The sequence below is a fragment of the Macaca fascicularis genome, chromosome 20 (genome assembly GCF_037993035.2).
Source record: "Macaca fascicularis isolate 582-1 chromosome 20, T2T-MFA8v1.1".
NCBI classification, from domain to species: Eukaryota; Metazoa; Chordata; class Mammalia; order Primates; family Cercopithecidae; genus Macaca; species Macaca fascicularis.
In genome coordinates, this window is record NC_088394.1 from 47977568 (window position 1) to 48049656 (window position 72089).

At 38.2% G+C, this 72089-nt stretch overlaps 2 long non-coding RNA genes across 2 annotated transcripts; one reads left to right on the top strand and one right to left on the bottom strand.

The window, feature by feature from the left end:
• Positions 1 to 37454: 37454 nt before the first annotated feature.
• Positions 37455 to 38333, bottom strand: LOC107128380 (uncharacterized). The gene is made up of 3 exons (XR_001487442.3): positions 38298 to 38333; positions 37949 to 38060; positions 37455 to 37802 (listed from the first exon to the last, which is right to left on the bottom strand). It is a non-coding gene; the product is annotated as an uncharacterized lncRNA (long non-coding RNA).
• A 498-nt stretch (positions 38334 to 38831) lies between these two features.
• LOC102138982 (uncharacterized) lies at positions 38832 to 52727 on the top strand. Its single transcript, XR_006694819.2, has 3 exons — positions 38832 to 38954; positions 48601 to 48716; positions 51927 to 52727. It is a non-coding gene; the product is annotated as an uncharacterized lncRNA (long non-coding RNA).
• The last annotated feature ends 19362 nt before the right edge of the window (positions 52728 to 72089 follow it).

Genomic DNA, 72089 nt, shown 5'->3' on the forward strand with positions numbered 1-72089 from the left:
TGCAGATGGTGCTCAGAATTGGGAGACACTGGAAAGTTAGGTATATTGAAGAGACTAAGGAATATAACACAGGTAAATCCTATAGCACAGTGCTTAACCATGGTAGGTCATGGTAATTAATTGTTTTCTTTTTGACTATATATAGAAAATAGTTGCCAGAGCTAAGCCAGTTTGATCTGACTTGTCCCAGTAAAAATAATTGTCAGGAGAGTTCTAAATTATTGGTGATGCCATGTTGCCTCCCTCCCAGGAGGTGTGCAGAACCACTTGGGGCCATATAGTTTCCTCCTAAACTATGTAACCTACAAGGAGATTCCACTGAGGGGTACTTCTTGGACCTTCTAAGCTCCAAAAGGTCAAGGACAAAGTATCTTTTTGCTCACCATTGCATCTTCCACAGCACCTGGCTCATAATAAGTGCTCAAAAATATTTTTTCAATTTAAGAATGTTGAGTATGGACATATCATATTGAACTGAACTGCTGGATCAGATGTCACAAGATAAACTATCTGCTTCACCATCATGTGCCTGGGAAATTTATGTTTGGGTTCTGGGACAGTCTCATTCTTCTTCAATTACATGGCAAGAAAGCATACCACTCATTCCTAGTTCTTAGAAGACCAAGAGTTCACTTCAAAAAGGAACTCTCCTTAGTGGTGTTTACTGAGAATTCCACTGACATCACGCTTGATAAGACTCTCTGACAGCACAACTTCAAAAGATTTGATCATAAAATCCTCCAAAATTTGCAGACATTAAGCCCCTGACTCACTCAGGCAGTGGAAATGTAATTTCCACCATCTTGGCTCTTCCTCTTCTCCCTAACCTAGGGAAGGTTTGAGGAGTTGACTGGGAGTAAGTAATTTGAAGCTATTGACAGCATGGAAGAGAGAGGGAACAGAGGCATCTGGTTCTGTTATTTTCTGTCCATGCAGGAATTCTTTTTTTTTTTTTTCTTTTTAAATTTATTTATTATTATTATACTTTAAGTTGTAGGGTACATGTGCATAACATGCAGGTTTGTTACATATGTATACTTGTGCCATGTTGGTGTGCTGCACCCATCAACTCGTCATTTACATCAGGTATAACTCCCAATGCAATCCCTCCCCCCTCCCCCCTCCCCATGATAGGCCCCGGTGTGTGATGTTCCCCTTCCTGAGTCCAAGTGATCTCAGTGTTCAGTTCCCACCTATGAGTGAGAACATGCGGTGTTTGGTTTTCTGTTCTTGTGATAGTTTGCTAAGAATGATGGTTTCCAGCTGCATCCATGTCCCTACAAAGGACACAAACTCATCCTTTTTTATGGCTGCATAGTATTCCATGGTGTATATGTGCCACATTTTCTTAATCCAGTCTGTCACTGATGGACATTTGGGTTGATTCCAAGTCTTTGCTATTGTGAATAGTGCCGCAATAAACATACGTGTGCATGTGTCTTTATAGCAGCATAATTTATAATCCTTTGGGTATATACCCAGTAATGGGATGGCTGGGTCATATGGTACCTCTAGTTCTAGATCCTTGAGGAATCGCCATACTGTTTTCCATAATGGTTGAACTAGTTTACAATCCCACCAACAGTGTAAAAGTGTTCCTATTTCTCCACATCCTCTCCAGCACCTGTTGTTTCCTGACTTTTTAATGATCGCCATTCTAACTGGTGTGAGATGGTATCTCATTGTGGTTTTGATTTGCATTTCTCTGATGGCCAGTGATGATGAGCATTTTTTCATGTGCCTGTTGGCTGTATGAATGTCTTCTTTTGAGAAATGTCTGTTCATATCCTTTGCCCACTTTTTGATGGGGTTGTTTGTTTTTTTCTTGTAAATTTGTTTGAGTTCTTTGTAGGTTCTGGATATTAGCCCTTTGTCAGATGAGTAGATTGCAAAAATTTTCTCCCATTCTGTAGGTTGCCTGTTCACTCTGATGGTAGTTTCTTTTGCTGTGCAGAAGCTCTTTAGTTTAATGAGATCCCATTTGTCAATTTTGGCTTTTGCTGCCGTTGCTTTTGGTGTTTTAGACATGAAGTCTTTGCCCATGCCTATGTCCTGAATGGTACTACCTAGGTTTTCCTCTAGGGTTTTTATGGTATTAGGTCTAACATTTAAGTCTCTAATCCATCTTGAATTAATTTTCGTATAAGGAGTAAGGAAAGGATCCAGTTTCAGCTTTCTACTTATGGCTAGCCAATTTTCCCAGCACCATTTATTAAATAGGGAATCCTTTCCCCATTTCTTGTTTCTCTCAGGTTTGTCAAAGATCAGATGGCTGTAGATGTGTGGTATTATTTCTGAGGACTCTGTTCTGTTCCATTGGTCTATATCTCTGTTTTGGTACCAGTACCATGCTGTTTTGGTTACTGTAGCCTTGTAGTATAGTTTGAAGTCAGGTAGCATGATGCCTCCAGCTTTGTTCTTTTGACTTAGGATTGTCTTGGAGATGCGGGCTCTTTTTTGGTTCCATATGAACTTTAAAGCAGTTTTTTCCAATTCTGTGAAGAAACTCATTGGTAGCTTGATGGGGATGGCATTGAATCTATAAATAACCTTGGGCAGTATGGCCATTTTCACGATATTGATTCTTCCTATCCATGAGCATGGTATGTTCTTCCATTTGTTTGTGTCCTCTTTTATTTCACTGAGCAGTGGTTTGTAGTCCTCCTTGAAGAGGTCCTTTACATCCCTTGTAAGTTGGATTCCTAGGTATTTGATTCTCTTTGAAGCAATTGTGAATGGAAGTTCATTCATGATTTGGCTCTCTGTTTGTCTGTTACTGGTGTATAAGAATGCTTGTGATTTTTGCACATTAATTTTGTATCCTGAGACTTTGCTGAAGTTGCTTATCAGCTTAAGGAGATTTTGGGCTGAGACAAGGGGATTTTCTAAATATACAATCATGTCATCTGCAAAGAGGGACAATTTGACTTCTTCTTTTCCTAACTGAATACCCTTTATTTCCTTCTCTTGCCTGATTGCCCTAGCCAGAACTTTCAACATTATGTTGAATAGGAGTGGTGAGAGAGGGCATCCCTGTCTTGTGCCAGTTTTCAAAGAGAATGCTTCCAGTTTTGGGCCATTCAGTATGATATTGGCTGTGGGTTTGTCATAAATAGCTCTTATTATTTTGAGATACGTTCCATCAATACCGAATTTATTGAGAGTTTTTAGCATGAAAGGCTGTTGAATTTTGTCAAAGGCCTTTTCTGCATCTATTGAGATAATCATGTGGTTTTTGTCTTTGGTTCTGTTTATATGCTGGATTACATTTATTGATTTGTGTATGTTGAACAAGCCTTGCATCCCAGGGATGAATCCCACTTGATCATGGTGGATAAGCTTTTTGATGTGCTGCTGGATTTGGTTTGCCAGTATTTTATTGAGGATTTTTGCATCGATATTCATCAGAGATATTGGTCTAAAATTCTCTTTTTTTGTTGTATGTTTGTCAGGCTTTGGTATCAGGATAATGTTAGCCTTATAAAATGAGTTAGGGAGGAGTCCCTCTTTTTCTAGTGATTGGAATAATTTCAGAAGGAATGGTACCAACTCCTCCTTGTACCTCTGATAGAATTCGGCTGTGAATCCGTCTGGTCCTGGACTTTTTTTGGTTGCTGGACTATTAATTATTGCCTCAATTTCAGAGCCTGCTATTGGTCTATTCAGGGATTCAATTTCTTCCTGGTTTAGTCTTTGGAGAGTGTAAGTGTCCAGGAAATTATCCATTTCTTCTAGGTTTTCTAGTTTATTTGCATAGAGGTGTTTATATTATTCTCTGATGGTAGTTTGTATTTCTGTGGGGTCAGTGGTGATATCTCCTTTATCAATTTTTATTGCATCCATTTGATTCTTCTCTCTTTTCTTCTCTACTATTCTTTCTAGCAGTCTATCAATTTTGTTGATCTTTTCAAAAAACCAGCTCCTGGATTCATTGATTTTTTGGAGGGTTTTTTGTGTCTCTATCTCCTTCAGTTCTGCTCTGATCTTAGTTATTTCTTGCCTTCTGCTAGCTTTTGAATGTGTTTGCTCTTGCTTCTTTAGTTCTTTTAATTTTGATGCCAGGGTGTCAATTTTAGATCTTTTCTGCTTTCTCTCGTGGTCATTTAGTGCTATAAATTTCCCTCTACACACTGCTTTAAATGTGTCCCAGAGATTCTGGTATGCTGTATCTTTGTTCTCATTGGTTTCAAAGAACATCTTTATTTCTGCCTTCATTTCATTATGTACCCAGTAGTCATTCAGGAGCAGGTTGTTCAGTTTCCATGTAGTTGAGTGGTTTTGATTGAGTTTCTTAGTCTTGCATTCTAGTTTGATTGCACTGTGGTCTGAGAGACAGTTTGTTATAATTTCTGTTGTTTTACATTTGCTGAGGAGTGCTTTACTTCCAACTATGTGGTCAATTTTGGAATAAGTGCGATGTGGTGCTGAGAAGAATGTGTATTCTGTTGATTTGGAGTGGAGAGTTCTGTAGATGTCTATTAGGTCCACTTGGTGCAGAGTTGAGTTCAATTCCTGGTTCTCCTTGTTGACTTTCTGTCTCATTGATCTGTCTATTTTTATGAGGCAAGATACTTGATAGAGACATAAACACCAGGAAGAAAAAAGTTGGGTAATGCCTCATGTATTATTACAGTACAGCTGTGCCTTAAGTTTTATTTCCAGAGATTTCAGCATTTCCTAATGTCACACTTCTGGACTATATGTTAGGAAAATTTACAACATTTAGAATTGGGGTCTCCCCAAGAATAGTGCGGAAAAACGCAGAGGGTGGAAATGGCAGGGATGACATAGAAGTAGCAATAGTTTCCGAGAAGTGTAGGGACTAATGGTCAACTCAGCAAGAATATAACTGATATGCCTATTATATGCCCATGCCCATGGTATTGGGATGCCAAAATAATCCCATTCATCAAAAATTTGTAATCTACTTGGTGGTAGGGTGACAAACATTGAAACCAGTTTTCCTTCAAAACCAGAGTTACATCTTCTCAACTAATTGTGTATGTACGTTTCATGTTGAGAACATGTCCCTAGGGGTCTGTCTGACAGGGCATACACTGTCTCTTCTATCACTTTGGTATATTACTATATCCCCCAGAGAAAGAGCTATCAGCAGGAAGCATTTAAAATACCTTCATTGAAATATACCAAATAATTTACTTTCTGTGTAACTTCTATTGATCATGAAAACTCTTATGTGATCTGTTTGTTAGGTCTGAGCTTCCTTGGTGATATTGATCAAGTAGATTCCTTTGTGAAAAGCTACATTGATTAGTTTCCTGACAAGCTGTTAAGGCCACTTGCAAAGCTGTCACTGGTGATACTTGCAATTGGAAGAGTGGGGCTCACCCATAATGTCTTTCTGAAGGGAGATTGAATGGAAGATAGATGAATGCAGACAACATTCTCTGTGCTGGGTAACAACTCAGTGATTCATCTCCCAGCTTTTTCTATGGGGAGAAAATTAATATCCAGGCAGTGAACAATTCCTATACCAACAATGATTTGCATGTTTGCTGAAACATCCACATGAAACACAGAAGGCTAAGAAGAGACAGGTCAGGTCATTTTTAGCCACCTTGTTCAAGCATACCTTTGGCAAAGCCATGATCCTCTGCTCCTCCTCAGAATGGCAATTGCCCAAAACCCCACAGACAGAGCTTAAAATCTGGATGGAAGACAATAAATATGCTTTGTCATCAGAAATTCAATGTGAACATGGGAAAGGTTAGAACAATAGGCCTCAGTGTTTTTTGACAAAAGAACACCAGATCGCAAGCACAATGGACAGTTGGCAATGCTAATTTCTTTACAACTAAAATTAATTAATAACTTGTGCACCCAAAAGAGAACAAGAAGCTATATTTAAGTGTTGCCATGTTACAAGAGCTAAGCGAGGGTCTCTAGTGTTGAGGGTACCTGGTAACAGAGTCTGACTCTAGCTGGAGCAGCTTTTCCCAAAACATGTGTTTTAGAATTTATTCCCCTGAAGTGGTCTTCAACAGGGTTCCATGATTGACTATTAGCTTATCTAATAGCATTTGGAATTCCTATTAGCTTATCTGAGAAATCCCAGATAAAAGAAGTCTCCTTGGCTTACATGGGGTAGATATTGGTTAAGCGAGTTGTCCCTTGGGTCTAACTGATAGAATCATTAACTCAGTCAATGATCATTTCTTTAACTCTGTGTTAAAATAGTTTAGGTTGCTCATCTAAAAAGAATGACTGAGGCCATAATTCTGTCACCCACTAACAATGTGACCTTGGGCAAGCTAGGTGCTCCCTCTGAGCCCCTGTTTTGAGGATTAAATAAGAGAATATGTGTATAAGTTATTACTCACTTGAAGATAACACATTAACATTGATTATTAATTCTAAAAATGAACTTGTGCTTTCAAAGATGCCTATTTTAATATGTAGAATATTCCTGTTATTAAGGCAATGCCTCTATCTTTAATAAGGGAGCAATTGTATAAGCTAGGATCCTTAACCAAAGATGGGACAAAGAAACAAAAAACAGATTGCACATCTAAGTAAAAACTGAAAATATTACAGAAAGGGATTATTTTCTTGTTGTTACCCAGCGGACAACAGATACAGCAAAAATGAAGTCAGAGATGACGAGTTAGTGGTTTTGTTTTTATCATGGGCTTGTTGACTGCTGTAATAGAGGAGACCATGGGAACACTTAATCTTCACCCAATAGGCAAGAGGCCTGAAATTTTCTTCTATGGGTCTGTAGAATTTTGTCTGACACCAACCATCTTGAACTCTACCTTCTGTTACACAAGCACCAGAGGCAGAAAGATCAAAAAGCAAACATTACTTCCCAATGGGCCCTCACCTAGGAAAGCAGTAACTTTTTCTTTTTCCTTTTTTTTTCCAAAAAGAAGGTAATCATACAAATCAACAATTTCTATGATAAATTATCACAGAGAGTTGAGACTAGTAGTTAAATTCCAAATTTATAAAAACTATAAAGTAATTTTACAACCCCTATGCATTACATAAACCTACTACTGTCCTGGGTAAGATCTGCTAAAAAGGCACCTCTGTGTCCACTCCGTAGCTGACAAATCTAAGATTAGTAGTTATTTATGCAAGGTCACATAGATGGTACCAGAACACTTAACTCAAACCTGTGTTACGGACCCACCAAGTCTAGTCCTTTTATTAATCTCTAAAAAGTATAGCAATAACTCAAATTCAGAAGGCAGCAGAAAGAAGAGAGGTTAAAAATTTGCCACAAAACTTTTGGGTTAGAGCCATCTTAACCCTCAATGGATTAAGTGACAGGTGAGTCACCGGGGAAATGGGTGCAAGGGAGAATCTATCTCAGCAGAAATAAAGGTAAAGTCACCACAATCCAAGACGAATAGCTCTAGGATTCTCCTCTTCCAATTTGGACCTAAGAGCCTCTCCCTTCCCTGAAGTATCCCAGCTCTCGCCCAAATTGACTATGAGCAGAACACTACAACAGACTGTTCTCTGTACATATATGCAACTCCCAAAATATCTGACACCACAGTTTTCAAATAGAGAAATAATAGTTTTACTTGTCTACTTGTTTTATTTTTAAAAATCTTTCTGTCAGATGAAATTTTTTGTCAAGTTACAAAATTAACATGTGTCTACCACAATCTTTAAAACCAGTGAAATAATATAAAACCATGTAAAGAAAATGTTACTCATACTTCTACCCCCAACAAGAGTAACTAATATAGCAGTCTGGTGTCTTTCTACTTAAACTTTTTGTTTTTTTGTTTTGTTTTGTTTTGTTTTGTTTTATTGAGGCAGAGTTTCACTCTGTCACCCAGGCTGGAGTGCAATGGCAGGATCTCAGCTTGTTGCAACTTCTGCTCCTCCGGGTTCAATTGATTCTCCTGCCTCAGTCTCCCGAGTGGCTGGGATTACAGGTGCCCTCCACTGTGCCCAGATAATTTTTGTGGTTTTAGTGGAGATGGGGTTTCACCATGATGGCCAGGCTGGTCTCGAACTCCTGACCTCAAGTAAATCCCAAAGTGCTGGGATTACAGGCATGAGCCACCACTCTCAGCCATATCTTTTTACATTTAAAAAAAAGGATATAAGGGATTTGGAGTTGTTATTGTCATTTGATGCCTTTCTCACATGACAATGCAGTATCAACAGGCCTCTGGGTCAATAGAGAGAGGCTTATCCATTTTAGGAAACATTTAATGTTCCATAAGAGGATTATACCAGACTTTATTCAGTAGCGCCCTTATTAATGTACATCCATGTGTTTTTTTTTTTTTGTATTTGCCTTGACAAATAATGTGATAAACATCCTTGTTTATTAAAGTCCAGCTGTTGTTTCATTAGGATAGATTCCTATAAGAGAGATTTCTGCAACAAAAGCTATGGATATATCTTAAATTTAAGATATATTGCTACATTACCAAAATAAAACCCAAGAGGATTAAAGATTTAAATTTTATACATAAAATAATAACATCTTAGCAACACAGAAGGGCTACCACCAGCTACTTAAAGCCTCTGATTATAAATCCTAAGTAAATGTGAATCCATATCAAAACAAAGATGAAATTCTATCCTTGAACTAAAATTAGACTTTCAGATGAATTAGGGAGATCAGGAGAGAGGGAGAGAGAGAGAAAGAGGAGCCCACAAAAACTCAGGCATTCTACTTTAATTACGATACAGTAGAACACCAAGATGCAGTGAGGTACCATCATTTTGGGTTTCTGGAATGAAGTGCCAAAATTTTACTTAGATTTATTCTCATTCAAATTTTGCTATATTCCTACAAATCAGCAGATCAGGTATGGTGATCTGGGCTGGTGTTCCCAAAAAGTGTGTCTGAGGAACAGTCAATGGTTTTGTTCAGTTATCTACAAGGACTTTGCTATTCAGAGTAAGATTTCCAAAGTGAGGGAGAAGCTGAGTCGTTCTAACTTATAGAGGAAAGTCTAAAAGCCTGTATGTGGAAAAGAGAAGGGAGAAAAAGGTGACCAAGCAGATAAGGAGAAACTAGAAAAGAATTGAAAAACCAAAAAAAAAAAAAAAATGCTGTTTTTGCTGGAGAGTGATCAACATGACTTGCTGATTTTTCTACAAAATCTTCAGAATAGTCTACTTTATTTGCTATTCTTTAGAGTCTGACCTGTATTGGTAGAAAGGCAGGATATGATGGGAGGAATAGGAAGAAGTACCCACTCTGGTCTCAGGGTAGGCAGGAGCTTCCCAAGGGAGACTATCACATTTGGCCAGAGTTTGAAGTGCGGCTCACAAGTTGGATTAAAAATGAAACCACATTCCAATCTTAAACCCCCAAACCTCTCAATCAATCATAGTTTACAAAGCATCTAAAGAAAGGAAATTTTTGACCAACTGATCAAAGCAGCGTTCAGAATGGAACCACTGATTGAATATTGACCTCAGCAGGCACTGTAATTGCATCTTATTGGCAAATCATTACTAGTTTATCTTAGTGATAGAAAGCACAGATTGAAAGTAGAGAAGCACTTACTTCTCTGGGTCAAGTGAATAATTAGCAGGCAAAAATCTCTCTGGCCTTTTAAAACATGGCAGGGGGGTTGGGTAAGGGTATGATGACTTCCTTGCTGGGAAGATCAGAGGTCAGCTTAGCCAGCCTCCCTATAACTGCGATAACAGTGTCTCCACTATCATCTGAGTCCTCACCTTCTCTTCAAAAATATAATTCTAGTCACACCCTCCACAACAAAACTTCCTTGACATCCCTAACCCTCATCCACCCCCATCTGCCTCTATATGGTTCCAGCGTAGTACAGTGTACTGGGTAGGAGTTCAGGTTCACGCTATGTAAAATATTCCCTTTTAATCTTCACAACCACTCAGTGAAGTGAATATTAATAATATCACCACTCTCACTGCTTCTGTGCTTTTTGGGTAAGATCAAGTGTCGTAATATCACTATCCTAGAGATGAAGAAATTAGTGCATAGAATTGGCTGAAATTAAAAATAAACGTGACAAAAATAAATAGATACAGAAGTTCAAATACACCTTATAACCCCAGTAGGTAAAGATGCACTTTCTGAGAAATATGCAGTAAACTTTGCCATCTGCTTCTTATAGAAATTGGCAAACTTTTTCTATAAAGGGTCAGATAGTAAATATTTTAGGCTTTGCACATCAAATGGTCTCTGTCATAACTAATCAGCTCTGCTGCTGTAGGGCAAAAGCAACCCTAGACAATAACTAAATGAATGGGCATGGCTGCATTCTAATAAAACTTCACTTGCAAAATCAGGTGAGAGGCCAGATGGGACCCATAGCCATAGTTTGCTGACCCTATTCTAGATAATAGACTCCTTCCAGGCTCAGCATTATTTCCAACAGGTATTATAGTAAGTCTCTAGTAAATGCAGTCTGATTCCAGAATGTAAGGTGGTCATGACCTTCAATAGGAATCAAGACCATCTTCTGCTCCTCCCCCAAACATTAACTATCTCTGCTAGATGATTGTTCAGCCACAGCTCAAACATCTCTAGTAACAGAAAGCTCATGCCTGCACAATTTACTCATTTTCAGTAAGGGACAGATGAAGATTTGGAGCACTTTTGTATTAAGATTTCTGTTTGTTTGATTCATAAAACACTAAATTTATAACTTCCCAAATATTGAAATCTTAATAAAGTGAACACCTTCTGTCCAAGAAGGCACTTGAAATTTTTTTTCTACTAAACAGGCTTGTGCGGGGTATCCTAAAAATATTCGTACCAGTGAACATACGAATGTTCAGACTTTAAAATAAACTCTCACCCAGCTGGAAGGATTAGTAACACTGATTTTATTTGCATTGCTCCAGTGAAAAAGCATGTATGAAATACATATGCATGCATATGGCAGGTATGCCTACTCAGACATTTTTTCTATCGTTTCCTTAGAATAAGGAAGGAGCACATCTGACAACTTTTGCTGAAACTCAAGTTCTAGATCAGCTCTTAGAAATGTTACTAGTGTGAAAGGCTATATGATGAATATATTTTTATTTGGTCACATATAATAACGATGATTTGCATTTATATATTGCTTTGTAAACTTTTAAGTAACTTTAATTTGTATTATTTTTATATATCCTCCTTGTATAAAACAGATATGGTAAGCAATTTTATCCCCACTTCATAGATCAGGAAACAGAAACCCAAAAGGGTGTTTTTGCCCAAGGACACAAGATAAGTAAAGGGTAGTACTGTAAATAAAACACGTCACCTGATCTCTAACTACTAGCCATTCCTATTAGACAAAACTCTCTCTCTCCTGACAATATAGATTAAACATGATGAATGCTGCTGGAGTTCTGATAATACAGGCTTGGGTTCTAATCAAGGCTGGAAAGAACATAAAGTCTCTCAAGCTAGCTCAGATGAAAGATGGAATGTATGTAAAAGAAACATTTGGGCCAGGTGCGGTGACTCACGCCTGTAATCCCAGCACTTTGGGAGGCCGAGGCGGGCAGATCACGAGGTCGGGAGATTGAGACCATCCTGGCTAACACAGTGAAACCCTGTCTCTACTAAAAACACAAAATATTAGCCCGGGCCTGGTGGCGGACGCCTGTAGTCCCAGCTACTCGGGAGGCTGAGGCAGGAGAATGGCGTAAACCCGGGAGGCAGAGCGTGCAGTGAGCCGAGATCGCACCACTGCACTCCAGCCTGGGTGTCAGAGTGAGACTCCATCTCAAAAAAATAAAAATAAAAAAAGAAAAAAGAAAAAAAGAGAACCATTTGGAACACAAAAGCCATAGGGGCATGCAGGTTTTATAGAAATGAAAATTCTCAGTAACAGAAGAATCTCCCTCCATCTCTCAGGGTGGCCTCTCCCATTTCTGCTTCTTGGCCTCCTCTATCTCTCACCCACCAGCCACTTCTTAAAAATGGCTTGACCTGGCCACCAGCCACTGACCTGAATCTACAGGCTCTTCTGCCCAGGCTCTCCTTCTACGACAATTGCCTCTAATTATCCTATGGGACAGATAACCTGGACTTTGGTCACATCTTTCATGGTGAAGGGTTGAGCATGAGGTTTATCCTGCATGTCCTTACAGAGGCTGTGGGCAGGTTCAGCAAATTGACCTTCTTCATGGGGTTTTTGAAAAAAGTAAATGAAATGTTCCAAGTAAGGCACTTACAACAAGAATAACAATAGCCTGAGACACAGCAAAAGGCCAATAAATAATAGTTACTCCAGTCAGGTTCCACCAAATATTTATTTTACTTACATGAATTCAACCATGGGAATCTTGCACTGGAATGGAGGTGTCCAGGGAACACAGAGGCAGACTATAACAAAGATGGAAGAGACTTGTTAATCACTCCAAGAAAACAGCTGGTAGTAGCCAAACCCCTTTTAAAATTCACTCCTCCCACCCCCTCCCCTGACCTCAATAGGAATAACTGAAAGTAATTAAGAGTGGATGGTGAAATGGAAAGGATATTTAGGGTATGTGTGCCTATAAAAGTTGGGTTAACGGCCACCAGATGTGAAGCTCTCTGCTTCTTCCACCTCCTCTTGATTTCTCCATACCTGTGTTGACCCATCCTTATTGGATATCAAAGAAAGAGCTCTAACCTTTAACCACTTCCTAGTGTCTGGCACACATTTAAAATACGTGTATATTCAATGAAAAACAATAAAAGGAATGAATGGACGAACAAAACGGAAGTCCAGGGCTCTCTGCCATCATTGTATAGGATGCCTGCAGGAAGCTTTCAGTCATTCTGTCTCTAGAAAACCTGAAAGTATGAGGGAGTTGACACCCCACAAGACCATCCTTATCCAATGAGGCACAGAAGCTGGTGGGAAGATAAACCTCCCCTCTGAGGTGCATTCCTCATGGCTCCTCTGTGAATCTCTAAGGGATCCACTCCAGTTGTTCACAATAGTGAACAGCTTGATAATCACCTTTACTTAACTTTTCCTCCTTTCCTTCCACTCCAACAATGCCCCACTCTTGTTCTTTGAGAACACTTCTCAAAATAAACCAACTGCATGGAAACAGCTGTGCCACGCTCTGTTTTTGTTTGTTTGATTGAGGCTTTTTTATGGGGGGCACTGTCGGGGGTAAGGGGATGGGATATATAACACACTTATGAAATTATTTGCTTGAATTTTCTCCTCTCAGTATATACTCTCCCTGGGTATTTCATTCTCTCCTGTGGATTTACCACCACCTACTTTCCGTTGGTTTCCAAATCTATAGCTGTAGCCAAGACCGCCTTGCTGAGTCTTAGACAAGTCAACTAGGTTTTACACAAGAAATTTGACTTCAATATGTGTAAAAGTGAATGTTCCAACTCACCACCTACCGTTTTCCTTCTGCTATATTACACATTTCTATCCAAGGTATCATCATAAAGCTTATTATTTGGATTAAAAAATGCATACATGCTTGAATTTTCATTCTCCCCTGTATTGACTGTACTGTTCCAGTAGTGAGCTCAGGCTGGAGAGAGAAAATGAGCTGCAATTGCAATAGACCAGTCTAAGGTTCCAGTACTAGCAAGAGAGAACACAGGCATATTTGACATAGATTTGGGGGATAAATGTGCCTGCAAATGGGTAGAACAAAGAAAACTAAGAGAGTACTTACATGGATTTTTTCCTACTCACATAGCAAGATCAAGGTTGAGATAGGCTGGAATCCCGGATTGCTGACTACTCTCTGGTCCAATATTCTTTTCACTATACAATTCTGTTTTGTCCTGAATTTTTTAAAGTTTTTTTTCCTGGAACTTTTAGAAGAAGCTCAAGGTAGCTAGGGAGCTACCCTTTTGGAGTAGCAATTATTTCAAAGTACAATCCAGTTAAAACCCGTTAGATTGAAAAAAAAGCTGGTCAAGGAAGCAGAGAGCAGGACCCATCAAATCTGTAGAATGGAGCTATGAACTAAACTGTTTACAGCCCCTCATGAAAACCAACTGTAATTCTTGCCCTTGAGCTCCAAAAGACGCCCTCATATCCTACCAATACTGTTTATTTCCTTTCTTTGCAATCAAAGCTGAAAATCAAAAAGGCCTCTTAAATCCTGACCTATTATATTTCAAAATCCCATAGTTTCTTTATATGACATTCAAATTGAAAGTTTTGTAAGGTGCTAATTACAGCTAGACATTTATTATTTTGTTTGTGTGATTTTATCTAACTTGTGGCCTGTAAAATTATCCTACATATGGATAGCAAACGGCAAATATTAATCTTTAAGTGCATATAACAATAATGAATATATAATAGACACCTCCTACGTAATAAATATGTTGAAATGTATAAGGTGTACAGCTCATATGAATTCTAACAACTCTTCAATTATTTCATGGAAATCTTCATAATGAGAGAGTTAAATTATTTGAGTTGAGACTTTTTTCCAATTGGACTATTTATCTTTTTTAGAATAGGGTACACATCTTCCAACCCCTCTAATGTTCATAAAAATCATCCAATAACATATTGGGATACATTATTTCTTATAACACCTTTGGACAACTTTCAACTTGGGCTGTTTTAGCTAAAATGCAGCTTAAGTTATTTTAATAGAGAAGGGTAACTTGCCATTGGAGCAGTTAACTGTTACTCAATTTGTCATAATTTGGATAATTGGGAAAGTCTTTAGCATATTTTAAAGGAAAAGAACATTTTAAACAAATTAGTAGCAAAACTAACATATAAATATGCTAACTGCAAGGAACTACTACCTATTAGGTGAGTTATTAAAATATGATTGCATGTGCTATCCCCAAGTTAGCACTTACAGAATTTGATAACATTAATATTCTATATTTAAAGTACTATGCTTAGCACTTTGCAATTTATAACATGATATAATATTATAGTGATATTAATAGAAGTTAAAATGTGTTTAATGCTAAGTGCTTTACATGATACGTCATTAGATCCTCAAAACCACTTCATGAAGTATGTTTATGATTATCTGTAAATTATAAATGAGGAAACTACAGCTAAGAGAAGGTGAGAAACTTACTCACATCTGCCAATTACAAATGTATAAACCCTTTAACTTAACAATCCCACTTCTGGGATATTTTCCTACTGATACTTACAAACATGTAAAATTACTTATGTATAAGACCATTTACCTCCATGCTGTTTGTAATAGAGGAGACTGGAAACAGTATTGTGTTCATAAATAGGTTAAATAAATTATAATATATGCATTTAGCTATATCATACAACTGGGAAAAATAAAAACAATAAAGGGGCCTTCCATGTGCACATAGAGAATGGTCTTCAGGATACATTTTTAAGTAAAAAAAGAAAAGTGCAATATGATGTATATAATGTATAAAATGTATACACCTTTTATGTAAAATATGAATTTCTATTTTTTGTCTTCAGTTTCATAACTCTGGAATATACGTAAGAAACTAAGAACAGTGGATACCTATGGGTGCATGTCACAGAGAGGAGGTGATGGGGGAACCAGGCAGATATATGATAAAGTTAAGACAAAGATGTGTCACTGTTTGAAATTTTATAATAAATTTATTGGTTTTTAACACATATGAGTGTATTACCTGGCAAAATTTGCATGAAAAAGGAAAGGAAATAAGAAATGAAGTGGGGTAAGATAGGCAGGGTAAGCAGGAGAGAAATTCCCCAAAATGACACAGCCAGCAAGGACCACAGCCAGGTTTCAAACCCTGCAAGTCACCCTAAAGCCCTGCTTTCAAGTACTGTCAAATAGTGACTCTGAGTTCTCACAATAACTCCATGAGATAGCATAAAAGAAAAAACAACCTGAAAAAAAGGTGTTCTCAAGATTACACAAACATTAAAACTGCAAGTTCTGTATTATTCCTACTGCACCACAGCCACAATAATGAACCTGACAATTATACTGTAAAAATGCTATAAAATTTTGACTTGGTACTAATTCCAACTCACTTTCCCTTCAGTATGTTTATTTCTCAAGTTTAATTGTAGAAGACCAAAAATAAGCTAGGGGTTTTTCTAAGGAAGTATTGAAACAGACAGTCTGTATATTAGTTTCCTGTTGCTGCTGTAACAAATACCCCAACCTCAGTGGCTAAAGCAACACCAATCTATTATCTTACACTTCTGAAGCCCAACACAGATCTCAACAGGCTGAAATCAAGGTGTCAGCAGGGATGCATTCCTTCCTGGAATCTTTCGAAGAGGCTCTAAAGGGTTCTCAAGAAATCCCTTTCTTGTCTTTTTCATTTTCTAGAGTCTGCTCACGTTGCTTGGATCATGGCCCCTTCTTCCATCTGCATTGCCAGCAAGGGCAGGTCAAGTCATTCTCACATCATTCTGACCTGTTTCTATCTTCATATCTCTTTCTCTGATTCTCTCTTCTGCCTCCCTTTTCCATTTTTAAGCCCTTGTGATGACATTGAGCACTTCTAGTTAATTCAGGATAATTGCCTTATCCAAAGTCAGCTGATTAACAACCTTAATTCCCCTTTGCCATGTAAGATAACATATTCACAGGTTGCAGGGATTAGGACATGGGCATCTTGGGACCATGAGTCTGCCTGCTACAGCCCCTTATGCAACTTGAAGGAGAGAAACATGTCTGCATTGAGCAGTGTATTTTATGGGATGTTAGTGGATAAAACTTAAAAGTAACAGCATGTTCCCTTGTCAAATATGTTTGGGGAAACTGGTTTAAACCAAAACCAGGTTGCTGTACTATAGGACTGCAAAATTGTTGATATGTTAATGTGCATGGTGAATCGCCAAGAGTTTATTTTCTGAAAATATTTGATGTGGAATTCCCCTTAATAAATTTCCAAATATTGGCCCTTTCTAAAAATTTTAGAATAAAATGTTAAACATATAATTTTTTTCTTTTAATACATGGCTGTATTTTCTTTGCTAAAATTGTATTAGATGTTTGCATTTTCATTTTTAAGTAAGGCTAGGTTGTGGCTTTCTTTTGGGGTGTAATTTCCATTTGGTTTTGGTATTTTGTTCAAAGGAATTTGGGATCTTTGGCTTCTTGAAAATATTCTTGCATTATCTGGATAATTTAGGTGTTAGCTGCCCTTAACACCTAAATTCAAAAAGAGTGCCCTTTAAAACCATTCAGCCAAGGTATCATTTTTAAATTTTTATTCATTAATTTTTTATATATATATATATATAAAACAACATCTAATTTATATATATTAAAATTAATAGACTTCATTTTTAGAGTAATTTTAGGTTTAGAGAAAATTGAAGAGACAGTACATTGAGTTCCCATAGGCCCCTTCACTCCCCACTTCACTCCCCTATACAATTTTCCCTATTATTAATATCTTGCATTACTGTGGCATATTTGTTTCAACTGATGAGCCAATATTGATACATCATCACTAACTAAAGTTTGTAGTTCATTCTTGGTGGTGTATATTCTACTGCTTTTGTCAAATGTATTAATGACATGTACCCACCATTATAGTATCATACAGAATAGTTTCACTGCCCTAAAAATCCAGGGCTCCACCTGTTCATTCTCCCCTCCCCTCCCCTCCCTCTGCACAAGCCCGTGGCAAATGCTGATATTTTGACTGTCCTCATAGTTTTGCCTTTTCCAGGTTGTCACGTAATTGTAATCATACAGTACATAGCCTTTTCAGATTGGCTTATTTCACTTAACAATATGTACTAATGTTCCTGCACATTTTTAGTAGCTTGGTAGCTTATTTCGTCTTATTGCAAAGTAATATTGCATTGTATGGGCTTGCCTTCATTTGTTTATTATTTTGTTTATTGAAGGACATCTTGATCATTTCTGTGTTTTGACAGTTACAAATAAAGCTATATAGACACTAATGTACAGGTTTTCGTGTGGACATAAATTATCTATTCATTTGGCTAAATATCCAAAACAGCAGTTGCTGATTGTATTGTAAGAATATGTTGAGTTTTGAAAAAACTGCCAAACTGTTTTCTAACGTGGCTGCAGCATTTTGCATTCCCACCAGGAATGAATGAGAGCTTTTGTTGCTCCACATCGTCCTCATCATTTGTCAGTGTTTTGGATTTTAGCCATTCTAATTTATAGGTGAGTAGTGGTATCTCACTATCCTTTTAATTTGTAGGTCCATAGTAAACTATAATGGTAAGCATCTCTTTGTATGCTCGTTTGCCACCTGCATATCTTTTTTGGTGAGATATCTGTTCAGGTCTTTTGCTCATTTTTAAAGTTGGCTGTTTTCTTATTGTTGAATCTTAAGAGTTCTTTATATTTTGGATACTAGTCCTTTATTAGATAAGTTTTTTGCAAATATATCCTCCCATTCTGTAGTTTGTCATTTCATTCCCTTGACAGTGTGCTTGTAGAGCAATTTTTAATTTTAATGAAGTAAGTCCAACTTACCAATTTTTTTGATGGATCACAATTGATTGATCACAATGTTGTTTTATGGATCACTAAGAAATCAGTGCCAAACCCAAGGTCACCTAGATTTTTTTGTTGCCTTCTAGGAGTTTTATAGTACTGTAGTTCACATTTAGGTCCATAATTTATTTGAAACTAATTTCTGCAAAAACTGTAAGATCTGTGTCTAGATTCATTTTTTAGCATGTGATGTTCAGTTGTTCCAACATCATTTGTTGAAAAGACTATTATTCCTTCATTGAATTGTCTTTGCTCTGTTGTCAAAGATCAGTTGACTGCCTTTGTGTAGATCTATTTCTGGGTACTCTATTTTGTTCTGTTAACATATTTGTCTCTGTTTTCACCAATACCACAGTGTCTTGATTACTCTAGCTTTATAGTATGCCTTGAAGTTTGTTAGTGTCAGACCTCAAATTTTGTTCTTCTTCAATATTTTTTTGGCTATTTTGGGTCTTTTTTATAATCTGCTTGTTGACAACCGTAAAATGATTTGCTGGTACTTTGGTTGGTACTGTATTGAATATATTGATTTATTTGGGAAGAACAGACATCTTGATGATGTTAAGTCTTCCTATTCATGTACATGTAATATATGTTCATTTATTTAAATATTCATTAATTTTTTCATCAAAGTTTTGTCATTTTCTTCATATAGATCTTATATATATATTTTTAGATTTATACCTAAGTGTTTCATTTTCTTTTTTAGTGCTAATGTAAATGGTATTGTGTTTTTAATTCAAATCCTGTTGTTTGCTGGTATATAGGAAATCAGTTGACTTTTGTATAGTAGCCTTGTATCCTGCAACATTTCTATAAGTGCTTAATAGCTCCAGGAGTTATTTATTTATTTATTTATTCTTTGAAATTTTCTACATAGACAATCGTGTCATCTGCTAACAAAGAAGGCTTAATTTCTTTCTTCAAACCTTTATATATTTTATTTCCATTTCTTCTCTTATTGCATTAGCTAGGGGTTCCAATATGATGCTGAACAAGAGTGGTGAAAGCAGACATTATTACCTTGTTCCTGATCTTAGAAGGATACCATCTATTTTCTCACCATTATGATGTTGGCTATTGTTTTTTGTATATAATTCTTTATGAAGTTGAGGAAGTTCCCGTTTATTCCTAGTTTACTGCGAGTTTTCATGATGAATGAGTGTTGGATTTGGTCAAACTTTTTTTCTGCAACTACTTATTTGATTTAACTGATTATATAATTTTTCTTCTTTGGCCTATTGATGTAATAGATTATATTCATTGATTTTTGAATGTTGAACTAGACTTTCATACCTAGAATAAATCCCACTTGGCTATGTGCATAATTCTTTATATTGTTAAATATGATTGGCTAGTACCTTATTGAAGATTTTTGCATCGATGTTTATGAGAGATATTGGTCTTTAGTTTCCTCTTTTTGTAATGTTTTTGTCTAGTTTTGGTATTATGTTAATGCTGTGTCATAGAACGTGTTAGGAAGTATTCCTTCTATTTTCTGGAAGAAACTGTAAAAACATAGTAGCATTTCTTCCTTAACTGTTTGGATTCACTAGTGAATACATGCAGGTCTGGTGCTATCTGTTTTGGAAAGTTATTAATTATTGATTCAATTTGGTTATAGATATGTGCCTATTTAGATAATCCGTTTGTCCTTGTGTGAGATTTGGTTATGTCATTCATGAAGTTGGTTCATTTTCTCTAGGCTATCAAATTTACATAAGAGTTATTCATAATCCTGGTATCTTTTTAAAGAGTAGATCTTTGACAAATATTTACATTTATTTTCTGGTTACTGGAATAGTGTGGATGCTTCCTTGATTTATCTTTGTTGAGCCAATTTTAACAACTCATCTTCTTAGGAAGTTATTATTTTGATCTATATTTTTAAATGTATTGACATAATGTTGCACGAAATATTTCTTCTAGCTCATCTAATCTCTTAACATTTATATTTCTAACTTCTGTTTTATTTTAAAAGTTGTAGTTCTCTTCCTTCTTGTCTCTTCTTTTAAATACTTTCAAGGAAGAGGGGGTAACTTTAATGCTCTGAAGAAGTTTTTGGTTATTAATTGCATTTTGTTTTCTAATTTATTAAATTCAGTTGTTATTATCATTAGTTATCTAATAATTTTACTTGGATTGTGTTGGTGTTATCTTTAGTTTCATAAGTTAAATATTTAATTTATTTAAATTTTTTACATCTTTCTTGTTTAATAACCAAAATATCCACAATGAGGCTACATACTTTTGTAAATGATTTGTAACCTTGGGTTTGAGTTGCTCTAAGGTTTGTATGTTTTAGAATTTCTTAAGATTTTCTTTATGGTAATATGATAAATATTGACAAATGTTTCCATAATAAAAAAGAACATGTATTTGCTATTTGCTATAGATTATACAGTTTTACATATGTTTACTACATGTGCTGGTTAATAGTTTCCATTTCTTACTTTGCTCTCTTCACTTTCACTACATTTAAAGATCTAATTCTCTTCACTTTCCAGAAACAACTTTTAGAGATTTTTTACTTCAGAAGTCTAAACCCAGAGGATCTAGACATATGACCAATCATATTAGATTTTCAAAGTTTGTCCTGGCTGCCTTTCTCCGATGGAAGAATGTGTGATTGTTCTGATGGCCATTGGCAGTTTCCTGTCAAGGGAACACAGACTGATTGTTTACTGTATAAACGAGTTGCTGGGACACACTGAATTTTCTGGGTTAGAATTTGATCTCCACACAACATAAACAGCAAAGCAGAAAAAAGGGAAAAATTATTTTCTTCTGTGTTTCCAAGGAATGAGATCTCAAAGGCTACAATGTAGCCATCCCATGAAACAGCCAATAAACACTCAACAGCCAACATCTCATCTAGATTCATTCTCTGTAATATCCTCATCAACCTGCTACTCTGCATCCCACCATCATCTCTGGTCTGTCTCAAGGCCCAATTAATTCAGACCAGGGCCCATGTAAGAACTTCCTAACTGATGGTTCTGCTTTCTATCTCTGTTCCTTCCTGTCATTTAACCGCAATAATCTATATTCCTAAAGCACTACTCTGAGAACAGCGTTCCCTTAAAATCTCCCTACACGATGAAGCCAAAACTTCTTAGACACTAGATTTCTTTGATAATAGGACTAGCCCTCCTTCCCAGCCTTCTCAACCTACCCCTTTCCATTAACCCTCATGATATCCCAGTCATAAACTCATAAACTGCATACCCATTTTTTACTTTCTCATCATGAAACATTGTTAAGCCGAAAATCTTTTGTTTCCTACATTAAAAATTGGGATACCTAAAGTCATGGTTCCATAAGTACCTTGTGATGTACTAGGCATTGTAGCAAATGTTCTACATGTATTATTTTCACTTAATCTTCACAACATTTCGATGAGATAGGCATTGTTATTGTCACTGGCCATTAAACACACAAGGGCATGGACACTTAGAGCAGCAAAGTCTGAATCCAATGCATATTGGGTTAAGCATTATGCTGTACTCTTCCTTAATTACCCTGCCAGGACCAAGAGAATCCTTTCAGCCTAGACTAATCACTCACATAAAATGGGCACTCATTATATAGTGAATAAATGGTTGAATGACTAAGGAAATGTGAAAAGACATCTTAAAATGCTTTAGAAATGGTAAATTACTATGCAAATATTATATGTCATCCACAAAATCACTATCATTAAGCTGCTTTTATGATGAAAGTTGATACCTTTTTTCATTTATTTCTATGCCTTGTATTAATATTTGCAAAGTGAAAACATTGATCTAGGTTTTTGTCAATTGTTTTTCCTCCAAAGCCAAGCAGAAACTTCATCTTCTATCATGTGAACACCTCGTCCAATTGGCAAATATTGACAGTAAGAAAACATCATGTTGAAATTAGCCTTCTATTCTTGTATATTATTGAAAAATCAGAAGTACAAGACCAAAGGTTGCAGAGGAGCTGTGTGCGCACACCTGTGTGTGTGTGTGTGTGTGTGTGTGTGAGTGTGTGTGTGTGTGCGCGTTTGCCCAACGTTTTCAAACATTTAGTTTTACTACATTTCCTCTTTCTGACCTGGTACAATCTCAGACTGCATACAAGCAGCAGATGTCAGTGTTGTGCAACTTTCAGGCTGACTGCTTGCAGAGGCAAGCTGTTCTTTGTTGCTTAGAGACAGAATCAACAGTCATTTGTACCCACAAACAAACACCCTTAGGTGCTAGGTAAATCGTAGGCGTCCCCCACAAAGAAACTGTAATTTGAGAAATTACACAACAACTTATCAAGATGTAGCTGTGATTCAAAGGTTGCAGAGGATGGGCACAGGATAAATAGCGGAACCTATCGCATTTTGCTGGCCCAGAAGGAGATAGGGACACCCAGAAAGCACTGGTTTGGCTCCTTTTTCACAACTGTTGTGAGCCAGAGCAAAGGAAGGTCAGACTAAATCAGCCTTGTTTGATGAAAGAACAGTGCTTTCTATTTGCAAACCATGTGGTCAGATGGCCAAACTCCTAATATGTCCTCAAAGCCCAACATAATCTGGTTCCGGACTGATTCTATAACTTTCTTGGGAGCCACTCTGTCTCCTTTCTCTCTGCTGCAGTCACTGCATTCTTCCCAGCTCACAGGCTCTGCTTGTAATGCTCTTGCCACACGCCCCTGTCTCTCCTTGAGTGTCTACTCTTCAGATCTCAGCTCAAATGTCCCTTTATCCTGAAAAGTCAGGTTCCATACATTAGGTCTTCCTTTTATGGTCCCACAGTACCCTCCATAGACTTATCACAACTTTCAATTATATATGTGTCTGATTGTTTAATTAATATCTGCACCCAGCTCCAATAAAAGTGCCAATTCCATAAAGGTAGATTATGTGACTTTTTTGCCCATTACTGTTTCCCTAGTACCTAGCATGGTACACGGCATATGGAAGATTCTCAATACATAAATGTTAAGTTAAAAAAACAAAAAAAGTTAAAAGGTGAATGAATGGATAAATAAGTAGATTGGTGAATGAACAAATATGTGAATTGATTCCATCTACTCTTCCTCTGAATAGACAACGATGTACCAGTGAGTGAATACAAGGCAGACTGGCTTAAGAAGAGGAGAGTATCTCAAATACCTGGAAATAGAGTGATCACTATTGTTCCAGGATTCTGAGAATAACTCAGCAGGTTGAGAGATTGACCTGCACAAATGGATTCTGACTTGGGCCTACATTCTGGTAGCAGAGCTTGAGTTCTCCCCTGCAGCAATGAATTTCTGTCTAGCACTTCTGAATGCAACCATCGCATACTGGTCTTGTACCAGTAAAGAAAGGGGATCAGGTTGCAAATATGTGAGGACTACAGGCCTTTCTTCAGAATAATGTATTTGGAATGTATCATGTGAAAGAGAAGAGCTTGTAGACAAAGAGAGAGATAAATGGGTTGAATTTTTTCTTTTACAGTATATACCCAAAGAGAAGAATCTGGCTATTTTTCTTTCTTCCACAAGATGGGGCAATCGGAATGAATTTAACTACAAAGGAGGACTCACCAGTAAATGTGTTTTCCATGTTAAACAGCACTATTCGGTCAACCAGAAAAATGGAGCTGGTTTTGAACTTGTTTATGCAACTGTATAGCATTTCCTGAAAACAGTAGGCCTGGGATAGACAACAGTTAGACTGGAGGGGAAACCCTAGGGCACATGTCCACTCCATATTAGAGTCAAAGGGGTGCTGCCCAGCTTCCAGAACCCCCAGCATTCCAGCCGCAGGGAGTTGTAAGGGTCTCTGGCTCAGAAACAGGTGCTGCAAAATTGACCAAATTTACCATGCAGAAACATTTCCTCACATTAGAAGGAAATTCTAGATGAGATATAATGATGTCTACTTTGAACTAAATTATTGTAATATAATCAATCACGGTGTACAAATTCTAGTTCTTAGTATCTTAGTCTGCTGCTTACAGTCTACAAGATGATTTCATTCAGTGGAATATTCCACAATGCATTAAATCAGGCCCTATATAAAATAATTATGACACTAGAGTTTTATTATTCTACCTATGACCTATTTGCAAATAGGTCCATGTCTCACAGGGTCCCACTGAATCACATTGTTCTGGAGAAAAGAATGCCTCTTCCTGAAGCTCTCTCGCCTGTGACCCACCCTCTCATTGGCTCAGACGGGGTTAAGGGTCCATCCCTGAACCAATCTCAGCTGGGAAGATAGGCGTGGCTTATTGCCTTAACCCAATCAGAATCCCTATGCTGAAGCCAATTGCACTCAAACCCTCCTTGCTAAGAATGGGAGAGCTGTGCATTATACAAAAAGAAAGCCAGGAGAAGGAAAAAATGGGGAGATCATAAAATATACCTATATTTTTTGGAGTTTAACAAATTATAAAACATCGTCTCTTTTAAGTTTATAAAAATTTATGAGAGTCCTAGGCCAATCCTGGTTGATATACAATTATTTTTAAAAAGCAATAAACCATTGTAAAATATTCTGAAGAAGGCCTTAGGCATTAGCTTTAGAAAACTTAAAAACTAAATTCATAGATATTACACGAGCTACACTTGGTGCCTAAAAAGCAGAGGATTGCTCAGTAACCCTGGAGAATTCAGACATTTAGAGCAGGCAAGTGTTAAGAGGTGGGAAAAAATACCAAGAACAAAAACATCCACTTAGGTTGAAAACTTGCTAGATCCTTTATATAAACACCGTCAAGAAGTACTATCCAATAAAACCTCCGAGGGCATTCTGTCTCCTCAACCACTAATTTTTTCAAGCCCCTCTGTCCTCATTACTACAAGCATTTGGAGTGACAGGACCTCCCTATCTCACAAGGTTTTGTGACAAGTAAAGGCAAGAATGTGCATAAAAGGCGTTGTTAATGTAAATGCTCACAAATGTAAGAATTATATTGCTGAGAATTTTATGCATAGTTTTTAAGATGCTGTAGAAAAAAAAAAAAGACATATCTACCAAAAAACAGGTTCTACATTGACCTTAACAAATGAGTGGATGTCAATTACATATAGCTCCCTTGCACCAACCTCCTATTTTCCCACTTCATTAATCTCAAATCTCTCAGATGTTCGCCTAATGCATTCCACATAGTACACTCTGAACTTCTTGCACAACCCAAATAGTATACATGGATCCATATGCCTGTTTTCAGGATTGTCTAATTGGCCTCATTTGCACAAGAAATTATTAAGAACTCTCTAATAAAAGTCGAAAATGTTGCCACACTTTGTTAAAGAGCTAAAGGTTCTGAAATGCAATGCCTGTCACCGCTTTATGATAGAGCTGAATCTGAGAGAAAAAACTCTTACAAACCCTTATTGAAGGATAATTTTCCCAACGGACACAGTCTTAGGAACAGCTGGTACCAGGGACTCCAACGCCACCCAGATTCTCTCTTTTCCCCAACTCTGTTTCTCTGCTTACTGGCTTCATTCTTTCCATGCAAACCAGCTTTCTCAACACAGTGAAAAACACGGCTGTCTAAGCTTCCATGGCTGTAAACTTCTGTCTCCTATTTCCAATTTGAAAAATTTTGGGAAGAGATTGGCCTACATTGGGTTGGATGTCCAACCCTTTATCAATCAATCATGTCCAGGGTATAAGATCTGATCAATGCATTGTAACTGTAAACAAATATGTATAGTTGGGAATATAGGAGCTCCACCCCCCAAAAAAGGGCCTAGTTTTACAAAATAAAAGAATACTTTGTCCTGGTAGTGGTTGTCCTGGGTAGGCAAAAGATTAGTGTCCACACAAAAAGGCAGAGTTAGTAAAGACATGAGTCTGCCCCTGTAAAACAGGACCAGTCAAAAATTTCCCCAGGTCTGAGTTTTGTTTACTCTATAATAAGAAGAAAACACCTGCCTATTTCACCAAACTGTGGCAACAATCGCCTGAAACGTGTGTGCATTGTAACTTCAAAAATATTACAACATTTCAAGGTATGAATGTGGCTATTACTATCTATATAGGTAACTAAATTTCCCATTTTTCACACTGATGCCTGGAGTCAGACTGACACAGCAAGTAGTTTGAACAAATTGAAGCTCATCTAACATTACAGGCTGTGAGTACACTCCTTCTCAAGCCATATTGCCGTCCAGCTGTGTGTGGTTATTATGCCAAGTTCATCAAGAGATATTTGAGCTTCTCAGGGAGCAGGAGTAGGGGCAGACAGAATGAGACTCAGATGGAAGGAAATAACTCAACCAAAAAAACTCTGGTTAGTTTACTTCCTAGAGAACTTCCTTCTACTTTCCAAACTCTTAGTCACTGTTCTATCTTCCAGACAATTATCAGCTAATTAATTTTCATGTGGACAAAGATCACTGTTTAATAGGTCAGCAGTGTATCACCTTGAAGTGAAAATCAGCAAAGGAAAGAAGGGTAAATGATAAAAGGCATCAATAGTATGATGTCTGTCCTAAATCAACACTGGGAATAGGGATTCAGTCACTGGGCACCAACTTTACTGCTAATGAATGATGAGTGACTGACTATAATACCTAAGGCTTGTTATTTCTGTGCTACCTTTCTCTTTACATAATATCAAAGGGAAAGTCCCCAAATAATGATAATACATACCACTTATATTGCACACTATAATTTCCTAGGCATGTTGCCATATGCCATTTATCTAAAATGGTGCACTTACGGTCTATTAGAAACATCACTGAACTTGCGAGCCTTAAGTACTTGCCACTTAACCAGTTTGGTGGCCTTGGGAAAAGTCTTGACTTCCATTTCTTCATTTGTAAATTGGGGATAATAGTATATTTTTCAACATGTTAGCATGAGGCTTGAATGCAATGATTTATAAGTTCTTTGTAAAGTGTGACATAAACATGAATAATTTTTCATAAGGACCTAGTGAAAATCTCAGTAAAGGATGCAATGAAAGTAAATCCTATGTTTGAACTTAATAAAACTTGGATTCAAACAATGCCAAGGGCTTGACCCAAAGTCACCCACAGGTAGCTGAAAGGTACAAGGCTTCCAGTTCCAAGCCCTCTTTCCTATACTGCCTCACTGATGATCCACCAGGGGTGGACATCAATATCTTTTTTCTGAAAATATATCCTTTATTCTATTATGTAAGCTAGGAAAAGAAAATGTAACTGAAGACATAGAATGAATCATCCAGCAATTAGTTACCCTGCATAACGCCTCTGATAATACATAGAACAATGGCTGTATTTCTTCAGCACATAATGTGTGTCAAGCACCAGACTCAGCAGTTTACATGCACTACATAATTTAATCCTCAGATTTACCCTATGAGTTAGGTGTGATTAGCGTCCCCATCTTGCAGATGAAGAAGGTGAGGCACATGGGAATTAAGTATCCTGCCCCAAATCACTTAGCGAATGGCAGAATGAGTATTCAACACAGACAAATTAGCTTCTGTGTCTGTAGTCCTAACCATTATGCTAGGCCATCTCCCGAGGACACCAAGCCTAGTGCACCATCTGATTCTACCTTTTAAAAACTCAAACAAGAGAAAGATGGATTTTATCTAGAGTTTTGAGCTGTATCTCACGTATTTCCAGAGGTTTTCCGACCAGTTTCTGGCTTCATACTGCCCAGCATTGATCTGAAATATCCATCTTATCAGCATTGATCTCAGGGGTTTAAAATCATTTCGAAGGCTACAAAGCGAAGCACTTGTCCTTCTGGGCAGCCCCACCTCCTGTCTTACTTTGTCAGTTTTAGCAAATGTGTGTTCAGGCACAGTCAAAGGCCCCGAGCAGAGACTCGCCAGGCTCAGCACCATCCTTGCCTTTCCCATGTGGGAAGAATCCTTCTCCAGAAACAAGGTTGGTCTTGGAAGTTGACTGTTCCCCAAATGGCAGGAGAGAGCAGCATAAGGGAGTCACACTGAAAGTCATTTTAAATTATGCAAATTCAGCGAATACAGAAAGAGAAAGAAAATTTAAATCAATGATACTAGACCATGCTATATATTAGAATCACCTGACAAAGCTTAAAAAACAACTACCAAAACTTGGCCCACCCTGGAACAGCTAAACCAGAATGCTTGAGGACAGGACCTTGCTTTAAATCCTGCAGGCATTTTCTATACTTGGCCAGTGAACTTGAGGTAGGAACAACTCTTCCTTTGGTCTCAGTTCCCAGGGGCCTTTCACAGTATGACCATCGCGCTGCACTGAGTGTAATTCATAATACAGTATAAAATTGTATTTAGCATATAAAATTATTATGTGCTAAACATTACTGAATATATTACACATTTATAAATATATTTAGGTATATTTAGTGGTTGTTTTTTTTTCACCAAGACATCAGTAGTACAGGTTTAAACTCAGAAGCAGCAATAGGGTTTGCTACTGTATCAAGTTAGCTGAAGGATAAATAGAGGAAATGTACGTATCACACCATCTTAAACTAAGTGGGAGGCTAGGCAGCCACCTAAATACGCATCTTTTTTTGTCCCCTCATCTATTCAGGACAAGTATAGCTACTGCACGTGAGTACCAATGTGAGTTCACCATCTTTATATGGAGAACCTGCAGCCTCAGTTTGCTGCCAGTCTTTAGACTTTCTGGTCTCATGAGTCATCCCCAAACTCATTGTTGTCCCTTTCCAGGAATAGTCTCACAGATGGGAGTTAAAGAGCACACAGGTAGACATACCAACTCTGTAGTTTCAAAGAGCTGGTACTATAAGAAGACCTGGTAGCTCTTGACTCAGTTTTATCTCTATCTCTATTTTTATCTGTCTCTATCGCTATCTATCTCTAAATCTAACTATCACCTATCTATCTATCTCTATCATTTACCTATCTATGAAGAGAGATACTACCAAGCAAGTAGACTGTGAATACCTCTGTATTTGCAATATTTTGGAGAGTACTAGCTGCTGTGAAACCTCATCTCTAAGGGAGTTGCAATTTCGCAATTAAAATTAAAAATTTAGTTCTACCAGTTAGTTCTACTGAGATTCAATCAGTAAATTTAGCCTTCAGCCTGGCCGATGAGAGGTTCTGATTTAATTGGGCAATAGCAAGATAATTTAGAGATGCATGAAGCACTATAATGCTTCTCTGGGGAGCACATGCAATTGCTTACTTCTTTGTGCCCATTACACAGAGGCACTGGAAAAAGACCCGGAAGAGCTGTAAGAGAAAAGGTGGCGCTGCCATGGATTAAGCACTCCCAGCACTGACCGGACTAGGGGCTTTGCTGGCCACGTCATTGAGGAGCAAGACCTACACCTGGGCTCCTGAAGCTTCCTGGCCAGGCCAATCAACAGATTCCTAAGACTCCTGCCCTGGGTTTTGAAGGCCATAAGCAGCCCCAGGTTCTTATTTGTCAAAGGGCACACATAAGGATCTCAGTCCTTCACGCTTGGTGGTTACTGTGGCTGCGTGTCTCGAAGATGGTCCCTGCTCGCTGCTGGGCAAGAGGCCCTTCCTAAACATCAGTTGTCAACATGAAACCAGTTTTGTTATGGGCAAGATGGTGTTTCCTTCTCCCAGTACCAGCACTTTGCTAAACCATATGTCCACAGGCCACACAAGTCTTATTTATTTATTTGTTTATCTTTCCAGAAATGAACTCAATGGGTCTGCTGAGACTCAAAGGCCAAAAAAAAAAAAAAAAAAAAAAAGGATAAAAGCTATCGAGTACAAATAGTCCTGTTTTAAAAGCAGGGGGTGGGGCCCCGCCTGGAGAACAAAGCCCTACTTTGAAGACTTAGCGATTCTAATTTGGAGCCATTTCCCACTCCCAATTCCAAATCTGCATCATTAAACCATGAAAGAGTGAAGAGTAATAATTGTGAGCACGCTGAGTATTTCTTAATGATTTTCTGTCTTATACCCAAAGCAAATAAGCCAAATGCTTACTCAAAGCCTAGGGCGGGGAGTAGGGTGGGACTTGGTTTTGCAATTTCTTTTTTTTTTTTTTCTATAGTCTTTCTTCTTCCACCGAAAGTGTCTATAAAATTTTTAAAGGAAAGTAGGTTGCTAAAATGTACTTAATTTGCCATGATAGATTGAGTCCATGCTTCAGTGACTGTAATTGAATCTGTGACCTATTTCTTTAGTAAAGTAGAAATAGTCTCTGGGGTTTTTGTCACTACCATCTTTTAATGAAATTCAAAAAGACTGTCAAAATGTCTACACTTTTTCTTCTGGTTGTTAATGTTATTACTTTACAATTTGTTACTTTTTAATTAATCTTGATAAATGTGTACACACTCTACCTGGCCGTTGGAAATGCTAGACATTGATTTTTCACTCCCTTAAAGCCAAGCAAAATTAACAGGACAGAAAGGGCACAGCAGCCAGGAAAGGTCTTCATATATATTTGGTTGCGCTTTTAAAAAATATTTTGAGGCATCAGTTTAAGGATCTGCCCCCAAGAAGAGGGGGTAGTGGAGAGTCAACAGCAAAAGGCTGAGGGGCTCTGCCCATGGCTGTCCTCTTGGTGCCACCACTAACTCCTCCCACTTTGCTTAAGGGCTGCAAATGTGGTAAGCCAACAGCCTGGGGGAGCAATATTTTATTGACAAAATGTAAGAGAAAATATGTTCGGTTGCTTTTAAGCAGTGGTGTAGGAGGGTGTTACAGAACCAGATGGTCTAAGTTAGTCTTTCATTTGCCAGGATGATGGGAAAGCACTGCCTTGCTCTGCAACTGAAATGGTGGTGGCCACTTTGCCAATGGACAGTTGGCTGTGGTTTCCAGGGACAGTTGTTCCTCCAGATGCGAAGTACCCAAGGCTCTGAGTGAGTTCTGAAACTCATCTGCTAAGGTGTCTGGGGTGGGAGTGGGGAGTATGCCTTCAGGTATTTGCCGTGATGGTGTTAAAAGGGAAGTTTTGCAGCAGTTCTCAAAAGTGGCCCAGATCACAGCATCACTTAAACTACCGAATCTGAAATCTGGGCATGGGGCCCAACAATAGTTCTGTTGATCACTCTATTGTGAACCATTAGGCTAGTGAAAGGAGTTAAGGTGGCTGGAGGCTGGAGGTGCGGGTAATGGATGGAAGATGAGTCACATTGGAGTGAGATTGTGAACTATCAGGAGTGCTCATGTTACCTAACTATACTCAGGGCTTTTCTATGTCTTTTCCTGTGATATTCCTTTGGCTAGAAAGCATCATCTCCCACTTCCTGTTTACCTCTTCCCTATCTCTATTTTTCAAAGTCTTAGCCATTTTCCAATGGCATTTGGAGTATCTCTTACCCTATCGTCTTTTCTGACTACTTCAAAAGCATTTGGTCTGTCTTCTCACTGAAACCCCAAGGCTGTGACTTTTCTTGTAGCATCTAGATTTAGCTTTATTTCTCTAGAGAACAAATCTTTTGAGGACAGGTGGTCTGCCTGGTCATTAGTGGATGCTGGTAATGCCTATTATGATGCTAGCAACATAGGAGATGTTAAAATGACTTTTGAAACATAGAGATTTTGATTCAGTTGAATATGTAGACAACCACTAGCTAATCTCTATTGGCTTGGTAAGTATTCCAGTTCTCCCGTTTGTCTGGTAATCAAAGTAGACCTCCACTCATGAACCAATGAATGGATCACATGGTCAGAAGGTTCTAGAAACACAATGGTTCAGTTTGACACACACTTACTGAGTAGGCTGCCAAGTCTGATGCTAAGTGCTTGGAGATAAACAAAATACAGTCCTTGTCTTTGTAAAGCACACATTTTTAATGGGAAAAGAACACATAATCAGATCATTTCAATGTACTATGATAAGCAGAGAGCTATGCACAAAGATCGATGTGAGCAAAAACCACAAACTCCCTCAGTTCCCACTCTGGAGTTACAAAGAAAGGTTTGTCAGAAAAAAAATGTGTGTGTTAAATCTTGAAGAATGAGGAAGAATAGCACGGAAAAGAGTACAGAAGGAAGCTCTAATAAAGAGAACAGCACAAAGGCATGGAGGTATAAACAGTGTCTTGGTAAGAAGGGGAGGGCCTCATGAATGGTAAGTACTCTGGCATTGGTAGACCATAAATTTGTAGTTGGTGATTGGCAGAAGGCTATGTCGCAGAGCAGGGAACCAGTCACAGAGGGTTTTGTAGTCCATGCTAGGAAATTTGGAATTTATTCTGAAAGATTTAGAGAATAACAGGAGTAGTGGTTAGATTTGCATTTTAAATAGATCATTCTGGCTCCAATGGGAGGAGGGGTTCAAGGAGATGAGGCTGGATGGTGATGAGAGAGGACAAGATGAGCCTTGGGCATTTGCAGATTTCCCTGGGGACACAAAGTAGGATTCACTCTCAAATCAATTACAACAATGAGTTATTTCTTATTAGGAGGAAAACTTAAGCAGAGTACAAGTCTGAGTGAGACACGGCAGGCCTTACCCCTGGTAAATGCAAGGATAGCCAGGCTGGTTTGGATAAGAATAAGCTCATCTTGTATGAGTGGCCACTCTGCCCCACCTCATTTGATTAATAAGAATTTCCAGCCTGTGGACTTGAACCTAACAGACCATGATGACTTGAACAGGCATTCATCAATCACTATATCTCCCGAAACCTCCAGACAGACTGACTTGGAGTCATAACTATTCCCTCTTTCATTCTTGCCATCTACACATTTATAATTTCTTAGTACATTTCACTTGATCAGCCAAATAGTCATTTTTTACATACTTTCCTATAGCAAATACTGGAAAGAAAAAGAGGTGTTTACACCTATCTGTTCTTCATGCAGAGATTTAAACTACATGCAATAATAATCACAGCATTGGTATTGCTGCTGAGTAATTTAAAGTCCCAAAGGGCAGTTTGTTCCCATAATCAGGCCCCTGAGGTCCTAGGTGTGTAGAGAGAGAAAAGAAGAATCCTGAAGAATCTCATCACTCAATGGAAAATTAACATTTAAAATGTTTCTTATAGGATTTTGTGTTGTGGAAAATACTCATCACCAGCATTGTCCTAATGATTCACGATCAGTGGGATCATAATTTGTGAGTGCTGGTGTCATCTGCAGGAACACAGGCTCAACATCTTGTTCAAGGGTACCAGTTGGTAAGCTCCCGAATTTAAACCTAAGACATGGATTCTACTGCCTTACTCTGCTCTTCATGTCACACTGGAGCAGAATAACTTGACTCAGGATGGTTGGAGGAAGAGAGGTGGAAGAAGGCAGAGGAAACAGTGAAGATGGAAGACTTTGTTTTGGATTTTTACAGAATCTCTACTCTCAAGTGGTCCATTTTCTTGGACTACTATCCAGAGATAAGATGAGAATAAAGGGACAAAAAAATTGACTTCATATTTAATCAGTGTGAAACCCCACTACTTATTCAAATTCTAGTTTAGCTTTAAGACCTAGCACAGACTTGTAAACCTTCTTTCACTATTAGAGCTTTCAATCACTTACTTTTTCTTAGAACCTATGGAAAGAGATGGCAGACAACCCAGCATTTAATGACATCCTGCCACTTGATGTTTACTGTTAGCTGTGCTTCATCAACAATGCTAAAACGTCTGCTATACAGAAAAATAAATCCACCAGAGTGGCTGAGTCTTCCAGATAACTGATGGTTTTCTTTCTTAAGCCCAAGCATTTTTAAAATTGTAAATATTTTGGCAAGAAGAACATTTATGGTGTATCTTATACATCTCTGTCTTCTTAAACACAGTATGTTAAGCACGTTTTTGCCATCCATTATTGCACTGTGCCTTATTATTGGTACCCTTGTACTTAATGCCCTCATAGTCTGAAGCATATTGTCTTTTATCTATTTGTTTTTCAAATTTCTCCTCCTATTGCTGAGGCTTTCAGCCATTACTGTGCCTCCAATGGGAATCTTCACTCTGACGCAATCTCAGCTCACTGCAACCTCTGCCTCTTGTATTCAAGTAATTGTCCTGCCTCAGCCTCCTGAACAGCTAATATTACAGGTGCATGCCACCATGCCAGGCTAATTTTGCATTTTTAGTAGAAATAGGGTTTCACCATGTTGGCCAGGCTGGTCTCAAACTCCTAAGCCCAAGTGATCCACCTTCCTAAGCCTTCCAAAGTTCTGAAATTACAAGTGTGAGCCTCCGTGCCCAGCCTCTAATGGGAACCTTCTATCACCTTCCAACTCACTGTTCCTAAAGCATCATGAACTGGGAAATCAGAAAATCAAGATTGTTAAACACACGGGCAAAGTATGAGTAAATAAGTCTCTAGTCAGGGCCAGAGGAACAATTCCATTATTTGGAATGATGAAAGGTTTGATCAAAGATTCATGTCTCTTGACTATTTTTAGTTGGAGAAATTTCCCGAATAGCTGAGTTCTGAAAAGGGGAAATGTTCCTGGAGATAAAATTCATCAGGTAATGTTTTTACAGTATCCAACTCAGTGCCAAGGGCACGGCAGACTCTGTACAAGGGCACAGCAGACACTGAATAAGTTACTTGGTGACTACAGTGTCCTCAACTGCAAAAAGTGTCCAATAATGACCAATAGAGTCTTTGTGTTACCTGCTATTTTGATTGCCCTCAAGATTTCAGGCAGTGATAAAAATGAACACAACATCATTTTGATATGGTATCTTTGTAAGCAAAATTAAATTCTCTTTGGAACACGAGTACATGTAAGCAAAATGATGTTGTCCAACTAACTTTGAATAAATAGTGCTGCAACATCCAAAGACACAATGGATTGAGTAACCTCTAAATCAACTGCCCTTATAAATGAAGATGGTCATTGTTAAAAAAAATCTGAATGAATGCGCATAATATACTTAAGATAGGTTCTGGTTAATGTAAAGAACACCTGAGGAAAAGAATGAAACTGAAAAAAGAAAATGGCATCCAAACTTTTCTTCAGACAAACAACCTCTGTATCAGTTTTCAGGGTTCGTCATACTGTTTTATTTCAACTCTTTATGGAGAGGATATAGGGGGAATGTCAAGAAATGGCTCCAAAAAAGGAAAATATATGAGAGAATAATTTTTCTTGCTCTGTTTTAGCTTATTACATCATTGTATCAAGCGTAAGGCATCAGTGAGTTTTGGAAATTATGCCACCTCGACAGACCAGTACAGTGATGACGATGGAGATTTCTGGCTCCTGTAGTCTTTGCCCACCGTCTTCTGAACCTGCTTTTTAGCATTTTAGAAGAATTGAGAGGAGCTCTAGAAACTACAGTTCTGACCATTCAAAGGCTATCATCTGGGAAGTCTTAATGACTACATGGTTAGACTATCATATTTTTGCCCCAAGGTACTAATTGAGTCTCAAAGGTAGCATTCAGCATCCTTTCCTACTGAGATCTCATTATGCACGTGTAATGTGAGTAAACAATGAGATTCTATTAAATTGCTTTCCTCCCTTTAAATTAGCCTTAATACAGAAAGGGAGGAGACAGGGTGCTTATTCTTACAGAGATCAAGTAATTAATTTTGTAGGTTCTATGAAATATTGAAGGAAATCATGCAAATGAATTTGCAAACAATTAGAACAGGAACTACTCAAATATGTGTATTTATGAAAAAAGATATAAAGCAAATACAGATCAGTTCATTAGTCTCATGGAGTTTCTTCATCTTGGTAAGAGTGTTGTATACGTGACTAAAGTGCTAAATAAAATCTTAGATAGATGTTTATTAATTGCTAGATGTTGACTTTTACTTTTAAAATCACTTTCAGAAATTCTAACATTGGGTTCAGTTACCATTTTAGTCCAATCTCATACCTAGAAGAAATTGTGTTCATAACCATAATACTCTCCCCTTCTTTATTTATATAGAATTTCAGGGTTTTCAGCTTATTTCACAATCCAGGGACATTACAAGCACTTCAGTTAGAAATGCTATATTTTTGCAAAGCAAAGCTTGAAACAAAAACATTTTGTGGTTAAACATTCATTAACTAGAAAATGTAACCCACACAAAAAGCACAAACCCAGAGCATGTCAGATAATCAAGGTTTAATCAAGGTTTATTGTAGTATCTATTATTTAAAACTAGAAGCTAAATACATAAGGGCCTCTCTCTGGTTTTGTGCTTCAAATATTTATACACATGCTTCCAAATGCTCTAGCATTAGCATTAGGGAAATATAATTTACAGGAGGAAATATCTACATATTGCTCCTGTCAACTTCTGTGTATTTTCCCCACAATCATTTGAAATCACTTGAAATTAGTCTTGTCAGCATCCAACCTTGACCCTAGGACAGGGTTTCTCCTCCTCAGCACTATGGGCATTGTGGACTGGATAATTCTTTGTTGTGGCAGTGGCTGTCCTGGGCACTGTAGGATGTTTAGCAGCACCTTTAGCCTCTACCCATTGGAAGTCACTAGCATTTCTATAGGTGCCAGTAGCATGTCTCTAGACATTGCCAGACGACCCTGGAAGAACAAAAATTTCTGACACAAAATAATGACTAAAGACATGACATTAGAGATCTTTGGCACAATAAGGAGAGCTCCAACATGTACAGTGACTGGTAGCTTATGGCGTGGGGAGGGATGACAGAAAAAGAAATTAAAATACATGATTAGTAGATTACTGAATTAAAGGAAAGAAACACTTAATTGGGAATAGAAAGGCCTATTCACATGCTGAAGAAACATCAAGACATAGTTTGATAATAAACTTCAAGGATTAAAAAAAAAAAGATACAAAGGAGAAAAAAATTCTGCCTCAGACTTAACCAAATAAATGCTATAAGATTATCAAAAAAAGGTTCTGTTATTTGGGTGAGTTACCAAAATAAGGCATTCTTCTTTGCTTAAGAGGTGGGGCCCATGACACAGGGGGAGCCTCTACTTTGTTAGATCACTGCTCAAGTTCTGGACCACAAACTTGGGTATTGGCAGTTGTTTACTATTCCTAGTGGATACCCCCAGTGGATTCACTTATAGAGGTGGTTTGAATGCCTATTATTTCCCAGGAGCAAGTCAATTACCCTACTCTCTTACCAACAATGCTTTTACATATAGCCAGAAGTGTCCATTTTTTATCTTCAATAAATTTTAATCTTTACTAAGCTTTTATCTTCCCTCATTAGGAATGAGCAGGCTTTTGCTGGTTAATTGGGCGTTCCTATTTCTTTTTATGTATTGCCTCTGTGCACGCTGCCCATTTTCCTACCACGTTTTAAGTTGGACTGCAGTTGCTCTTTGTGAACTGTCAGATGTGTTGAGAGAATGGGCTTCTCCAGAGTGTATTTTATCTTTTGAATTTGCTTCTGGTGTTTTGCTGAACTGAAGCTTTTCATTTGAACGTGGTCAAATCCTTCAGACTTCTTCACAACCTCCGGGTATCTCATCTTCCTTGGAAAGGTCTTTATATCACTCTGGGATTATGATATTCTTATACTTTTAGTATTAACATGGCTGAACTGCAACTGATGACAGGAAATCGGATGCTTCTGACCCAGTGAGCAGAAGAACCCTGGGAAAAGGATGACCTTTTTTTCAAAGGGCTAAAAATGTAAAACATACAGACCAAACAGCAGAAAACTGAAAATCCAAGGTCTAAGGCAGAACTTCTTCCCTACTTAGAATTTGTGAACTGATAGAAAGGACAAAGAAGCATACTTTAAGGTCTACAATCAGCTAAGCTGCCTTATGGTATACTATGCATGCATATCTGCATATGTATATACACAAAACTGGCAACTTAATGATGTAAATAGGCTCTTCTACATGCCTAGAAAGAGAAGAAACTCTGACAAAGCCCATAATTCTTTCCAATTTGGCATTCTTTTAAGTGCCCAATACCAATATCTCATGGTCTTCATCATCAACTGGGACTCTCAGATTAAACTTTCTTGATTCTGAAATTTTATAACCATCCACTCTATTCCCTTCTTTCCCCAGTAGTCTAGAAAAGGCCCAAAATAAAGATTTTTCTAAACTACCCCTCCTGATCAACCCCCTACCCTACCTCCCTAGATTAAGTTCCTCTTGATTGATGGAGTTTTTTGTTTTTTGTTTTGTTTTGTTTTATTGAGACGGAGTCTCTGTCGTCCAGGCTGGAGTGCAGTGGCGCGATCTCGGCTCACTGCAAGCTCCGCTTCCCGGGTTCACGCCATTCTCCTGCCTCTGCCTCCTGATGTAGCTGGGACTACGGCGCCCACAAGCACGCCCGGCTAATTTTTTTGTATTTTTAGTAGAGACAGGGTTTCACCGTGTTAGCTAGGATGGTCTCAATCTCCTGACCTCGTGATCCACCAGCCTGGGTCTCCCAAAGTGCTGGGATTACAGACGTGAGCCACCGCGCCCAGCCAATTGATGGAGTTTGTTGTCTGGATTCTACAAGCTCAGGTACCCCAATTTATAGTTTGGCTCCAAGCCCCACCCACAGCTGAATGACCAGTGGCATTGTGATGTTGAACCTAAAGGTTTCTATTGTGACCAATGCAGCTGGTACAAAAGAATTTTTGCTTGCCTTCCTGAAGGTCTTGCATGCTGCTGGCAGCCTACTAGATATTTAAAGTAATCATCATGATAATGGCTAAGATTTATTAACCATGTGTTATGTGCTTTATGGTGCTAAGAACTCATGTATTTCCTCATTGAATCTTCACAGAATCCTTATGAAGTAGGTAAAATTATTGTATTATAATTCCCCAATTTGGAGTATAAGTTAATGAAAAGTCTCAAATAAAAATAATTTTAAAAAGACTCCCTTTCCAAAACAAGGGAGAGGATCCATTTGATCCATTGTAAGAAATTCTATGATAGTTATTTATGGTAAACTTGGCTACCCCAAGCAATGAATGACCCAGTGATAAAACAGACTCTTGTCTGGAGCTTTTCAAACTGTAAATGACTAATAATGTTCATTTCTTACTAAATGCCTTGAAGAAAGCAGTGCCCCTTCATGAAGGAGGTAAGGTATACATAGGAAGTAGCAGGGAGTGGAATAAAAGGCTGGGTAAATCACTTTAACACTTGCAAATAAGAGAATTCACCAAGGAGGGCTTGGAGGCTGTTAAGATTTCCTCCAAGACAAATCTCACCTTACATCACCACTGAGTATTTCCTAAGGCAGGGATTCCACCCATTCCATCTTTGGACTAGCAGTATCTGTCGCAGGGGAATGAAGAAGAGTGGGAGGGATGATCCCATAGCTAGCCTTCATGTGGACTAGAAATAACTATCGTGACATAAGAGCTTGTGAAATTTCTTTAATTCCTCCGATCTTATCACTGTTTCATTGTTGTTCTTATACTATGCTAATTCTCCTATAGGAAAAAACAGTAAGACACTCAAAAGAAACCATTTACTGGTTTTGAGAGGCAATAGAAAGGGTCAAGTAGATACTCCTGTATCTAGTGCCTTCATTTTCTATTGTTACATAATGAATGACTACAAACTTAGTGGTTTAACACTGTAAATGTCAGGAGCCTGACATGTTTTAGCTGGGTACCCACAAGGCTGAAAATAAGATGTTGGTCATTTACACCATCTGGAGACCAACCAGATAAATGTCCACCACCAAGCTCCTCCAGATTGTTGGAAGAATTTATTTTCTTGTGACTGTATGACTGAGGTTCCCATTTCTTGCCAGCTGTTGGCCAGGGACTTCTCTCAGCAGCTAGAGGTTGCTCTCAGGCTCTTGTCACTTGGCCTTTTGCACAGGTAGTTTAGCATGTGACTGTTTAATCCTTCAAGACAAGCAGAATTTCTATTTCTTTCTTTATAAAGGTCTTGGGCTTTGAAGCACTCACTTGATTAGATCAGACCCATCCATGATCATCTTTCTTGTGATTAACTCAAAATCAACTTCTCTGGGACCTTAATTATGTCTACAGAATCCCTTCACCTTTATCATAGGATGCAACCTAATCATGAGCGTAAAGAGCGTGAACACTAAGTGGGCAAGAATTGTGAGAGCCATCTCAGAATTCAGCCTACCACAGCTGTGGACCCAGAACTTTATTAGGGATTAGAGGATGCACCATGAGAAAGCAACTCAAATCCTTGAGGAATGCCGAGAGAAGGCATAAGGACATAAGGGAGGCAGTGGCCTGGAATGAGATAGAAGAAACTGTGTTTGCCTGCCAAAGGTGTCCCTGTTGTATCTGGAATGCTTCACTAGAGGCAGAAGGAGGAGGGAGCTGCAGAAAAAGTTGAATATTTATGCCCTTCAGACTAAGGTTGTCTTCTGTATCTGGCCACTCATCCTAAGAAGAGGAACCACATCACTGGCTGAGTCCAGACCTAGGAGGGCAGGTTATTTTATCTTGCATTACAACTCTGATCAACTGATAGAGTCTGCATGCAGTGTCACCCTGAGAAATATTCTGAGACTGTGTTGTGGCTCAGCAGTAAAGAGTGCCGTTCTTGATTAGCTATGTCTTTCATGAACTCTGGATGGTGAATGGAAATATGTTGAACAAGTATTGACTATTCATGACTTAGACTGTACACATCACCCGAAGACATCTCAACAAATATTAAAACAAAATACAAAGTGTTTAGGAATATACACTGTACAGAAAAGAGACGGCCTTTATAAGATCGTTTTGAGGACTAAGCTCTGATTTTTTTTTTTAATCTTACTCAAATTCCTATCTAAAGGGTCTGGGAAATCATGCCCTACAAACCATGAATTCTCATCAGATGGGTTTTATTTAACCCTGTATATTGTACTTTACTTTCCAATCTGACTCTGGCATAACAAGGAAAAAAATCAAAATGTTTTACCCCAAAATATACTTCCTTGCCATACCTTGAAATTGTCCTGCAAAGTCTCTTGTGGGAAAAATCCACATTCTCTAGAGAATCCCCTTTCCCCTTTGTTTTATTTTCCTTCCTTTCCAGATCCAGGAGACAATCAACTAAGAGCCAGGCACCCTTTTAGGTCCGATAAAAAACATTTTACAACCTGTCCTCTCTGAAGTCTGCTATCTGAGAGCTTCCTTTGCACAATAAAATTTGGTCTCCGCAATCCTTTATCTTAACCTGAAAATTTCCTTTGATTCCAGATCTTCAGATAAACTCAACCAATTGCCAACTAGAAAATGTTTAAATGTACCTATAGCCTAGAAGCCCTCACTTTTTACCCACCTTTCTGAACAAAACCAATGTATTTCTTAAATGTGCTTGATGTCTCATGCCTCCCTAAAATATATAAAACCAAGCTGTACCATGACCACCTTGGACACATGTTCTCAGGACCTCCTGAGGGCTGTGTCACGGGCCATGAGCACATTTGGCTCATATTTAGCTTAGAATAAATCAAAAAATATTTGACAGAGTTTCACTCTTTTCATCAACAGTTTCTTTGCTTCCCATCCCCCAAATTCTCATTTTTTCTACTTACAGTCTCCCATTGGGAGGTTGTTTACTTATAGACCCAATCCATACATACTGGGAAATACCAAGAAATGTAAGAATTTGCAGACCTCAAGGAGCGATGAAGTCATAAAACAGAAACCCTTCAATGTTTGAAAATAGTTTTATAAGAATGAACAGTCTATCAACTCTCCATTATGCCACCAAAGCAATATGTAAACATGTGTCTTATTTCCCAGTGCTGCTTAGAAGCTACAGAAAGAAGTCCATATTAAAGAAAGAATTGACTGAATGACTTCCTGAAGAGTTGGATGAGCCACATCCCATTTAGCAGATAGAGAAATTCAGGATCATGTCTGAATCTCTAGGCCTCCACTAGACCTTCTCATTTTGATCAGATTCAAGTCTCCTGAGCATTTTAATATTGAGAACATTTGCAGTCCTCGTTGGAGCCATTTCTGCTTTCCCAGTCCTTGGGGTGTGGCAAGAAGAAGTCACCTTATTTTTACAACCTCATGGCATTTTCCCAATCATGAAAATGCCCTCAAGTTTGTCACTCGTACAACAAACAAAGGCAAGAAAGCAAATCCATCTGCAGAATAGTGCCATATGAAGATAGATTAAAATGCTAATGGATGAGCATGACATAGAGAAAACAGCACACTGCTGAGGGTTAAAGAAACATGGGTTTCATCCAGAAAGGCCCTTTGAACCACAGTCTGTACTACCCAGCTCTGTCTGAGGGGCTGGAGACAATGAAAGTAAGACAGAAGTGGAAACCAAACTTGTATGCCTCCTAGTCCCAGTTACTGCTCCTTTCAACACTTTGGCTTGTTTTTTCTTGGAATGAGGTTATGTAAAGCCTGAAGAAACAGCCCCTGGCAATGCTTTCTCACAGAAATTTCTCCGCTTTTATTTCTTCCCCCTCCAACCCTTTATGTAATGGAACTACTTTGGTATAGACAGTAGATTGCAATTATCCTTTGGAACTGAGCAAGGAAAGAATGCACCAAGATGAGCACGGGAACAAAACTAAATAGGTATCCTTAAAATACTAAGCAGAATGCATGCCTCTGATATTCTCATCACTCCTGAGCCAAATTATTTAGTCTATAGCTATTAGATGCATCAGGACAGTTCTTCTAATCCCTGTGCTATTCCTTGGGTATCGAATTTAGCAACAACATATTGGTGAATTAATTTCAAAGATCTTTGGGAGAAAACAGAATTGAATCCAATGAACTCAGGGATGAATGATATCCCTGAATTTGGAAATGAAATATCTTTCCATTAAGAAATTGCTTCAGAAATAAAGTAGAACAAGATACATAAATTCCAAGTATCTCCCCTAACAGAAAGACTTGAGAAATGTGTTTAAAGAAACATATTAATTATTTACAGCTATTCTAAATGCTTCTAAAAACAAACAAACAAAATGCCTATGCATTGTGCCATTGTGTGTTTATTGAGTAAGCCCACGCTCTTACTGTGCATTGATTCTTTGGTTGCCATGGCAGAGGGAATGGTTTCTGTGATATGACAGCAGTTACCATATGTTCAGCTTCAAGCCAACTGACTCCATCACAAAAACAGAAGAGAGAAGGAGCTGTGCAGCCCCACCTATTCCAAGGGTCCTATTAGGACCAAGTTGTCTTATGAACCTTTGTACCGGGCCTGACAGTGAATACATGTCATAGCCATGTCCTTTATGCAACATATTTGCAAAGGATTTTTACATGGAAGCCACCACTCCAGTATCCCAATCAGCATCTAACCCAGATACAGTCCTCTATAAGTTAAAACATGGCCTATGAAGCGATTTTTTAAAAGATTTGTAGTCAAGAGGAGACACATTCTTTGGGGGAGGATGAGGCAACTGGAGTCACCAATGACCTTAGAGAGTTGGAACTTGAGACACACAGAGGGAATGTATGAATTCTAGGATCACCAATAGAATAAATAAGTGTTTACCTGTAGGGGATAAATCCTGGAAGAGTTCTAGAGTTTGAAGGTGTCTGGACAATTTGAAGCAGAATCTCAGAGGGTGAGTTGGGCATATTCTTGCCCAACTCTCTCTCTCCATAAATAATTCTGGGCTGAGTGTTTCATGCTCTGACTCATTGTGACTATCATGTATGTGGTTATGTTGCCAATTAGGATGCCAATGTTCCCACTGTCGGAGCACTAATGAGTGTTTTTAGTATCCAAGAGATTACTTTTTGGTATTCTTCCAAGGTCCTGTGAGTAAGTTGGCTATTCACTGATAGAGAAATTTTTCTTTTCTGGAGCTTTATGGTATGCATTATTAAATCCTTGCTACAGCAATGTAAATGATCCTTGAAGGAGTCAGAGCCCTTCCAACTACAAGCAAAGGACTTTCGATGTTGAGACACGGCCCCAATGGTGCTCTTCAGTAATCCCTATTTTCTTTACTATGGAAACCTGTAAGAATATCTAAACTAGCAGACTTAAGGTAGGCAATCTACACTAATCATGGTTTTATCTTTATCATGGTTAAATTGTGTAAAACTTGCAGATGGCAACGCTGAGCAATTTGTACATATACACAATAACAGGGCTGTCATTCTTTTATCGGGTCACCAAATCAACCAGACATCCTACTCTACATATGGGCAAATGACTTGAAGAGACACATTACCAAAGAATTCCCAACAGTCAAAATGTGTTTAATCTCATCCACATACATATCTCAATATCCATATCCATATCTCAACAGACCAAAAATGTGTTTAATCTCATCCATATCCAGAGAAATGCAAACTAAAACTATGGTAGGATACCACTGTGCACCCACCAGGTTGGCTCAAATTTTAAAGTTCAGCAACATCAAGTATTACTAAAGATGTGGGGCATTCAGAACTCTTGCATGCTGCTGGTAGGAATAAAAGTTGCTGCCAACACTTTGGAAAACAGTTGGGCATTATTCAACAAAATTAAAGAAATGCAAAAATTCTTACCTAACAATTATACTCTAAGGTGTGTGTACAACTGTCTGTTTACACCAATGAGGATACTCCCAGCACCATAGCTTGTAATAGCCCCAAACAGAAATTTCCCAAATGCCTATCAGTATTATTGACAATTGGTCCAAAAATTCACTTATCATCATTGAAAATGAACAAACTCCAGTTACACTTAAGGACATAGTAAGCTTGATAGGGTAAGGAGAGAGTTGCTGTCAAGAAGAGTAGACGGTTGGTGGCTACATAGATCTTTACATGTTATGTGTACATATAAATATATGTCTGGATTTCATTTTGTTTGGCCTGGTGACAGTATTTGTATTGTCTGACATAATTAATGAAGTATTGAACATCTAACTGTTCTTCTCAACCAGACTATAAGCTCTTGAAGAAGAAATATATATGTGCGTGTGTATGTATGTATATATGTATATATACACACATATATATTTCAGTTTACTCTCCAGTAAGTTATATTTCCCAGTTTAAAAACAAAAGTTGAAAGAAAAATCAGTATCCAGCAAGGACCATATGTTCAGCTTCAAGTCAACTGATTCCGTTGCAAAAAGAGAAGAGAGCAGAAGGAGCTGTGTAGTCCCACCTATTCCAAGGGTCCTACTAGCACCAAATTGTCGTATGAGCCTCTGTTCTGGGCCTGACAGTGAATACATACCATAGCCATGTCCTTTATGCAACGTATTTGCAAAGGATTTTTACATGGAAGCCACTACCCAGTATCCCAATCAGCATCTAACTCAGATACAGTCCTCTATAAGTTAAAACATGGCCTATGAAGCCATTTTTTAAAGATTTGTGGTCAAGGAGAAACACATCCTTTGGGGGAGGATGGGGCAACTTTTCTTGTGAAAACTTTAAAAATTTGGAATGTAATTCAAATAAATCTCAGTAGACACGTAGGAATGTAGTTTTCATTTATCTATTTCAACCCTTATTGGATCTGCCTTGTTTGTCTACCTAACAATTCTTTGGGGTAATGAGTGTCACAGAGATACATATAAAGAAAAATGGACCAAAAGACAGTTCAGAGAGCCAGGGTTCTTTAGAGAGGTAAAGAAGAAGAGAAATGTTATTGCATCCTTCTTCTGTGAGGGGGCAGTAACTCAAGAGTAGAGGATCCTCATCAAACCGTGTGTTTCCTCTGATGAACTCTTGTTTTGATAATTATTATCACTCCAGAGATGTTGATAATTATATTTAGACAGTTTTTAAAGCAATATTGTATAATATTTTCCCCCATTTAACACCAGCACCCGAATGGATGAATACTCAGTCAGAAGAAATGCAGGGCTGCAGGTTTGTCCACAAAGTGTTCCCATCAACCGTGTAAGTGAGTTTGATAATGTACACATTATATTAGGGGGGAAACACACTCTTTTGGAAAGGACTGATTCTTGGCGCATAATCAGTTCCCATTGAATTTAAATGACTTTTGGTCCTACACCAATGCTGATAAAATACTTTCAAATGTACAGAATATTAACCAAATGTTTATATTAAACAACTCCTTTCAGGTGAAAATGCGCTCGGCGAAGCGTAGCTCCCTGGAGCAAGTTAGTGAATATTAATGTTTAGCACGTTGTAAGGCTCTACAAGTACTCTGATGTTGGAGGCCAAGGGGGAGATAAACGAGCAAGGTTGGCGGATGGGCCCTGCCAGGGGAAGGTACAATCACATTGGACATAACCTCACTGAGATGGAAATGGAGCTTGAAATACATGCAGTCGGGGCTGCCAGGAACTGGGAGGCAAATATGGACTGAGAAAGAGAATACCAGACTCTCCTGCGTGTTCCCAACTCAATCCCCCTGAAGACCTAGTCTGATTTCAGACCTGCCCAGGGTCCCATCAGCAGAGAGATTTATAGGGCATGCCGCATAATTAATACCAGCCAATTGCCAGTTAATCATGGCCCTCGATTTTGGGTAAGTGAAGGCTGCTTATCATGAGAAGCAGTCAGACTTATATTAAGTACTACAGTATTTCAAATTTGCCAAAGCACACAGGCCATTTCCAATTATCATTGTTTATCTGCAGGTTTCAGGAAATCATATAAATACGCAACTCACAGTGTATATACACATATTTCAGGGAAGAAGACAGCTTTTATCAACCAGGCTGAAGGTCAAAATGAAAATTATTTTGCATATGTTTTGGTGGGTAAAAGGCCAGACTGGGGAGCATGAGACCCAGGGACAATGCCCAGCTCTGAATAGGACATTGGTGGTATTTGAGTGAGCTAGCCCCCATCCACACTTCTGTTCCTCCATCCATAAAATGAGGATATTAATATTTCAGGTAACCAGGGTGAAGTGTTTTGAGCAGCTTGGAAGACCAGTGCTAAATAAGCATATGGTATTATTTTTTAGTCTTGTGTTAATAATACTTTAGAATTCAATGCATGTTCAACATTTTTGTTGTTGTGGTTATAGTCTAATTTTATATTTTAGTAGCTACTTTTAAAATTAGTAAGGCTAAATCTTCTCAGATTTATTGAAGTTCCAAATGAATAATGATAAAGGAAAACCAATGTTATTATTCCCATTTTACAGATAAAATAATATCAGTCCTGAAAAATCTCTCTCTAGAAGATTTTGTATACATCTTACAGCTTCTGGAATGGCTCTCATATAAATCATCCTAAAATACTAGTTCTAATTTTCAAACACGATTTTCAGAAAAGCAGAGTACAGAATTTTCCCTAAAATTCAATTCTAACCTCTCTACCTGTATCCTTATCTCTTTTTTTTTTTTTTTTTTCCTGACTGTCTCACTCTGTTGCCCAGGCTGGAGTGCAATGATATGATCTCGGCTCACTGCAACCTCCATCTCCCAGGTTCAAGTGATTCTCCCTGCCTCAGCCTTCTGAGTAGCTGAGTGCCTGTAAGGCACCCGCCACCACACCCAGCTAATTTTTGTATTTTTACTAGAGACGGGGTTTCGCCATGTTGGCCAGGCTGCTCATGAACTCCTGACCTTGGGTGATCCACACAGGCATGAGCCACCGCGCCTGGCCTCATGTCTATTGAAGACTCTTAAACTTGCAGATCCTGACACCACAGAATACGGTCACACAGTAGCCATGCTTGGCACATGAAGTAAATGTTAGAGCCTAGAGAGGGTAGGTGACCAGCTCAAAATCAACACAGCTAGGACCTGAGCCAGGATTACAACCCCCATTTGAGTGTCTTCCTTACTATGTTAAACCCCGTAGAGTTCTCAATCAAGAATCCACCATGCCTTTATGCTTTGCTTGGTTGCAAGGCAGACACAGAACAACCTTCAGCAAATTCTGATTGAGTAGCAATGTGAAAGCTGGAGTAGAAAAACAAATAAGTATGAAATATTCTCCCTTCTTCTTCAAGAGCTTACGATTTAGTTGAGAAAAATGTTAGGTGTTCAATAGTTCATTCACTATGGGAGACATTACAAATACTGTCACCAGGCCAACCAAAATGAAATCCAAATATGTGGGAGTAGACTAGTGATCTCCAGTGTATGTTTTGAAAAACAATCCCACAAGATTGGCCATGCATAAGTAAGTAAATAAAAGCATAAATACTTTTTATGATTAAATAAGTTTGAGGTATCATACACATTGTAGAGTCATGAGAAACAAATGCTTTCAAGTGCTCTGAGATGTCCCACAGTAAAGGAACCTATTGAATAATTTCCAGTTTTATGTTTCTCAGACTCATAAAGTCTTTTCAAGGCTTTCAACTGAGTTGGCCTTTTCCTACTTCATCTATGGTATTCTAACCTCTAACTGCACGTGTAACTACTCCAATTTTACACGCTTCATGTCCTGGTCATCTTTTAATCATTGGCTCTTAATACAGTGTCTGGCATGTGGTCCCTTGCATCTATTTGTTAAATGAATACATAGCCTGCTTGGTACTGTGATGGAGAACAGGATCACTAACTCGTGTTCTCTGTCCTCTAGAGCGGCTCTCTCAAATGTTAGTGTCTATATGAATCCACCTTGGGATATTAGTAAAATGAGTTTCTGATGCAGAAGATCTGAGAAAGTGCCTGAAATTCTGATATTCTGTCTCCCAGGTAAAACCAATATTCCCAGCCCCAGGGTCACACTTTAAGGCCACAGTAGATACGTGCTCTCACTCTAACAAAAGACGTATTCCATGAGAAGATGTGACACTTGTCACCATAGTTCAAGAACACAATTCTGGCCAGACACGGTGGCTCAGGCCTGCAATCCCAGCACTTTGGGAGGCCGAGATGGGTGAATCACGAGGTCAGGAGATCGAGACCTTCCTGGCCATCATGGTGAAACCCCATCTCTACTAAAAAAAAAAAAAAAAAAATAGCCAGGCATGGTGGCACGTGCCTGTAGTCCCAGATACTCGGGAGGCTGAGGCAGGGGAATCACTTGAACCCAGGAGGCGGAGGTTGCAGTGAGCCAAGATAGCGCCATTGCACTCCAGCCTGGTGACAGAGTGAGATTCCATCTCAAAATAATAATAATAGTAGTAATAATAATATAGTTCTATGGGAAGACCAGGGCAGACATGATTTATTCTGCCTGAGCAGGCAGGGGGACAGTGGAGGAGTATCTTGTAAATGTCATGGGAGGGGTGCTTTGAGATGAGCTTTAAAGAGTGACTGGCATTTTGCCAGGCAGAGGAAGTAAGGACATACAGTTTAGTCAACAGCATGAACTAAGTGGCAGAGCAAAGCACTGTGTACTGCATGTTCAGGGAGCAATGAGGTAGGTGCACGTAGTACTTAGGGAGTCAAGGAATCAATTGTAGTAGGGACATTGAGCTGAATTGTGTTATGGTTTGGATATTTGTCCCCTCTAAATATCACATTGAAATTTGATCCCCAGTGTTAGAGATGTGACCTAATGGGAGGTGTTTGGGCCATGGGGGTGGATCCCTTATAAATGACTTTGTGTAGTTCCTGTGGTAATGAGGGAATCCTTACTTCCTTAGTTCATGAGAGAGCTGAGTGTTTATAAGAGCATGGCATCCCTTTCCTCTCTCTCTTGTTCCTTCTCTCACCATGCGACACGCCGGCTCCTCTTCCTCCTCTATTATGATTGGAAGCTGCCCAAGGTCCTCACCAGAAGCAGATGCTGGTGCCTTGCTTCTAATACAGCCATGCAGAACCATTTTTCTTTATAAATTACCCAGCCTCAGGCATTCCTTGATAGCAACACAAAATGAACTAAGACAGCATTGTATTTTAAAAAGTCCAAATGTTTAATGGTGGAATTCCAGAAATAATAAACTGGCAGGAAAGCAACTTTGATAAGTGGGCAGAAATCTTGCTGCCCTTTCATGAAGCCATGTGGCCTGCATGGACACTCTCTGCTCCTGGATTTAGCCCTGCTTTCAAATTTTAATGGGATGTCAGTGAGGTTTTCAAAATGATTGATAAGGCATAATCAACCCCTTTCACTGGTTGAAGATTATGCTGTTTTTAAAAAGCACTTAGCATTTCAAGGGTTGTTTTATGGGCATCTGAACAAACCTATGAAGCAACCAACTTTATTTAGCAGTTATCGACAGACTACTACTGCTTACAGGGTTGTATTCTTCCATTCTGTTTCAGATTTCAGCCCAGCTGTTCTGGGATCTTTTATTTCAAAAACTGGAAAACCAGGGCTATTAATAGAGTCAGGCAACTAATTTAAATCTGATAATGTGCTGACACTTGGCTGCATACTTCAGCACAGATGCCCATGTGTGCAATGTGTATTTATTTCTGTACAAATGTGTACATGCATATGTATAAATAACAGCAAATACTATGAAGTCAACACTTATTATTTAACAGGGCCACCTGGGAGTTATCCTGTGCCTCATAAATAGAACACTCTTTGACATGTAAAAATCTTCTACAAGGTGATTGAAGCCTGTAGGTTTAAGGGTCAGAGTTATTACGAGTGGGAGGATTACAGATACACACAGTACTTCTTCTGGATGGAAGAGAGACCCATAGAAGACCAGAACATTTTAGCTAAACTTTACTTTCCTCATATGCCTTATACTGCAACCAAATTACTTACTATTGTCCATATATATTATATAGTTTTCTTCATCTTGCTTATGTTATTTTCTCTGTGAATTAGATAAGAGTCTGGGCTTTAAAATTAGCTTTGGGTTCAAGTTCCAGCTTTGCCAAATTCTAGCTATGCGATTTGGAGCAAATTACTTATTAAACCAAGCCTGGCCTCTCGTCTGTACAATGGAGCCATTCATTTTACTTACATCGAAGGGCTTTTATGAGGATCAAATGAGATAATGCAAGTAAACACTCAGCACATTGTACAATTCTGATTCATGGTGACAGAAATCAGAGTGTTTTTCTGGAGTGAAGGGTCATGGGGTTTCACCTGGATAGGGACGTAAGGAAACTAAAGCCATAAATATCTTGTATATCTGAATGGGGTGGTGGTTATATAGGTGTATTTTCCCCATCTAATGTATAGGTGTGATGATGATGGTGGTGGTGGTTATTATTATTATTCTCCCATCTCCATATCTAAATGCTATTTATTTTTCAAAGTTTAGCTCAGGAACCATTATTTTTTTCATGTAGCTTTCACAGTCTCCGTGACTGGAAGAGATCTCTTTTACTTTGAACTTATTCTTTGCATGTCTAAGATACAGTCTTCCTGGTGTTAAGACTTAGCTCTTTGTATGTGTCTCTTACTTCCACTAGCTTGTCAGTCCTTCATGAGGTATCTCTGGGTGGTCTTGGAATCCTGCACAGTATCTAGGTGAGATCTATTTACTCTTTATCCTCCCATTAAATCACTGTGGAAAGGGTGAATTCAGTGTAACCCTACGTAGAACTGCCTTGAGCTCCATTCTGGTACCTCAATACATCCAAAGTCCTCTCCACGGTTTCCATAAGCACAGTTTCCCCCTGGCTTTGGCTATAATTTCTATGTATGTTGACTCTGTTACCTTCATCCAGTCATAAAATTCTATGCTACTTTTTATAATTTACACAGGCACACATATTCACCTTAGACAGGTATGTGCAAAATAAACTACTGAAAGGGTGGGGCACAGGGTTGCAAAGAGGTGGGACTCATGCCACAGCAGTGCCAAGAGCTGTGAGCAAAGCCAGGCTGTTCTCACACATCTCCCACCCTCTCTGCCACCAGAGGCTTTATTCAGCTCTTCAGCCTCGTGCTGCAACCAGATTTCCACCATCACCGTGTCTCTTCTCTGCTTCTCCTTGTCTTTTCTCCTTCCTCTCAGGAAGAGAAATAAATTCCTTTCTTTGTTGCAGGTGGAGGAGTTCAGCCATTATCTTGACTTTGTCCTAGGCACTCCCATGCCCTCAGAGGCTCATTTTGAATACAAACACTTAGGGATGCTATTTTTCCACATCAAGCATCTTCCTCCTGGCAAAATAATTCTGGTGATAGTAGTGAAGATAATTTTCACTCCTGCCTACAGAATGACTAAACAAAAGCAAAGAGGAGAAGAAGAATGAAGTAAAGACAACCAAAAGAAAAGACTGATAGCGCCTTAAGAATGGATCTTAATAAGGGAATGATGGCTGAGGAGTCCATTTCCTAAATCACCCACCTTACTGACTTCCTACAGCAACACCATACAGAAAGCTGCACCTTGAGGGGAAGACACGAGAATCCTGGAGTGGAAAAAAATTGGGTGATGATGACAGTCTTTGAGGTCTTGAGAGTAAAATAGAAGCAAAAAAAAAGGATTATTTTTATCTTGTGAAGACTGTTCCCTCTTAAGACTTTTGCAAATGATTAAGATTTCAATTATGTTCCAGGAAAAAAATAAGATTTGTGTTTGACAAAAAAAAAAAAAAAAAAAAAAAAAAAAAATTGTCTAGAACAGGTGGGAAGGAAGAGATAGTTTAGCCACATCCAAGAGACCTGTAAATTAGGTACAGTGATGTGAATGGTGTACCACTTATAAAAGAATGTTAACTGGAGAAGTCTCTGCTGTCTTCCCAAAACTGAGGAGGGTGTACACTCTCCATCCTTGTGGAAGTGTCCACTTTTCTTGAAGATTGGTTAAATAAATCTGTGCCTACTGCTACTCAAGCCATTCCAAATTGGTCTGTCCTCATTTAATTTATTAAATCTTTAATACATAATATTGAGCACATTTTATGTTATTGACACTCAGTACAAGAGAGAATGCAGTCAGGAAATGAGGCAACCTAAAAGACCAGAGGCTGTCAACCTTGACAGCGTATTAGAATCACCTGGGGAAATTTTATGACCTTGATTCCTAAATCACACTTAAGGTCAATTAGTCAGAAGGTAGGGGTGGTACCTAGTCACAAGTAGTTTTCTTTTTTTAATTGTCACTCAGTATTGAGGAAAAAACACATGGAGCTAAGTTAAGAGATGACTACATAGTCATTCACTGTCATGATGGAAGATTGTCTAACAAGCCTATCAAAGACTATCTAATTCTTTAGGGGACTGTACCTTCATTTATTTTACTATTTACTAGGATATTTACTTAGGATATTACACAACTCTGTAAAAGCAGATGTTGCCTTGCAGAAAAAACAGAGGCCCAGGCTTATTCAAATAGAATAGAGCTTGTGTTTCTGTAATTCTAACAAGTTCTCGGGTGATTCTGACATGTGCTGAAGTTTGACAACTATTGGAAAAGTCTGATAGCAATGCAATAGATTCAGGTACAATAAAAATGCAAATACTTTTTTTCACTAGAAGAGCTGCAAATAATTTCTGTCTAATTCCAAGATTACAGAGTTTTTGCCCTATATAACATTACCAAGTTTTGTATCTCATCTAGCAATCTTATTTCAGTATTCTTTCAGGACCTATGTCTACTTGGTCTTTCAAGTTCTCTTGAAACCAGTTGAAACTTATCCTGCTGGCTCCCTCCTTAAATGAATTAAACAGCTTTTTGGCAAGTACTCATTGTACATTTGTATGAGATTCGAGCTTTCAACTTTTGAAAAACTATACTTTGACACCAGGTGATACCAATATGCATCCAAGATTGAGATTCACTGCTCTAGAGAGAAGCCAAAATCCTGGAAGGCATCCAAAGAGAAACCACTGTTTTCTCTATCCCAAGCAGAATCATATAATTATTCTTGAAAACTTTTACGAATCCCACCTGATAACAATAAAAATTAATATTTACTGAGTGCTGACTAGTGCCAAGCACTATTCTAAGAGCTTTACACCCATGATTAAGTCCTTTAATCATTACACAACCCTGTAAGAGAGGTTCTCTCATCTGCATACCAATTTCATAGATGAGAGAACTGAGTCACAAAAGTTTAAGCAACTTGTCTGTATTGACACTGTTGCTAAGTGACAGAGCTTGAGTTCACACCTAGTAAGTACTGCCTGTGTCCTTCAGGGCTAAGACATACCATGCTTCAGGGATTGAGGAGATCTACCTTTAGAGTTATTTATCCAGATTCATAGACACCCACAACTGGATACCTGAATTACTGAAACAATCAAAGCCAGCCAAAAATGCATACTCTTTTCTTGTCTTTTTTTTAACTTAGATTTTTAAATTTTTCCTTTTTATGGATACATAGTAGATGTATGTGTTTATGGACTACATGATATATTTTGTTACAGGCATACAATATGTAAATGGTATATCCATCACCTCAACCATTTATCATTTGTTTGGGTTAAAATTTTTCAAGTTATAATCTTTCTGTTATGTTAAAATATACAATAAATTATTGTTGACTGTAGTCACCCTGTTATGCTACCAAAGACTAGGTCTTATTGATTCTGTCTATGTTTCTGCACCCATTAGCCATTCCTACTTTTTCCTCCTCTCCCTGCTCCCCTTCCCAGCCTCTGGTAACCATCATTCTACCCTCTATCTCCATGGGTTCAATTAACGTTTGTTTTAACAAAAATTTATACTCAAAGTTGATTTCTTTGGCAGGGTTACCACGCATCCACGTATTCTTTATCAAACTGTCATATTAGGAATCATCTTCATTAGGGGAGGTGGCTAACATCTCCACATGAGAGTTTGTAAATTAATTAGGATGTAGGTCCAATAGAAACCCTCACTGGTATCCAAGAGGAGACATTCAACACTGTTAGAAATTTGAAACTCTTGTCATGTAGTTCTCTGGATTCCTAAAGTGCAAAAAATAAAAACATATAAATAAAAGGGAGAAATATTTTAAATTTCTTCCTAATTTAAACTCATACCCAAATCGACATTTGGGCAGGTCCATCAAAAAGCACTTGGGGAGAAATCATCTGTGCACTAAGTGCTTTTTATACCATGAGCAAAGGTCTGAATGGTAAGTAATATTGGCAAGAACAAGCTATAAGTTAAGATGCAAATCCAAATCGAGTGTGCGGTGTTCTGGCTTCAAGCCTGGTAATTGAATTTCCAGTTTATTATCCTTAATGTTTTTTAATGTGAGTTTGCAATTCAAGGCAAAATGGAAAGCTGCTCCTCCAAAGCTTTCCCCTGAAGCACTTCCAGGAACAATTTCTTTTCAGAGTCAAGAAATGGTTTTGGGTCAGGAGTGCACTTTAACTTTTTCAAACTCTAGAAAACTCTGTTCCGGGGAGACATTAAACCATGGGTCCACTGAAGGATTTTCATCTGGAGACTAGGGATTCTGGAGTCCGAACCTGGCACTGGAGCTTATTATAAAAACGGAAAAGCTGGGCTGGACGCGGTGGCTCACGCCTGTAATCCCAGCACTTTGGGAGGCCGAGACAGGTGGATCACGAGGTCAGGAGATCGAGACCATCCTGGTTAACACGGTGAAACCCTGTCTCTACTAAAAATACAAAAAATTAGCCGGGCGTGGTGGCGGGCGCCTGCAGTCCCAGCTACTCGGGAGGATGAGGCAGGAGAATGGCGTGAACCAGGGAGAGAGAGCTTGCAGTGAGCGGAGATTGCACCATTGCACTCCAGCCTGGGTGACAGAATGAGACTCTGCCTCAAAAAAAAAAAAAATTTTTTTTTTGGAAAGCTAAATGCTGTGAGCTACTTAAGAAGCACTGTCTCAGCTGAGAGTTCCACGCAACACGGGCTGACACTCAGTACCATAGAAGGTCGATGGGGAATGTTTCACATGAAATCTGCTGCTTCAGTATATGTACTTTGTTACTCCTCCACTGCCTGAGCCTTTTGGCTCTAACAGCTAAGCCATACTTGGAGCACACTCTCATATTTTTTTCCCCTAAACCTAGCCACGAACAAGGCTGAGGGACTCAATCCCCTTGAAATAGTCTTCTTAATGAAGAAAGAGCTTTAAAGGTGTTAGCTATCTTATTGTAATAATAATGATGATCAAAATAAAAACAATAACTATAAACATAACTTAATGAGGGTTTGCCATTTTGCAAGCTGTATGCTGCTTTATGCATTATTTATTACGCATTATTGTTATTCATTATTTATTACATAATTCATCTCTCATAATAGGCTTAAAAGGTAGGTTATTGCCCTCAATTTTATATAGGGAACCTGAAGTTCGGAGAATTCAAGTAATTTTCCCCAGGTGATAGAACTAGAATGGCGGTTTGGCCAGGATGCAAACCCAAATTTGTCTGATCTGAAGCTCAAACCCTTTATTTCTAGGCTAAGGGCACAAGCTCCTCCAGTATCTTCTATTGGACCATATACTTCTGTATTTCTTTAAACATTATTTAAATATTTGTGTGTGTGTGTGTGTGTTGAATGTGCGTGTAGAGAAGAATATAAAGAAAAAAGAAAAATGTCCCATAAGCCCACAGACCAATCCATGTACATGGCATGAAAATCCAAGAGTGGATTAGTATAACGTGAAAATTAAAAACTTTCCCCAAGCTCTGTCCCCAGAGGTAACCACTTGTATATGTCTTATATATCCTACCAAGAAAAAGTATTCTGTTTCATATATATAATCTATATACATGATTTTTAACAATCATTTAATATTTCATTAATTTATTTAACTAGTTCTCACACATGTTCATTTAAATTACATCTTTTTGGCATTTAAAATCTCGAGTACAATAAACACTCTTATATATATAGTTTGGTGAAGGAACATACATTATTTTAAAACTTCTGTAGATATTCCCTCTAAAGGCATCATGTTAATTCACTCTCCCACTTTCAGACCATGAGTAGTCCTCTTTACTGTATCCATTTACTTTCATCCCCATGCCACTTGATTCTCCCACCAAGTGTATAAAGTAGAGTAGGGATGTTGATATGGTTTGGATTTGTGTCCTTGCCCAAATCTCATGCCAAATTGTAATCCCCAATATTGGAGGCGGGGCCTGGTGGGAGGTGATTGGATCACGAGGGTGGATTTCCCCCTTGCCATTTTTGTGACAGTGAGTGAGTTCTCATGAGATCTGGTTGTTTAAAAGTGAATAGCACCTCCCCCTTCTCTCTCTTCCTCTTGCTCTGGCCATGAGAAAACGTGCTTCCTTCTTCTTCACATTCTGGTATGATTGTAAGTTTCCTAAGGCCTCCCCAGGAATGCTTCCTGTACAGCGTGTGGAACCATAAGCCAATTAAAACTCTTTTCTTTATAAATGATCCAGTCTCAGGTAGTTCTTTATAACAGTGTATGAACAGACTAACACAGACATAATCCTTGTTTCTAGCATGAGTCAAAGCTAGAACCCAGATGTTCTAAGTACAGAACCCTTTCTCTGAACAAATTATACTTCAAAGCTTCAAAGATAAATAAAAGGTCAATACCCTCTGTTTTTATCTCTGACAGATGAAGAGAACAAATAAAACTGGGCTTTGTGGTTTAGAGCTCTGGGATAAGAACTTTAACCAAGTTTAAAACCCGCTAAAATACCACTTATTTAGAATTTGGGATAGATCCATGACCTTCTATTGTTCAAAGGCATTTTCCTTTGTAATAATTCCATGGAAAGAAAAACGACTTGAAAGCCGCATTTATTAAAAAGCCCAAAGGCATTTGAACATCAATTTACATTTTTCTTTTTTATAGGAAAAAAGTAGTTAAGTGTAAATAAATGTCAAACATGTGGTTTACATTTTCTTTAAGATGCATGTGGGCTTTAAAACCTAATGAAAATACTTTAGAAAGAACACATTCCACAACATGGTAAGTGTAAGATATGTAGGATATTTGGGGCAGGTCAACATGCAGGTTGGGTCTTGCATAATTCCTGCAGATCTAACAGAGGAGGTCTTTGGTCCTCTCACATGAGATTTCAAAGAGGGGAGCGTCAGGTCTCTGGACCCTGGTTTCACCCCAGTGTAGGCCTATGATTTGAGGGGCTGAGAGACATTCCATAGTTAAGGAAGCTTTTACAATTATTCCTCACCGATTTCATGAACACCTATTCTGTGCTGAAAATCAGAGATGTGAAGACAAATGAAAGACAAACCTTGTTTTCAAGACCTTGAATTCCTAGTAAGAAAACCAGAATGGAAAGAGACAAACAACAATGAAATGTGATTAGTGACATATGACATAGTGTCAGGGCAGTACAAAGAGGGGCAATTCACGTTTGCGGGAGTCATGAGGGAAGATGTCCTGAAGGAGACCTGGAGGATGAGTATGAGTAGCTGAGCAGAGTTTGTTAAGGACATTGCAACATGGAGACTAGCATGCACAGAGCAGAAGCATGGGAAGCTTGGCGCTGCAGGGAATGCTGGTACAGCCGACCTCCTCACCAATGAGTTTGCCCTCAGTGATCTCAGTTACCTGGGTTCAACTGTGGTCCAAAAATGCTAAATGGAATAACCCAGAAATAAGCAATTCATAAATTTTAAGTTGTGCACCATTCTGGGTAGCATGATGAAATCTCACACCATCCCATTTTGTTCCCATTCAGAACATGAAAATTAAAAACTTAAATGAATCATTCCTTTGTTCAGCGTATTCACTTTATATACTCTAACTGCCCATTATTGGATAGGGGAAAATGTAGTGCTCTAGATAGGATTCTGGACTATTGGTGGTTTCAGGCATCCACTGGGGGTCTTGAAACATATCCTCTCCGGGTAAGGGGGAACTACTGTAGGTCCATTTGATTACGATGGAAGGTGGACTGTGGAGGGAAGAATAGTTAGCAAGAAGGCTAAAGAGGCAAGCCAGGTCAGGTTAAAGTGTTTGAATTCTATTGGGAAGAGCCAATAAATGGTTTTAAAAATAACTTTTTAAAATTTTATTTATTTATTTATTTATTTATTTATTTATTATTTTTGAGATGGAGTCTTGCTCTGTTGCCCAGGCTGGAATGCAATAGTGTTATCTCGGCTCACTGCAACCTCCACCTCCCAGGTTCAAGTGATTCTCGTGCCTCAGCCTCCCCAGTAACTGGGATTACAGGCACACATCACCACACCCAGTTAATTTTTTTTTTTTATTATACTTTATGTTCTACGGTACATGTGCACAACGTGTAGGTTTGTTACATGTGTATACATGTGGTGTGTTGGTGTGCTGCGCCCATTAACTCGTCATTTACATTAGTTATATCTCCTAATGCTATCCCTCCCCTCTCCCCCAACCCCACAACAGGCCCTGGTGTGTGATGTTCCCCTTCCTGTGTGCAAGTGTTCTCATTGTTCAATTCTCACCTATGAGTGAGAACATGCGGTGTTTGGTTTTCTGTTCTTGTGATAGTTTGCTGAGAATGATGGTTTCCAGCTGCATCCATGTCCCTACAAAGGACATGAACTCATCTTTTTTTATGACTGCATAGTATTCCATGGTGTATATGTGCCACATTTTATTAATCCAGTCTGTCATTGATGGACATTTGGGTTGGTTCCAAGTTCTTTATTATTGTGAATACTGCCGCAATAAACATACATGTGCATGTGTCTTTATAGCAGCATGATTTATAATCCTTTGGGTATCTACCCAGTAATGGGATGGCTGGGTCAAATGGTATTTCTAGTTCTAGATCTTTGAGTAATCGCTACACTGTCTTCCACAATGGTTGAACTGGTTTACAGTCCCACCAACAATGTAAAAGTGTTCCTATTTCTCCACATCCTCTCCAGCACCTGTTTTTTCCTGACTTTTTAATGATTGCCATTCTAACTGGTGTGAGATGGTATCTCATCACACCCAGCTAATTTTTGTATTTTTTAGTAGAGGCCAGGTTTCACCATGTTGGCCAGGCTGGTCTCAAACTCCTGACGTCAAGTAATCCACCTGTCTCAGCCTCTCAAAGTGCTGGGAATACAGGCGTGAGCCACCACACCTGGCCCTTTTTTATGTTTAGAAAGACTAATCTGGACTATGGGTGGAAAACAGATGGGAGACAGGTAGTACTGAGGACAAGAAAATCAGTTAGCATGTTGTTGCTGAAATTCCGTGAGAAATTATGAACTCAAATCAAGGGTTTAGCAGTGGGGGTAAAAAGAACTGGACGGAACCAAAAGGTTAATGCTGTGGTATCAAAGTGTGGCCAAAGGCAGAAGAAGAGTTACAGTGACCTCTGAATTTTTGACATGAGCTTGAAAGTTCAACCTCAGGAATGAACACTTAGATGGCAGTTGGATTAAGAGGCAATACAGTTTGTTGAAAAGGGCACTGACTTTAATTCATTTAATTTGCTTCTAAACATGAATAGAAGGCAATAGAAACGAGACATATTAATGACTATCCACATAACATTTTAAAGGAATCTGATAATCCTTTAAGATTAAGTGTTAAGGACTCCCAGAAGACTCTGCAATGTAAAAGAAAGAATTTCTCACAAAAATTACATTAGACAATATCATGCCCTGGAGAAGATGTAAGGTTATGAAAACTAATATTCACTCTTGGTAATGTATATTGGTATAACCCAGAGATTTGACTTTTCTCTGTAAGCCCTAGAGAAAGTCCATTCTATACACACATGTACAAGAATGTTTATTGAATCACTACAGTAAAGAAAAAATCAGATATAATTTAAATGTCTATCAAAAAATGAGTGAGTAAATAAATTGTGTTGTGTTCATATAATAAATATTCTCCTGATATTTAAATGAGTAAACTAGGCTTAAATTTATAAAAATAGATAATGTTTTTAAAATGTTTATAAAAAACATTTATGTTTTTAAAACATAACTCTTAAAAATCTAATTTTAATTCAAAAAATGAGTCAGGGAATGATATGTACAGATGATATTAAAATGATCCATTGTATTATTGATAGATATTTATATGAATAGTAAATATATTAGTAGTATATACATAAAGCATGCCCAAGGTTGCTTGCTTTAGGGAGAAGAGAAAAATCAAGGATAAATATAAAAAGGCTTTAAAAATGTCTGGTTTGCTAAACTCTTTATTTAGTTTCTCAACCTTTGCACCATTGACATTTTGGACCAAATAATTTTTGTCATGGAGGAAAGCCCTGTGCATGGCCGGATACTTAGCAACATCCCTGGCCTCTACCTACTGGATGCCAAGCAGAACCTCCCCATGTCATGACCATTGTAACTATCTCTAGACATTGCAAAATGTCCTCTGGAGGTGGGGGTGGACAGAATCACCTTGGTTAAGAACCACTGATTTTGCAGATTGGCATTTCCCATGTTTTTTTCCATACACTTGTCTCTTTTTTGAAATACTTTATAATACAAGGGCAGAGGGTTGAAGAGAAGAACATTCCTTCCGCTACTGTTTTAATCAACTGTAGAATGTCTTGGTGTTCAGACATCAAGATGCACAATAGGCCCTTGTCCCCAAGAACTCCATGTTTGGTAAGGCAACGTAGGATGGAGGCAAAGAGGCCTTGGAGTGGGACAGATCTAAGGACAGATTTAAGGCAGATTTAAAAACAGATGTAAGACAAATCCAGTACTGATCTAAGGATAGATCCTGATTCTGCCATGCATTAACTATGAGAACCTCAGTCTCCTCATGCCTAAAATAAAGACTTTTCTTCAAGTAAGGTTTGTAAGATTTTACCTTCTGGAAGTCTCTCTGCGACACAGTAAACATGCAACAAGGAGCAGTTATTATACCACTTGTTTTCATTATACGCACACACTTAATAAATCATATAAGATAGTATTGACAACATCCTCCCTATTCCCCCTCCCTGGGTCTGCCTTCTCATTGGTGACTCCAAGGAACAGGAGAGCAGTTTGTCTCTGTCTACAATCTCTGTTCAGTTCATAAGCACTCCCATTTTGCATTCTCAGAAGTATCTCTCACAGAGATGCAGAGGGGGAGAGAGGGAGAGGGCCAAGCAACAGGAAGCAACTCACAGACTCATGAAGAAGATGGTATCCAAGACATTTTCATACACACACTGAAACTTTCATAGTCCTTATGAAACCAAACTCTCTCCCTTCTGTTTTCCGTTTTTAAATTCTACCTAGATTTTCCTTGGCCTATTTGTAGGCCCCATAGGGTGATATTTCACCACACTATTCCTATGGGTTCCACAGTGAAGCCCAGTGAGCCCAGTCTGCTGGAGTGAAAACGTGGCAGCATGGAGTCATGTTCTCATATTATGAAACATGTTTTGGCCTCTTGGACAATCTTGTTTGGCATTTGAGCAGCCTTCCTTGGTGATAGTCCTATACTAACTGATTTTTTTCAAAATTTATGCTAGTTGTATTATATTTTTGTCATAGAATCTTTGCAAGAACAAGAAATTTCATTTCCATTATATCCTGTTTGCTATCCTTAACAAGCCAGTTTTGGCTCAGATTGCTAAATTCAGTACTGAAAATACTGATTACGGTCAGCTGTGTGCCACTTCATTACACATGCCAAATTGCTGCAAAGGGCTTCAAGAGAGTTGAGGAAAAAGAGAGGTATTACCCCTGAACCAATCAAAACACCTAGAATGGAAGGAAGCCTCTGAAATGAACCAAAATGAATGAAAAAGCTACAATGAATGACTATGTCTTGGTTAAGCAGAAAGAAAATATGTTTGTAAAAAAACAAGCATGAATTAAGACAGAGTAATGGAAAATAGGGCAATAGAGTGAAGACCTGTGATTCTGGTTTGATCTAAAATATCAGATTCAGAGCACCACATAATTACTTAATGCTTATTTACCCAATTCATACAACAATTAATTGCACCTAAAATGTAGCCAGCACCTGGCTAACCATTGTGATGTATATACAACCTGCACCTTTCCATACATCAGAGAACAAATCACTAATTATGGATGTGCCATGATCCGTTATTGGTGATAGGGAGAATGTTTACATTCTAGAAATGGAGTAAATGCTCTATAATGTCACATAGTGTCACTAGTAGTACATATTGATATATCATTGAAAATATCATCTCATATTCAGCTCTGTCCACTCACATATGAAGTTACACAATCATCTTTGCTTTCTATCACTTTGGAAAGAATGTGACCCAAGATGTACCTTCACCAATCTCCCTTTCCTCCATCATTCATGGTTCCCAAGGTCTGTCTCTGTCCTAATGGATGAATTCCATTCACAGAAATTAATTGTTTCCAGAGTTCTTTTCATCTCTTGAAATAGAGAGTATCACAGTGGACCAAGGGAGATGGCTATAAGAACAATTTGCATTGCTGCTAAATAATCACATTCACTAGGCTTTATCTGGGCTCCACATGTCTTTAATCTGCTTTTTAGAACATCAAAACTCTTTTAATATACTTCTAAAACTGAATAAGGCAACAGAAAAGTAACACATTAATGACTATTCACTTAAACTGCTACAATTTTAACCTGATTTATAATTTAGTGTACTGTAAGTCAAAATTAATTACAAATATTGGTGCTGACCACAAGTGCATAGTTTTTAATCTTTACTGCATTAACACAGTTGAGGCACAAAGAAAGATCTCTAAGTGTTATATGAATATATTAATAGACTGTTTAGAGGTAAACTATTGTAATTCATATGATTTTGTTCACACATAACTCTCTGACAGCTCTCTTATGATATGTAATAATCCAATATCAACAGAGACCGAAATGGCTTAATAAGTACTTTCCAGAAATAAAAATTACTATCTACCCAGTGATGTAATTTTAAAGAAACACAACTTTCCAACTTACTGTATTCTACCTAATGGTTTTTTGAGGTTAAATTTACTCAAGTATACAAAATCAGTGTTCTACATGTATTGAGTTGGTGATGGCTTGAATTCTGGAACCTGGAAATCTCAGTAAGTTCTCTGTCAGGTAAAAATTGAGGCACTCCAAACCATGGTACTTGGCTGCTGGAGAACATTTTGAAACTGAGATGAACCTCTTCATTTTGAAGATGAGAAACTAGGAGACTTCCAGAGAAGTTGTATCTTGTTCAGGTCCCATTCGTAGTAAAGTTTGTCAATTCTAGTTCAGGAATTGATCCTGAATTGATGCTGAGGCTGTCCATCTGAGGCTGTCTACAGTGATAATGTGAGGCCAGAAAAGCATGGGGTAGCAATTAATAGGCAAATAACAGACTACTCTTTCTAGCTTGTTCTTGGAACTTCATTGGTATTAATTATTCTTTGGGATTCTTATACGGATTTATATATTTATATTTTTTTCTAAAGTTTCCTGTTCATGGAGAATAGGCCTTGTAGAAATAAGAGTTTAAATTATCAGTTGGCATCTTGGTAGAAATCCTGCCAAAGTACGAAGAGAATAATCATGAAACCAGTGAACAGAGAAGTAGGATGTTTAAACCCATGGGGAAGGAAAATGGTTTCAGTCAAACATAAGAAAGAGCAGTCCTCCAATTAGAGCAAAGTCAAATGGATGGAGGCAGCGGACTCTCCATCCCTGGGTCTATTTAGGTAGCTAATGGCTCTCACTTTTTGAGGATGCTATATATATCATTGGAGAATCAGCTAAGTGTTGAACTCTAAGAATTCTAAGTTTCCCTCTAACTCTGAGATTCCATGGCTCATTGAAAGCAAATTGGACAAAGTAGATATTAGAGAGGTAAGGGGGTGTTAAGAAGAAAAGTAGAACATCCCAAAGACAAATTCTACCTACTTTGTATTTTTTGTGTAAAGTAAAATTGCTTTTGGAATAACTGAATAGAAAGAGAGGAGAACTGGGTCCTTTATCACGTCATATCAAGTGGCATCTGGAAATGAAGCCTGTGATAGGTCCAGATTCCTATGATATCAAAGACACTTCTAGGCTTGGAAGATCTAACAGAGGCATCATGGATTGGGAGCCTGCATTCCATTGCCATCATCTCTGTAAAGAGGAATTAAAATACGGGGGTTATTGCACGACTTATTGGTAGAATGTTGCAAGAAGACATTGAAAACTAATGACTAATTATGCTATTTCTCAAACCCTTGCTCCAAAGTGTATGACTTTGATGTTTTAGAAGGCTGCAGATATTGTTAGTGCTCAGTACAGGACACACATATTAATGAATTAAGGTATTTATTTGTTTATGTTAAACAGCCAAGGATTAAACTTTCATGTGTAGAGAAGTTCAGCCACCTTATATTCTAGATCCCCCTCATGGCTATTGAATGAGTTGCTAGTATAGGGCCCAGCATGAACACATTACACGTGAGAACTTCCCAGCAAGTATACCATACGTGAGTTGTAAGCAGAGAAGCAGAGTTGGAAACCAGTAATGTCGCATTGGAAGTGTATGCAATTTGAGGAATTTTTTGTTTGTTTGTTTTGTTTTGTTTTGAGATGGAGTCTCACTCTGTCGCCCAGGTTGGAGTGCAGTGGCATGACCTTGGCTCACTGCAACCTCTACCTCCTGGGTTCAAGCAATTCTCCTGCCTCAGCCTCCCGAGTAGCTGGGATTACAGGTGCACACCACCACGCCTGACTAATTTTTGTATTTTTAGTAGAGACGGCGTTTCACTACTTTGGTCAGGCTGGCCTCAAACTCCTGACCTCGTGATCTGCCTGCCTTGGCCTCCCAAAGTGCTGGGATTACAGGTGTGAGTCACTATGCCTGGCCTGGGGAATTTTTTTTAAAGAAAATGAATGAAAAACTATAGATGCAAAATTAAATGTAGGACCGTAAAGAGAACCCATGAGAGTAAGTCCTCCTGCAGTATGAACTTCATCAGCACCTCAGTCAAGCCACCTCTGGGTGACAGGCGTACCAAGAAGCTCATCCCTCAGGGAGACCTGGCCGACTTGAGGTGAGCAGAGCCCTTGGACTTGTTGCTTCATTCATTCGTGGGTCTATTTACACCATGTAGCTCCATGTGGTACTTTTGTTGAGTGGAATACAGAGAAAAAGTTTGAGAAACATTGTTCCTATTAACTTGAAGTCCATTCCACTTTCTGTTACTAGAAACACATTAACTATGTTATTTTAAGTTAGAACTGAAGGGAATACCAGAACCTACTTCTGGCTGGGCACAGTGGCTCCTGCCTGTAATCCTAACCATTTGGGAGGCCAAGATGGGAGTATCACTTGAAGCCAGGAGTTTGAGACCAGCCTGGGCAGCAAAAGGAGACCCTGTCTCTACAAAACATTAAATAAATTACCTGGGCATGGTGGCATGCACCTGTAGTCCCAGCTACTTGTGGGGCTGAGGCAGGAGGATTGAGGATGCAAGTGAGCTATAATTGTTCCACTGCACTCCAGCCTTCAGCATGGGCAACAAGACTCCATCTAAACAAACCAAAACAAAAAACAACAACAAAAATAAACAAACAAAAACAACAACAAAAACAAAACAAAACAACAAACCAAAAACATTACTTCTTACTCTTCAATGAACTTTAAATCTCTTCCCCAATCTTTACCTGGTCTTATTATCTCTATTTGAAAAATATCAGTTTTTGTCATTTTAAATGAATGTACTTTTCTTCTTTCTCCCTTTCTTAATCTCCTGTTCCTTATCTCCAACTCCACCAGAAAAAAACTCATATTAAATTTTTATTTCACAGAATTCTTTTTATTTTTTTGAAGAAATGGAGCCTCGCTATGTTGCCCAGGATTGAATACAGTGGTTATTCCTAGGCATGATTATAGCTCACTACAGCTTGGAACTCCTGGGCTCCAGCAATCCTCCTGCCTCATTCTCCCAAGTAGCTGGGGCTACAAGCATGCACCACTGTGTCTAGCTTCGCAGGATCATTTTAATGTGACTGCCATACTTATGTCATGAGGGCTAACCATATGAGCATACTTACCTTTGCAGAAAAAGTTCCAATGCCATTTTGAGTCTGTAGTCAAGACTGTATAAGCACTTAGCATCTAAACCAGAAAGTATTTATGATGCTCCATATACACTATTGTTCTGCATGTGTCATTTCCAAAATGTTCATTTATCAGGAGACCTGCCTAATTACCAGGTGCCAAGGTGATACTACAGAGATATTTCAGTGACAATTCTTGTCCCCAGGAAGGCCACAATGGCTTAACGAAAAACTTGATTTTTCTGTGCCGAAAGTCACATATATCTCATCTGAGCACCAAAAGGGTGCATGATGGTGTTTCCTGCCCTTTTTTTTTTCTAGAAAGATTTGTGAGGCAGTTGAGTTTAGGACTGTAACAAACTGGCTTGGCAGGGAGAGTTTTTTCTTTATTTATTGAAATTAAATGCTAATTTATCCAAAGATGCAAACAATTCCAAGATATAAAATGGCATGTATCATGAGCATTTCTCCTCCTACTGGCTTGAATCTTCCTCCAGAAGCACAGACATTGATCTATAGTAGGTGTGTTCTTTGTTGAATTATCAGATTAACAAATTAATTCATGGGTAAATTAACCACTAAAGAGGACATTGCACATTTTTGGTGGGATTTTGGTTTTAAAGCTAACTTCTGAGCTACGAGAAGCTGTTACTGATCACAATATTCTTCACAAGTTGTCTCATGTGTACAAGTCTCATCCAGCCACCTGGAGAGGAACACTCGCAACTGTTGTCTGGCCCCATCAGCATCACAGGACTTTCATCTGCATTATTTCACTAACTCCTTTGAGGGCAGGTATTTTGCAAGTAAATAAATACACTCACCTAGTAAGGTTGAGTTATCTGTTTACCTGAGGACAAGACAGCAGGTAAGCTTTACTGAGAATGCCATCTTCAATTCATTGCTAGTGTTTTCCTAGCGTCTGATGCTCAGAAGAGAAGTCACATCCAAGGTCAGAGGAAAGGACAGGCCTGAGCAATTAGCAATATCTACCATGAACACTAAACAAGGAAGTGGCAAGTAGGTGTGCCACACTTTGCTGACATTGAGAATTATACTTTTTTCACTCTATTCTTCTAACTCCCCAGTAACTTGTGGAAAGAAACTGACATTTTTATGTAATCCACCAGAGCCAAACTTAAGCACACCTTAGGTGCTCGATGGTAGGTCATTCATAAAATTGACCTAGCAAAATGGCCTTCCCTTTAGCTAATTGGCAGAGATCATAATGCTGTAATGGTAACAACAGAAGCCATAACAACAAAAAACACAATATGTTTGGCATCTATCAACAATGGTTGAATCTAAGACATGTCACTTCTCTATCATGATGTATAACCTTACCTCCCCAGTAACACCAAAGGAATTTAATGGAATAGCATTCTTCCCCATAGATGATATTATCTCTCTCTCTGTCTCTCTCTCTCTCTTTCTGCCCTTAATCGAAAATCAAATTTGAATGCTGTGTCTTCTCATGCATCTTCAAGATTTATTCATGAGTCACAGCTGAATGCTCTATGTGTTGTATTTATGTGAACAAACACACATAAAAAAAAGAAAGAATCAGTTCCATTATCTAGATAGATGTGTGTTTGTCAGCATCTGAGAGAATATCCATCCTGGATGGTATAAGTATTCAGCCACTCTTTTAAAAACATCAGTCAGGCATTGTAGGACATATAACTACAGCATAAGCAATGACCTTTAGACATGTCTCCCTCCTATTATCTACACACGGTGAAATAGAAACAAGTTGATATTGGAAATCTCTGTAATATCAGTTTAGAAGCTATTTATTTCAAATGTATTCTGCTTGGTACACCAACCATAATTTTATTAACAATAGCAATATATTGAGACATAACTCAAAAGAATTCTAACAGGTATTCATTCACTCCACCCACTCCCCCCATCCCCAACACATGTGCACATGCACACAGGCACACACACTTATGACAAGAATCACAGGGCTCATTATTTTTCCCTACCAGCAAAAAGCCCCATGTCATTTAAAATATGTATAACTTTTAAAATTAAATTTATAAAACCTTATCTAGTGTATAGTATCTTCAAGGGGCATCGCTTTCACAGCAACATACTCTACAAGCCTTGTAATCTTTCAAAGGACTCGGCCTCAGTGATTAATCGACTCTTCCCTTCTCTAAAGGACAAATAGCACTTAGAATAAAAACGGAGCTTTATTTTGGGCAGACAGTTTCCTTGGGATTTTTTTTTAGATGTAGGTCACATTACATTGGCACTCCAGCCAAACTTACTTCCTGCTGCCGCTCCCATCAATATTGAATTACTCTCAACACTAGAAAAACTGGTGGCAGGAACGTTGTCAATGACACTTCATGAAAAAAAAAACCCATAAGACAATTTGAGGTGTGAATTTTGGCAATTAATCAAGCTTATGCCAATTGATGCTTTCCTATCATTCACCTTTAAAAAAAATCCATTGACCATAAAATAAAAGTGCTCTTCCTTCTTTACAACAGAAATCATGACACAATTTTCCCAGTAACTGTCTGAACATCTTACAAAGCATGTGTGTGAGTTGTCATCAATCCTTCCTAGGCTAAAAACATAATAGAGTCAAAATATGCTCAGTTTTCTATACCAGGCATAAGTCTACAAAATGATGATCTCGTTCCATCAACAATTAGCTTTCTGTTGCCACTGTAACAAATTACTACAAGCGTAGTGGCTTAAAAAAAACACAAATGTATTCTCTTATAGTTCTGGAGATCATGTGTCTGACAGGAATAAAACCAAATTATTAACAGGGCTGGTTCTTCCTGGAGGTTCTGAGGGGATAATCCAAGTCCTTGCCTTTTTCAGCTTCTAGTGACCTCCTATATTCGTTAGTCTGTGGTTCTTTCCTCTGTTTTCACAGCATACCATTCTAATCCCTATTTCTCTCATCACATTGCTCGCTTTTCTTCTGAAGTCAAATCCCCCTCTGCCTCTTTTTTATATAGATAGTTTAGTTACATTTAGGCCCCACCTAAGTAATCCAGAATAGATATCCTCACCTCAATATCCATAACTTAATCATGCTTGTGAAGTCCCTTTTGCCATATTAATTAACTTTCATGGGTTCCAGAGATTAGGTACTAAATATCTTAACAGACCATTATTTGCCCATCCACATCAACTAATTAAGTTGTTTGTCAAAATAAGAGGGAAATAAGATTGACTTCCTTTTTAAAATTAAGCCTTAATTCAGAAAGAGGATATCTAGAAGTCATAACTTGAAAAAAAGAATAAAAATCTAACCTGTAATATCAAGTTTAGTACTTAATATTATATTTTAAGCAGTTTATTGGAAATGAATAAGGATTAATATATCATTAAGAAACTGGAAGCAGAGGCTGTGTACCAATCAGGGTTTTTGATTGCAAGTAATAGAATCAAGCTTGAGCTAATTTAAGGAAAACAAGAAATTTGTTAATTTCTTGTTAATTAGTTAATCAATTTAATTAATCAATGGGAGGCTAGATGATTCAGCTATAACTTTGGGCAGCAACCAAGAAAGGCTGACCATAAGGAGGCATGACTTAGTTTACACAATAGGAACAGTTTGGTTCTGGACTTTCGATGGGGAAGCCCAAGGTGCAAAACATGGTAATAAAGCCAAGATGCCAGGGGTTTCATCAAGGAACAAGTTTTACTAATAAATTTGAACAAATTGCTTAAAATCTCACCAGTTTCCTCATATGTAAAGTGGATACCATAAGAGTACTCAATGCATAAAGTTATGAGGACTAAGAGAGGTAATATTTATAAAAGTACTTACAACAAACACACAGTGTTGAAAATAAATTGGAGAAATCAGGAACCTTTATTATTCTTGTAAACCAACTCATGAATGATTTATCAACTGTCCCTGAGTCTGCCTTGCTGTCTCAAGATTCAAACTATGAACAAGGTCATTTGAATTCATCCTTCCCTAGTTCTCAGAGGGTGGAAACAAGGAAACTCTTTTATCTTTGTTTTCATAGGGAAAGCAAAGCTGTATCTCACCCATTGAGCAGCCCTCTAATAGGAAGACTATTTGGGCATCGAATTGAAGATAAAGAAAAGACTAATGTCTCTATAGCCCATGTTGACAGGTACAAGGCAAAATTGACTTTAGAATAGGAGAAGTCAATTAAAAGTAATCCACGGCCAGAAACCACATCCAACAGAACAATACAGTGGTCACTTGACTATTTGCCCAGTGTTTCCCTTTCCTTCATTGGCCTTTGTTCATTTCCTTAATCCTCATTTATCTAATTTTTCCCATAGAAGTTTAATTTTCAATTGTATTTATTGGTATGCATTATAAAAAGTTTAAAACATAAAAAAAAAGGAATCTGATTTGTGGGTCTATTTATTGTACACGTATATTGGATGTCTGTAATTTGGTTAGATTTCTTAAATGGATGCATTTCACATTTGAAGATAAAGCACATGGTAGGGGGTTTGGAGAACAAGCTTTTGATATTGATAACAATCAAATAAAATTCTACGTTCATCTGAAATGATTTTATTAAAATGTTTAAATTCAACCAGAAGCAAATTTAAAATAAAAATGGCATCTCATTCTGGATGGTGCAAGCACCGGTATTAATTATATTTTTCTAGTTTATTAATCTTTTGATTTCTCAAAAATATTTATACCATGTTAAGGCATAACAAAATAGAAAAAAGGCCACTAATGTATTTTAAAAGCTTGAATATTTAGTAACACGTACAAACTCACAACATGGAGAGAAGGAAAAAGTCTTTCTAGTTGTAAGAAACAGAATTTAATAAAAAGTTCATTAAATTCATTGTATTTGGTCCAATGAAAACAGAAAAGTCATATGAATATGAAAAAGACCACACAGCATGGAAGAGGGAAAAGGTCTGAATAATAATTATTCCAGTCTGACTTTGCAACAGCTCTTTGTTTCACTCTAAGACAAAAGCTAAAGGCTTAAAAGAGAAGTAGACTTTTCCTAACATGTTGAGGTAAAAAACTCCTGTTTGTGAATACAGTGAGAAGTGGCCTGGTCAGTCTCTGACAAAAGCAGACCAGGAACAGGAACAAGACAGAAAAGAATCATAATTCATTAAAAATTCTTACACAAAGGTCATAGACAGCTTAAAATTTGACGACATCTCAAAGGAGTTAATCCTCTCTGGTTAGAAATGAGAAAACTACGGCCCAAAGAAAGTGGTGACAAGAATTACATTACCAGTGCCTGGCAGCCTAAAAGTGGAACCCAGATCTTCTGATCCCCTGACAAATGAATATCCATCCCCTTAACATGTCATGCAAAGGGCTTTGGCATCCAGTTCCTGCCTGCCTTCCAATGCTAACCTCCCACAGTGCATCCC